At 35.9% G+C, this 72,089-nt stretch overlaps 3 protein-coding genes and 1 pseudogene across 7 annotated transcripts in view; 2 read left to right on the top strand and 2 right to left on the bottom strand.

Annotated features, from left to right (window-relative positions):
- Positions 1–4,157, bottom strand: part of LOC125867143 (elongation factor 1-alpha-like) — a 4,722-nt gene extending 565 nt beyond the window's left edge. Inside the window, exon 1 of the mRNA XM_049547577.1 lies at positions 3,892–4,157. Within this exon, the coding sequence (XP_049403534.1) occupies positions 3,892–4,148 (257 nt within the window). The 5' untranslated portion in view covers positions 4,149–4,157. The remainder of the gene's footprint in view (positions 1–3,891) is intronic.
- Positions 4,158–4,899: 742 nt separating this feature from the next.
- Positions 4,900–10,334, top strand: LOC125867131 (protein root UVB sensitive 2, chloroplastic). Of its 5 annotated transcripts, none has more exons than XM_049547562.1 (10): positions 4,900–5,008; positions 5,201–5,312; positions 7,078–7,166; positions 7,263–7,347; positions 7,552–7,611; positions 7,720–7,813; positions 7,969–8,066; positions 8,701–8,880; positions 9,544–9,666; positions 9,746–10,334. In XM_049547562.1, exons 2-10 carry the CDS (start codon positions 5,232–5,234, stop codon positions 10,169–10,171), a joined length of 1,236 nt encoding a protein of 411 aa, XP_049403519.1. In that variant the 5' UTR covers positions 4,900–5,008; positions 5,201–5,231; the 3' UTR covers positions 10,172–10,334. The 5 variants fall into 5 exon arrangements, with proteins under 5 accessions (XP_049403519.1, XP_049403515.1, XP_049403520.1 ...); XM_049547558.1 differs by having other exon boundaries at positions 5,201–5,323; XM_049547563.1 differs by having other exon boundaries at positions 4,929–5,008; positions 5,213–5,312.
- A 12,562-nt stretch (positions 10,335–22,896) lies between these two features.
- Positions 22,897–44,961, top strand: LOC125867127 (mitochondrial-processing peptidase subunit alpha-like; annotated as a pseudogene).
- Positions 28,666–30,583, bottom strand: LOC125867134 (uncharacterized). The gene is made up of 4 exons (XM_049547566.1): positions 30,478–30,583; positions 29,666–30,370; positions 29,468–29,586; positions 28,666–29,386 (listed from the first exon to the last, which is right to left on the bottom strand). Exons 2-4 carry the CDS (start codon positions 30,306–30,308, stop codon positions 28,937–28,939), a joined length of 1,212 nt encoding a protein of 403 aa, XP_049403523.1. The 5' UTR covers positions 30,309–30,370; positions 30,478–30,583; the 3' UTR covers positions 28,666–28,936.
- Positions 44,962–72,089: the final 27,128 nt, after the last annotated feature.

Genomic DNA, 72,089 nt, shown 5'->3' with positions numbered 1-72,089 from the left:
TTCTCGAGCAAGCTAAGAACTCAAAGTTAGAACTGCATTTGCAACTACAATTCATAGGTAAAAACATAGCTAATGATTAAACCCACTTCAATATAGCATTTAAATTAGTAATAATCAATACCTATAAGCTAATTCAACCCATAATCACATCACACCCCAAGAATTGGGGTTTTAGCCACACATCATAAAAACAGAGAAATGGTTACCAAATGCACTAGTCATGGTATGGGTAAGAGTCTCCAAGCCTTTACAATGATTTCCAAGGATAAAATTCAAAAACCCACTTTCCAAATCCTCCAAAAATGTACAATTAGAACTCAAAAATCTCGAGAAAACTCTAAGTCTAGAATGGGAACTGTAATATCTGGGAGAGAACTCTCCAAAATTACATTTAAAATCCAACTTATAGTTGCCTAAAATTTGGCCTGAAAAGCCAAATTAGGCGAGGTAAGTCAGGCTCGCCGAGTGGTTCGGCGATCCTTCATTTGCTCTCTTCCATCGCCATTTTGCATTGGTTCTCAGCATTCTCAAGTCCTGTAACTTTGGGCGATCCATTTTGTCATCGTGGAACCGATCGACGATTTGCCGACTGCCCATTTCTATTGCCGACTTGGTTTCTTCCTTCAGGGCTGACAGACTAAAACTTTAGGCTGTCTAAAGAGCCACTTGGCGGTTTGCCGAGTGAGCTTGGCAATCCTGGCAATCACCAGGATTGCTTTTCTCCACTTCTTCAGCTTGTTTTGTTCCTTTTTGCCTGTTAGTGTCCTTGCTTTGCTCCTTAGTCCACATACCTGAAAACCAAGGCTTTAACATCAATTTATAGCATAAATTAAGCATTTGAGGACACCAAAACTATCAAAACAAAGCCCTAAATGAGTCCAAATCTCGGATTCATCATGAACCATGCGCATGGGCTGGAGTTCTCGGATTAAGCTCTAGGTCCATTCACCCTCAAAATCATTTGGAGGACTTTGTGGTCCTAAAAGGCAAAGGACAATGGATATATATTGTCAATTCTTATACAAGGACGAGACTCAACACTGGCTAAGGAATATTCTGTAGTATATGTAGTAGTAGAGGTTGTACAAACAAGGCTATGTTTTATGCCAAGTCTTTTTTCATTTCTAGGAAGAGGGTTCTGGAACTTGGCTTGTTTCTATTTTCTTTTCTTTGTTTATCCTTTCAATTTCAGCTTTCTAGTAAGTTTTGCTACAAGTTGCTATTAAATCAAACAGTGGACACTTGCCGGAAATCTTATTTTATTTAAGTTTACACCAGAAGCCATAAAGATGTGTCACATCTTATCTATGTTTCTCCTTTTTATTATATTAGATATATATTCACCTTTAAGTAATACAGATGTGTAATAATCACAATAATAACTTAAATGTGTATTCAACTTTTCGAGATAAGTTCACCATGGATTCTATGCCCATTTCCCATTTTGTTAACTTATGAAAAATTTAAACAACCAAAAATGTTAAATATACACTTAAGAGGTCGTTTGGTGTGAATGATAATAACATATAGCCTTGAGATTAAATTATAGTGGCACCTAGTTTGTTGTTTGATTGTCATGTTTGAAATAACTTATCCTGAGATTAATAATTATTATCGGGATAAGTTATTCCTCCCCTTGTGTGGTATAGTAATTTCAAGATAATTTATCTTGGGATAAAATAGGCAAGTGACAAAGTATCCCTTTAAACCCTATTTACACATCACTTTTGTCATTCATGTATATTTACATCATTTTTATAGCATTTATAATAACATTCACAACTCCTTATTTTTATGATGATTCTTCATATTTTTCTATTAAAAAATTACACTATATAAATATAATTTTTATTTATGAATTTATTTGACTCATTGTTATGTTTATTTATATTTTGATTTCTCATAAATCTTTTTTTACTTTAACAATCTTAAGATGGAAGTTCTATTTTTAAGCTGAATAAGAAGAAAATTTAATTTTTAAATACATATGATACCATCATGAGAATGCACATACAGAAATATTCAAGCTAAATAAGATGAAATCAAAATTTTATTCTTCAAAATGAAAAAACTAAAGCATGCAAAGAAAATACAAAGACTAAATAAAGTGAAAGAGTATTTTTGTAAACAAACAATATGTTCTTAAAATTTAGGATAAATTACCTATATACACACCTTTTTTCCCCATAATTCTCATTATTCCCTACCAATTCTAAAATTTTCCAAAATCCCTTATTTTACTCCAAAACTCCAATTGTTGGATACATAAATCCTAACTCCCAAAATCAACATTTATCCCTTCCTTATTTCACTCCACAAATCTCTCCTTATTTTTAGTCACAGAATCTTGATAGTTATTTTCTCATTCATGTTTGAAATTCAAAATCAGTTTTTTTTTCAAAAAAAAATAAAAAGATATTTATGAGTCTTTTACCTATTTTTAAAAATACTCCAAAATTTATAATAAAATAAAATAAGTGAACTTCAAATTTTTAACACTAAAACGTAAATTAGAAGAAAAAAATAACTAATAGTAGTAGTTATTATTTGGTAATAATCAGTTTTTTTTCTCGTCTGTGAAACCCTAAACCTCGAAAAGGTTCAATGGCGACAATACCAGTTAATCTGAAGCCTTTTTTGATCAATTTGACTGGAAAGCATGTGATGATAAAGCTAAAGTGGGGATTAGATTAGAAAGGGTATTTGGTCTCTGTGGATTCATACTTGAACTTGCAGTTTGCTAATGGGCAACAATATAATACCTATCAATTTAAACGAGATACATAAATAGTAATGTATCATGCACTATTTTTTAGATATGTGAATTTATACTAAATGTATCAATTACATAGCAACTATCACACGGTAATGTATCGATCTCAAATCTAACATTCTAACATCTTATGGGAAACAATTACTTATTTAATGTATCTAGTATAAATACAGTATTATCAATTTAAACGAGATACACAAATAGTAATGTATCACGCACTAATATTTTAGATATGATACGTAAATTCGAATTTATACTAAATGTATCTATTACATAGCAACTACCACATAGTAATGTATCGATCTCAAATCGAACATCTTATGGGCAATAATTATTTATTTAATGTATCTAGTATAAATACAAAACTTATTAATTTAAACATGTATCTAGGTGTTGCTATGTATCTTCTATCTTATTCAAATTTTGATACATAAACTTAATTAGTTTTGATACTTGATACAAAACTTCTACCAAAGGTATCATTTATCATGTATCTAGGTGTTGGTATGTATCTGTAAACAGTACATGATACATTAAAGTGTCACACAAGTATGTATCAGATTCATAAATGGTGATACGTAAATGTTATTATCAAAAGTTTGTTTAGTTTGAGGCAAAATGTGAAGATCTTCCAGCTATGTATCTGATACAATAAATATGGAGCGCATTAATACATGTATTAAATCATGTATTAGATACACAACATAATGAATCATGTACATAACATTCTGTCTTTTAAACAGTGCTAATATCAAATACAACGTTTTATCAAACATAATTGTACAAATTATGTGTTAGATACACAATTTTATGGAACACAATATTACATCTACTAAATCATATAATTGATACATGGTATAATGTATCGAATACACAACAATTTATTCTTGCATGAACAAATACATATTTTTTTAGACATGATACGTAAATTCGAATTTATACTAATTGTATCTAATACGTAGCAACTACCACAAAGTAATGTATCGATCTCAAACCTAACATCTTATGGACAACAATTACTTATTTAATGTATCTAGTAGAAATACAACACTTATCAATTTAAACGAGATACATAAATAATAATGTATTGATTGTTTATTTATGTATCTTGTTTAAAAGTTTGCCTCATGTCTTTCACGGTAAAACGACCCAATGTTGGGTACTCAGCAAATGTCTCAACAACCATAGGCTTGGTGGGAATCAACTTAACCATACCAGCATCACCATTCTTCAAGAACTTCGCTTCCTTCTTGAGTTCCTTACCTAAGCACTTGTTAATGTTGTTCAAGATCTCAGCAAACTTTACAGCAATGTGGGACGTGTGGCAATCGAGCACTAGTGAATATCCAATTCCAATAGGACCAGGATAATTCATGATGATGACCTGAGCACCTGTCAATGATCCCTTTTTAATTACTTAATTTTCAATGGAGATGAGTTATTATCTTCGACGATGTATTTGATTTTCAAGATTTACCTAATCTCATCTATCTCCAACTCGATTGAAATGGCGGCTTTGAGATTCATAAATGAAATCGATTGTCCAACAACAATTTCATCACGTTTGTAACTTTCATAACTCATCTCGCTTACCCAAATTTCTGATTCTCTCAACAAAATCAATATATATTAATATTGTATCAGCCAATATTGTCGATTAATTTAAATTCTTCACGATTTGGGCTGTAATGGCGGCTTGATGGAGATGATGGAAATTTGAATTTTGAAAGAAATGAATCTGTTACAGATTGTGATGGATTGATAACAATCACTTATGCATGAATTGTGGGATATGAAATCAATTTTAGGTTAATTTTCCTAATAAAGCGCAACAACCAACTATTTTCCTTAAAAGGTGCTACTACCAGCTTTTGCAATGTATCACATATAATGTATACAGATGAAACTTATGTATCCGGATGACTTCTATTTTAAGGGATTTTTGTAAAATAGAAAAAAGTAGGGATATAATGTAATTTAGATTTTACACTATGAAATTTATGTGCAATGTATAATATTTTGAATCCAATAAATCAAACACTCAATAAGATAACTAATCTCATCAAAATTAATGCTATCATAACTTGTATTCAAATAAAACGAGTCCTAAAGCTATTATTTTGAACCTAAGGGACCATTTTTGTCCGGCTGTAGAGGTTAGTTTTCCAAATTGTATTTCAGCTCTCTCCTTATCTCCCAACTTTCCCCGGCGGAACTCTCTCAATGCAAATACTGGTAATTCTCTTCTTTAATCTTCTACTTGTTCTTCACTTAATGCTCAAAAAAATTGTTAAAGCATTTGATTTTTCTAGTTTCCAATTATTTTTCGTGTAATCTTTCACTCATTTTTTGTGTTTCATTTGTTGTCAGTCAATTTAATACCTTTTGATTTTGAAATTTGTGGATGAATGAATGAATGTACTGTAGGATAAGATAAAGATGCAAAGAAAAGAATCAGATGAACGGCCGCCTGAGCTACCAATTTCGTGGGTTGAAATATCTAATTCAATTTCTCGTCAATACCAATTTCAACCTGATGGTAAGCTATCGGTAAGTTCTCCTTACTTTTTTTTTCTATTTTTGGCTAAAGATTTCCCCAATTTTATCTTCAATTCATCGTTTTAGTGTACTAGACATACTCCTTTTCAGTTTGCATTACATTGATTGTAGTACGTGTAACTTATTTGGCCAAGTTAATCGGAGAGAAAAGTGCTTATTTTAGAGAGTTGAGGTGTTTAACCTGGCTTTTAGGAAAAAAGCAAGTGCTTTTGAGTAGAAGTAGTTGTTTAACTTTTCCCCCGAAACACTTTTGGTAACTTAACCAAGAACGAATTAATGCTCTAACACACCTATTTCAAAATTTGACCGCATGGGAAAGCAGTTAATGGGATTGGGTTGGACGTGAGGGGGAAAAGTTTGGAAATTGAATTTTTTTCTTGTTCAACAGGTACCAAGTAAATTATTGTTACCATTCCCCGAAAAAGAAGAAGAAGGTACCAGGTAAATTTAACTACCAGTTAATTAAAAAAAATTGCACTCTGAAAAGAACTATCAAGTTCCGAAGTTAAAAATTGTGTAAATGAGGATGTTGCGATGGATATTTGGACAAACTAGGAGAAATATAATTTGAAATGAGTTTATTCGGGGCAAGGTGAGTGACTTCAGTGGAGGCCAAGATGCGGGAACTGAGACTGTGATGGTTCGAGCATGTGAAAAGGAGAGACACAGATGCCCAGTGCGGAGGTATGAGAGATTGACTATGGATAATTTTAGGAGAGATAGAGGTAGGCCGAAGAAGTATAGAGAAGAGGTAATTAGACAGGACCTGTTTCTGTTTTAGCTTATCAAGAACATGACCTTAGCTAGGAGTTTATGGAGACATGAATTAGGATAGCATGTTAATAGGTAGTAAAGTGTTGTATAGGTTATCCTTCATACTTGTAGCCGTAGTATTACTGCTTAAGTTTCTATTTGTTGTTTCTTCTAATTTGTTTATCATATTATTTTATTGTAGTTTCTGTTCATAATGTTTTCTCATGCTTTTATAGTATTTTGTCATGGCTCCTTCACTGTCATTATTTCTTTTTTTCAAACTTCTTTGAATTGTTTTTCCTTGAGCCGGGGCTCTATTGGAAACAAGCATTCTGCCTCCAAGGTAGGCATAAGGTTTGTGTACACTCTACCCTCGACAGTCTCTACTCTGTGGGATTACACTTGGTATGCTATTGTCGTCTAATTGTGCTGCTCCTAAACTTCAAGTATACCTCGTATTTCCTGTTCTCACCTTTATGACCACTTGTGACAGATGTAGTTCAATAATGTAGGTAATACCTTGTACAAAGTATTGACAATTAATAAAATTGTTAATTACCAACAAAAGATGTAGGTAATACCTTCATATATGTTTGAATCACCCAATAATTTCGTGCTTTGGCATTAACTTCTCCTTTAGCGTTTGGTTTCCCCCCTGCCATTTCTCTAGGTGACAGTCATTTTCTTGAGAGTTTATAAACATCTTTAGCATATAATTGGTATATATAATGTCCAAGTGAATGTTATTCTATACTACTGTTAATTTTTCTTGATGCTTACATGTTTCACTGCATGTAGTATATACATTCTCATGTAGAGACTAGCCGCTCTGTACTACGTTTTCCTTGTCATGTTAACACATCAAAAGTTCTTTCACTTGCTTCTCAAATAGGGATTTATTACGATGCACTATGTTTTCCATGTCATGTTAATATATCAAAAGTACATTGCTTGTTTTCCAAACAGAGACTTACTTCTATGACTCTTTACAGGTCAAGATGGTTGATGACTCAAGACCAGCTGCACAGAGATTGATGGAATCCTTTCTGAATAAATTTTTCCCATCTGGCTATCCATATAGGTGTGAGTTTCTTGGAAATGATTTCCCAACAGTTTTAATTGGTCACAAGCTTCTTGAATATGTAATGTAAATATCTGCTCTTGATTGTTTCTGCAGTGTGAATGAGGGGTATATGAGATACACACAATTTCGAGCTCTACAACACTTTACAAGTGCAGCATTATCAGTTTTGTCGACTCAGGTCTTCTAACTCTGAAGCATCTCACTGCCTGCAAAACTTTATTTGACTTCATAAAACTTTTAAGAGTAAACTATCTTCAACAAGAGCATACACACACTATATTGATATATGCATTCTTGTTTGACATAGGATTTTGTTCTTAATGCATAAATACATGATAAATCCATTAAAATGATGATACTTCTGAATATTACTTCTTTGCAGTCACTACTATTTGCTGCAGGCTTGCGTCCTACCCCTGCTCAGGCAACTGCAGTGAGCTGGGTAAGCCTTTTGTCTAGTAGACAGATTAAACAAACGACTCCTTAAGTATTATGTCCAGTCCCCTTCCTTCTAAGGGGACTATTTTATGAATGTTTAGTTTATTTACAGATATTGAGAGATGGTATGCAGCATGTCGGAAAGCTCATATGTAGCAACTTAGGTGCAAGGATGGATTCTGAGCCTAAACGTTGGAGAATTTTAGGTTTATTCAATGTTCCTGAAGCACTGTCCTATGCTATGATTCTTCTTTATTTCTTTATAAATAAGAGTTGTTACTGCATAATTTGATTATATACTTGCATTCCTCTGTTTAACTGTACGGTAGGTTTTAAAATATACTAACTTTCTATGTTGCAGCTGATGTTCTGTATGACTTTGGGACTGGTTTAGAAGTTATGTCTCCTTTATGCCCGCATTTATTTCTTGAAGTTGCTGGCCTTGGCAATTTTGCAAAGGTAACTTTCCTCTGATTACTAATTTTAGAGGTTCACTGAGTATTTTTAGAGATCTATAAACTTATGAATGACCCTGATTCAATGTTGTTTGAAGTATGTATTTCTTGTTACTCACTCTATTCCTCTGAAGACATGATTTTCCATTTTTTTGTTCCCAAAGCCTCCCGATTTTCCTTATCTAATAAAATAGCTTTCTTTGCAGCTTTTGTTTTTCTTTTCATTTTGCAGGAGAAAATACAAGAAAGGCAGATATTTTGAGGAATTTAATTTTATCTACACCTTACACCATCAGTACCCTATATACTTGAAGTATAACAGAATTGAAATATTACTAAAGAGGAAGTTGGTATTTTCAGAAATTTGGGTACAAATTTTTAAACTACCAAAAGAGGGATTGTTAACGAATCACTCTAAGGTTTCAGTTTCTTTTATGATAATCTCCCTTGATGGAGTGATTTGTGATTTCTCCTTTTGGAGCATTAGTGGACACTCAATTGTTCTTTCTGTGAAAGATATATTTTTAAGTCTATTTGCATGAAAAATTTGGTATATTAGCTAAATCTTCAGTGATGTGATCTGTGAGAAATTTGTAGTCAGCAATGTTAATGAAGTTATTTTTCTTTGGAGTTATCAGGGAATGGCAGTTGTTGCAGCTAGAGCAACAAGATTGCCAATATATTCTTCATTTGGCAAAGAAGGCAATCTTAGTGATCTGTTTGCTAAAGGCGAGGCTATATCCACTCTTTTTAATGTTCTCGGGCTTGGAACAGGAATTCACTTAGCATCCACTATTTGTTCATCAATGCAGGGAAAGGTACTATTTTATTTACATTCAAGATATTACTGTACATTTAGTTACTATTATCAAAAAAAAGATATTACTGTACATTTGTTCTTTTCTGATTCAATCCATTTGCAGTGCTTCCAAATCATGTTTAAGCTAGGAGATCAAACTTTTATGCTACTATAAAATCCACTATGCAAAACCTGATCAATAAAATAAAATAAAATAAACTATGCAGAGATGTCGGTCTTACATCAGCGTAAAGTATACCTTGTTCTGCTGATGTATGTTTCTCTCTGTCGCTAGATAAATTTGTTTTCATTTGTTGTGCTTATAAACCTTAAGCTGGTAAAAGTACAAGAAAATCATGTATCCCGAGATGTCCAGAATCATCTCCACTTGGAAGAAGCCACAGACAATCTTGGTATATTTGTTTTCCACGCCTTAACAGACAGGTTAACTGAAATAAGAGGAACTTCTGTTCCATTGGTCCTCAGCTTCTACTCCCTTGTTGAGCTCACTTTTTATAAAACCATGTTAATAAGACCATGTGGACTTTTGGTCCAATATCTTGTAGAGAATCCAAGGAAGTTGCTTCTCATTTGGATAAACATGCCGGTTTGCAGAGTTGAATTTGTTGTTCCAGTAGATTATAGGGTCCTTTGTGATTCTGGTAATATTGAATACCTGCAGTTGGTTGTTGCACCGTTGCTGTCTGTTATACATGTTTACAGTGTCTGTGAAGAAATGCGAGCTGCTCCTGTCAACACATTAAATCCGCAGAGAACTGCAATGATCGTGGCTGATTTTGTGAAGGTACATATCCAAAGTTGCAAATGTGAGTTAGATCGATTCACATCTCAATTAACCAAGTTTTTCTGCTATAATATTTTAGACTGGAAAAATCTCAAGTCCTGCTGACTTAAGATATCGGGAAGATCTCTTGTTTCCCGGAAGGCTGATAGAGGATGCTGGAAAGGTTAAGGTGGGAAGGTCCCTGCATGAAGTAGTTAGGCCTTCAAAGCTGCAACAATTTAAAGAAGCATTTCCAGAAGAGAAGTTCCTTTTAAATCATGGAAGTAGATGGACTGATATGATCCTGGAGCACAATGCAACCGGTGAAGATGCTTTGAGGGGTTGGCTGGTTGCTGCTTATGCTTCGGATATGGAACAATTGGTTCATGAACCAAGTGCAAATATCTTGCAAGAGGCTTATGACAAAATGAATTCCACATTCTCCCCATTTTTAGCTGAGTTGCAAGCAAAAGGGTGGCATACAGATCGATTTCTTGATGGTACTGGAAATCGCTTTGCATTTTAGGTTTGCAAGATCTCAAATTCTTTGTACTTTGTTATCCTTTCCTAGTTATTAGAATACATGTAGGAGTTGGACAAAAACCTTTCATCCTCCAACGGTAGAATTTGAGAATAGCAACTCCATTTACTGCAAGCACGTCTCCAATATATGTTACTTCATTTGCTTCTGTTTATGTGCCATAGAATGAATTAAGAGGTCACCAAAAGTTTTATATGATTTTAAAAATATTTGAAGTTGTTAATGTTAATTATTGTGATTTATAGTAGTATTAAAGTAAATTTCAGAAGTTATATGTTACTCTATTTATTCCAATTTCTGTTTTAAGATAATTTTCAAAAGATATATTTGATAACCAAAAGGTTTCTAGAGAGAAGACAGTTGTGGGCTTGCCACCATACAGACTTGCGCTAAACTACTACTATTAGGTAAACTAAGACAGTTGTGGGCTTGCCAAAATACAGACTTGCAGTTGAACTAGTACTAGACACAGCAGCTGGTCCTAAGACACTTCTATTTACCCATCTAACTGACACAACACCATGGGCATCAGCATTCAAAACATCCAACAGGGATGAAGGTGGATCCAAAAATGTGAGAAATAGTTAATAGCTGGATAATTTCAGTAGTATCCACATTAATTTCTAGAGGAGTAAGGTAAAATTCCAAAGCAAGTTGAAGAACAATATATTAATTCCACATGAAAAAACAGTCATAACATTTGCAGTAGCAGCAAAGCCAAGGATCCACATCCCATTGTGATCCCTGATTACTCTTCCAACATCTGCAATATTCGAGTTATCCCATCAGTATTTAGCATATAATGATGAGGCTGAGGTGGGTTCCATATAACGTATAAGGGTGTGCGCATTCTAGAGGGCGTATTTGCCCCAACAAGGAACCAAAATTTAGCAGCTGGTTGGAAAACTTTTTTGTAATCAACAACAAATGGTTGATGTTCAGAAGTGTACTTAATCCGTAGACTATGCAAGGAATATTTTTTGGGGCACAAAAGGTGTCCCTGAATGAGGTTCGATGCCGAAGAACAGTTGGAGCCATACTGCTGGATCATGATTAAAGTTAGCAAGATTTGGAATAATTTCCACTAGTCATAGTTCACTCCAAAGTGGAGCAGTCTTAGAACAGGTAAGGAGCAGACGGCTGATGGTCTCTTCCTCGTGTGCATCACACATTATACAAAGAGAAAAATTGGTACAGCCAATATGATTTAGGTGGAATGAAGTTGGTAATCTTCCATAATTCATGAGCAATTTAAGAAAGTGTTTTGGGCATAGACAGAATAGGCAATTTCCAAATCCAAGAGAAGGTAGAGTTCATGGTTTGCGTATCCAGTAGAGAAAGATAGCAAGACCTAATAGAAGTTGAAATGGTGTAGCCTTTTACGTGTATAAGTGGTTCCCCAGTAGAAGTTGCGCTGATAGCGCCCCAACTTCTGGGCTATGTTGGCGGGGATTTTGATGAACTCCATAATATGATTTGGTAGAGTATTTAAGGTTGAGCGAATGACTGTTGCCAACCCGCTGTCGACACGAATCGTGTTTTCGGCCAGCCAATAAGGCGAGTCTTGAAATTTTCTAGCAGGAATTGGAAATCAGCCTTGGTAAGTCTACCGGTGAAAATAGGAAAGCCCAAGTATTTTCTGAAACGAGTTCCTTCAGAGATATAAAAGGAGTTAAGAACCACAGTTTTGCACTCAACGGTAACATTTCTAGAGATTATTATTTTTTTGATTTAGATAAATTGATCTTTTGTCCCGATAGTTGACTAAACTGTGCCAGAATGGGGGTATCGAATCTGTTGAGGTCCTATCTATTTTTGGACATAAAAGGATAACATCCGCAAAAAATAAATGAGAAGGTGGGGGACCTCTGGGGGCAAGAGTGATAGGGGTCCAGTAACGCTGATCCACTTCCGAGATAATATCTCCATACAGAGGATAAAGATATATGGGGAAAGAGGATCCCCTTGCCGAACACCTCTAGTAGGTTGAAAGAATTTCGTATAAGAACCATTAAGGAGTATGGAAATGGAAGTAGAAGTTATACAACACATAATAAGTCAGATAAGATTTAGGAGAAATTGAAATAGATGAGTGTTTCTGTTGTGGATGCATTGGAAGCCCTTAAATTAAGTATTTAATTATATTTTTAGTTGCTTTATTTATTATTCTAGAATAGGATTTATGTTTCATAGTTTCATAAGGATTAGGTTAAGTTATAGTTATTAGTTTGGAATAGGATTTGGGTCTCCAACTTTCATAAGAATTAGACTTCCTATTGATGTAAATAATAAAACTCCTATTTAAAGGGGCTTTTAATGAATAAATCGGTAAGTCATTTTCAGCAAAAAACAGGAGATTAAAGTTTTCTCTTCCATTGAACTCTAAGGTTTCAGTCTCCCTTTGAAGAGCTGAAGAGATCGGAGTTCTCTCTTTTAATGAACTCTAAGCTTTCAACCTTCCTTTAACGAGCTGATTTATATATAGCCCTGTGAATCGATCCTTAATTCCCTAAGGATTCATAACAATTTCCCTGATAAATGACCACTCAAGTCGATCAAAAGCTTTTCTAAATCATGTTTCATCAACATATACGAGGCCCTTTCATTAGTTCTATTAATGAAGTAAAAAATCTCTTGAACGATAATATCATTATATGATGCTCTTCTCCCCTTATAGATTGCATAGGCCCTATGATATCAAAAAGGAGATTCTTAAGACGACCAACAATTATTTTGGTAACTAGTTTATACATAGTATTACAAAGGCTAATCAGATGGTAGTTGCTAATCAAAGAGGGTGTCACGATCCAAAGTATACCCTAGTCATAAGATGGCGTACGAGAGGCCCTATACAAGCCACTTAGCATGCATCATACAAGATAATAGAAATAAAGATTTCAAAAGAAACAGTCTTATATCCTAAAAGAGTTTGACAAAGTGAAAGTGTAACATAAGCCTCAATAAGTCATCTACTATATCGATAGAAGTGATTGGGACGTAACCCATGAAATAAAGAAACCTATAAAAGTGTCTTGGTCCTCGGAACGTGAGGACTCACCAATCTTCAAAATCCCAAAAGGATCAACTAGCCACGAGTATGAGAGGTAGGAGCGTCAGACCTACATTATGAAACAATGTAGGCACAAGTATGCATTAATACATGGAATGTACTAAGTATGATAGCAATGCATAAAACTTATGAAATCATGCTAAAAAGAACTTTATATGATATGCAATGACCAAGCTAAATCACAAGATAAAAGGTTAAAAACATAAGACATAATCATGGTCAATGCAAGCTTAAAATCTTTAAAACACTTGTGAGATACTTTAGGAAGTAACCTTAGTTTATTATTGTGGGAAGTTTTCCATTAACCGACATAAACCTTGTGAGCTATAACATGGAGTCTGATGAGTGGTAGACTTGCACTCATTTGAGGTCTCAATGTCTAATTTTATCCTATTGTGATAAAATGTTGATGATTTGCATCTATGAAAGAAAGTGGATGAGACAAGGACAGATGTTTGAAAGAATGACCAAATATGCAAAAAAGAAGTGCAAACTATACATTGTTAATCACATAACAAGAAGGGCAGATAGCCAAGTGAGCACGACCTCACCCAAAAGGACAGTGCATAGCACTTGTGTCTATCAAATCAGGTCGTTGAACTCTATTGGAAAAGGCGATGCACCGAATGAGAAAAGCAACATTGTTGAACGTCGCCTAAAATTATAGTGTAAAAAGAAAAGATTGAATGCTTGAAAGGCGAACCAAGGTGGTACTCGACGATTCACCAAATGTGAAAGGATAACTCAAACGAGTTCATCAGCTAAGGTTGAAACACCTAAAGCCTAGAGCATGAAATGGTGAGCTAAGGAGCAAGACGCCATTCGCCGAACAAGCTCAACGAGCCTAACTAATGTCACCGAATGAGACGCGCATCAGGTTTTGGGCCAAATTTTGGGAAACTATAAATAGTCCTAAGGAGAGAGAAATAGATATGAAGTTGTGTATCAAAGAATTAGTTCTGAAAAAGATTTTAGAGAGAGAACACTTGACCAATTTGAAGAACACTTTCTCACATTTTATGATTTTTCAACTTTGCTTTTGAATTTAATAAATTGAAGTTGAATTGAAAGTGGGTTTACTTGTAATAGCTTAATTTCATGTCAACCATGTTTGCTTTCATGGAAGGTATACTTTCTTTACTTTTTGTGATGGGTGGCTAAAATCCCAAGATCTAAGGGTGCAATGATGGGGTTGAGTGTTGATTTAATGTAGTGGGCATTGTGTTATGCTTTATTTGGTGTTGTCCATACATAAATTTGAGCTAATTAGCATAGATTTAATGTATGGGTTAAGGTTGCAAACTTAATTCCTACTTTCGATCTCCGATCGATGCTCGAAAGAGATTGATTGGAGTGGATAATTAGTCTGATACTAACAATTTAGGTTTGATATCTCTAACTTGCTTGAAAATAGAGGTTATGGGTTGGTTCTATTTGTCCTATTTCTAAAGAAATAATAGAGTAAGGTATTAAGTTGTTTGGTTTGGCATATAGATCAGGCCGAAAAAAGATTCTATGCATAAATGCTTTGATATCGAAAGATGATTAGCGTCATTGAAGATGACCTAACCTATTCATAAATGTTCATCACTATAGAGCAGCACAATTCATGAATGTTCATCGCTATAGAGCAGCACAATTCCCCCTACATGATATCGATTTCCAATCACTGCACCCCTAGATTGTTTGTTAACTCTTGATTCCTTTGGTATTTTTATTTTATTATGACAATTGATAGTCAAAGCTTTTTATTAAATAGGTAGAATCATCCACCCACCTATTCTCATTATTACAAATGAGCGATCTTAAAATCTCAATTTCTTGATAGAAACTGTCTACGATATATCATTCTGTGTGGGATTTGACTCCGACTCTTTGTTGGGTATTTTTATTGACTATGATTGGTGTCCCTTTTATTTGGTTTTAAGGAGGTCTAGAGTTATCAAAAATGGCGTTGCTGTTGGGGAATGGTGGTTGAGAATTCTAATTGAGAAATTAGATTTTAATTTTGTTTAGTTGTAGTGGATTGTTGTTTTGTGTTGTTGTTGGCTGATTTGTAGGTTTTATACACTGCTTAACCATGATACTAACATCGATAGTCACTATGGTCAAAGCGACTACATGGATGATATGAATGATATGCATATGAACATTGTTCAAACCAAGGGAGTCATTTGGATACCTCTCACAGCCGAGAGGGATATGTTTCACATTACCGGAACAATGCTACAATTGCTCCAGATGAAAGGAAATTTTGGGGGCCTAGCTCATCAGGATCCTCATGAACACCTTAGGAATTTCATGAAGGTATGTGGATCATTTGTGTTCAAGAATATCTCTCAAGAGTCTGTAAGGCTAAGGTTAAACCCGTTCTCTTTAATGGGAGAGGCTACAAAGTGGTTGGCAGAATTGCTAAATGATTCCATCATTTCGTGGAAAGAGCTAAATGATGCCTTTTTTTTGGAGAGATTCTCTCCACCCTCAAAGATGCTTAAACTTTGAATCCAAATTCAAAATTTCAAGTGTATTGGAGGTGAACCTCTACATGAGACGTGACAGAGGTCGAAGAAACTTTTCTTGCAATGTCCAACGCATGATGTTCCGAACACTTTGTTGCTACAATACTTCTATTGTAGCCTTGATTCTCTCAATAAAGGTGTGGCTGATGAATTAGTCAAAGGTGAATTAATGAAACAACTGTATGATGTGGCTTCTTTGTTGCTAGATGAGATGACCAAGGTTAATCGAGCATGCCGATGAGTGGTAGATCTGCACTCATTTAAGGTCCATTTAGCTCAATAATTAGTGTCCTTAATTCAATGCCTAATTCTTTCCTATTCTGATTAAATGTTGATGATATGTAGCTATGAAGGAAATTGGACAAGGCGAGGATTGGTGTTTGAAAGAATGGTAAAAGATGTAAAAAGAAGTGAAAACTGTACATTGTTGATTGCTTAACAAGAACGGTGGATTATCAATCGAGCACGACCTTGCCCAAAATGACACTGCATAGAACTTGTGTCTATCAAATTAGGTCGGTGGACTCTAGTGGAGAAGACGATGCGTTGAATGAGCAAGGCAGACTTGATGAACATCACCCAAAATAACAGTGTTGAAAGAAAAGAGTGAATACTTGAAAGGCGAACCAAGGTGGTACTCGGAAATTCGCCAAACGTTAAAGGCTAACTCAATCGAGTTTGCCAACCGAGGTTCAAAATTCATGAAGCCTAGAGCATCAAAAGGCAAGCTAAGGAGAAAGAGGCGATGTGCCGAATGAGTTCGATGAGCGTGACTGATGTAGGCGATTCAGCCGCGTAGTAGAATTTCAGGCTAATTTTGTGAAATTATAAATAGCCCAAAGAAGAGAATTATTAGATATCAAATGACATAGAATAGGAAATATCATAGTGTGTGAAGAGTTTAGAGAGGAAACATTTTATCTTTGAAGAACACTTTTCTAGCTTTTGGGTTTTTACAATTTTGTGGTTGAAATAGACAAATTGAATTTAAATCCAAAGTGGGATTATTTGTAATTTCTTGATTTCATATTACTCATGGTTGCTTTCATGAAAGGTATAATCTCTTTACTTTTTGTGATGGGTTGCTAAATCCAAGATTTAGGGGTGCAATTATGGGGTTGGGTGCTGATTTAATATAGTGGGTATTGTGCTATGATATGTTTTATTGTTGTTCATACATGAATTTGGTCTAATTAATATGGAGTTAATTCATGGGTTAAGGTTGCAAACCTAATTCCTACTTCTAATCTCCGGTTAATGCTCAAAAGAGATTGATTCCAGTGGATAATTAGTTCGATACTACTAATTTAGGTTTGATGATTGTAACTTGCTTAAAAATAAAGGTTATGGGCCGGATCTATTTGCCTTGTTCTTGAAAGAGAGAATAGAGTAATGTTTTTAGGTTGTAATTTAGATGAAACCGAAAGGAGATTCTATGCATAGATGCTTTGAGATCGATAGACGCTTAGCGTCAATGAAGATGACTTAGCATATTCATGAATATTAATCACTATAGAGCTGCATAATTGATGTTTGCGTAATCAAGACACAACTTCCGATGCAAGTGTCTACAATCGTACAATAGTTTAGTAACCCAACCAAGGATTGGGATCGCTCCCAAGAGAGTGGTTTTGAGAATTAATAGAAAAATAAAATTTAGTTCTAACTAGTCTTAGCTAAAGACATTAACGATTAAAAACATTGTAAATTAAAGGGGGACACGAGAGTGTCAATTAATAATGAGATTTTGTCACTAGTGAGTAAAAACATCAAAATAAAGAAGGATTTCTAAGTAATGAGAGGGGATCCTTGGGATGTGACGAGAATACAGGTTAAGCTAGATTATTGGGTACATGCTTTCGATAAATGATTCATAGAATAATTGTGACTAGGCTAAACTTTAAGGGGAATAAGCTCTCTCTCGAGCAACTCACCCCGTTTCAAATGTGTTCCTCTCGGACACCCACTTGCCGCATGAAGACCAGCCTATGCCTTAATCCACTCACTCTCTCGAGCTGAGTGTGTGAGAATGAGACTAGGATTCACTCTCTCGAGCTAAACCTCATGTCGACCCACTCCCACCAGCCATGAGTGATTTGAATGACATGCATATGAATATTATTCAATCCATGGGAGGTTGTGTTTCACATCATCGGAACAATGATACAATTGCTCCAGATGAAAGGAAATTTTGGGGGGCTAGCTCATAAGGATCCCCATAAACGTCTTACGAATTTCATGGAGACATGTGGACCCTTTGTATTCAAGAATATCTCCCAAGAGTCCATAAGGTTGAGGTTATTACCATTCTCTTTAACATGAGAGGCTACAAGATGATAGACATAGTTGCCAAATGATTCTATCACTTCATAGGAAGAGATAAATGAAGCCTTCTTGTAGAGATTCTTTCCACCCTCGAAGATGGCTAAACTTCGAATAAAGATCCAAAATTTCAAGTGTATTGGAGATGAACCTCTACATGAAATGTGGATGAGGTTCAAGAAGCTACTTTTGCAATGTCCAATGCATATCTTCTGGATAATTTGTTGTTGCAATACTTCTATTGCAACCTTCATTCAGTCAATAAAGGTGTGGCTGATTATTTAGTCCAAGGTGGACTAATGAGACAACTGTATGATATGGCTACATTGTTGCTTGATGATATGACTAAGGTTAACCGAGTATGACACACTAGAGAGGACCAAGTTCCTACTCTACAAGTGAGTTTAACCAAAGAACAAGTTAAGAACGAACATGAAAGAAATGAAAACATGGCTAAAATGATGACCCAACTCGATTTGTTATCTAAACATGTCATAGAAGGTGGACCCAAGTTGGTAAATGTGGTTGGAACCAGTAGTGGGTAGTGTACGAGTGATGCAAAATATGAGGTATTATATAATGAGGAAGTTCAATACTTATGAAATCAAGTGGGGGTTTCCACACCAATTATCAACGTTAAGGTGGGAACCAAGGTTGGAACTAAGTGTGGTCCTATCAATCCTGCTTCACCAACTTCAAACCATCCAATATGAGATCTGCATCTTCACCCATAAAGAGCCTCATATGAAGCCATTTGGATGTTAACATGGTAACTATTGTTGTAAGCAAACTCAATGAGAGATAGGTGATCATCCCAATTACCCTTGAAATCAATCACATAATCTACCTTAATACCTCAAAACACCATCTCCCCCTTGTTCAAAAGCCATCACTTTTTGCTTATGAACACTTGCCTTTAATTCAAGCAATAAAGGATCTTGGTCTTGCTTCTCTTTTATTTTTGACACTAATGATGATTCAACCCCATTCATCACCACTACTACTCCTTCAGTGGAATCCATTAGTCGAACTCCTAGTCATGCAACTCTATGCACCTCTTTTGCTAACTCTTTCTTATCTTCCTCAAAATGGGCGGTACTACCCATAGATAACATGCTCAAGGCATCAACAATAACATTAACCTTACCTGGGTGATAGAGAATACTCATGTCATAATCCTTGAGTAGTTCTAACCACCTCCTCTATATGAGATTAAGCTCTTTTTAAGTAAATACATACTGAATACTCTTGTGATTAGTGAACACATCCACATGAACACCATAAAGATAATGACACCATATTTTAAAGCAAATACTATGGAAACCAATTCTAGATCATGGGTTGGGTAATTCTTCTCATGAACCTTCAACTGTCTGGAGGCATAAGCTGTAACTTTGTTATTCTGCATTAGCACATAACCCAAACCAACTGTGGACGCATCACAATATACGACAAAACCTTGAGTACCTTCTAGTAAGGTCAACACTAGGGCAGTAGTCAACCTCCTCTTCCATTCCTGAAAGCTTTCCTCACAAACTTCAGACCATTGAAATTTCACTGTTTTCTGAGTTAACTTGGTCAAACGGGATGAAATAGATGAGAACCCCTCTACGAACCTTCTATAATAGCCAACCAAACCCAAGAAACTCCTAATATCATTTGGAGATGTGGGTCTAGGACAATTCTGCAGTGCCTCTATTTTCTGAGTATCAACTTTAATTCCCTCTCCAGACACAACGTGGCCTAAGAATGCCACAGACTCGAGCCAAAACTCGCACTTAGAGAACTTGGCATACAACTCTCTATCTCTTAGAGTTTGGAGAACTATTCTGAGATAACTAGCATGATATACTTCATTTTTTTGAATAGATTAGTATGTCATCAATGAAGATGATAACAACATATCTAAATAAGGCTTGAATACTCTATTCATAAGGTCCATGAATGTTGCAGGCACATTGGTCAAACCAAAGGACATAACTAGGAACTCATAATGACCATATCGGGTCCTGAATGCTGTGTTTGGAATATCACATTCCATTACCCTCAACTGATGGTAGCCTGATATGATGTCTATCTTAGAGAAACAAGTAGCACCCTGAAGCTGATAGAAAACAGCTTAGTTCGTTAAAGAAAATGCAATAACAAACTCAACTTTACTCATATAATAAAGTAATATAGTTTTTGTGGGAGTTTCTCTAATCAACAACCACCACTGTGAGCCTAACTGGTGATACAACATCTTGCCCACGCTGCCAGAACTGTCCTATACTTTGCCGTCATATAGAACGCCTTAATTAAGTGGATCCACTAGTCTATGCTAAAAAGCAACTTAAGGAGTCATCTAAAAATTATGATCATTTACTACCCATGATGACTACATGGTTTATGGAGACTTGAGTTAATATGAACTCGTGTCCCCGTATCACTGCTCAATACTACTCCCAAAATATAATTAGCTCATATGTTTTTAAAACATAACTTCTTTCTTTGGTTTGAGATAATTACTCAAAACTTAGCTTAAAAGCTCTTCTGGAATCAATGTTCCCTTTCTTGCTCAAATTTGAAAACATTTACTCTTTAATTGAAAACTAGCTCAAAGGCTCTTTTGGAAATCAAGGTTTCCTTTCTTCTTTAAATGTGAAAACATTTTACTCTTTGGAAATACATAGTCCCGATATACTCTTTTGAAGAAATGAACTTCAAACTTTACTCTTTAACTCAACTCAAAACTCAAGTCTTAAAACAAAGTTAAAGCATTTGTAAAAGACTTTTGGAAGACTCTATGAACTTCTCTTGACTTGACTCTTAACTTCTCTTGACTTTGATTCTTAACTTTCCTTGAATTGAATTATGGATTCAAGGATTGTGATAGGAAAGATCTCATGATGTTTAGGAGTGTTTTTAGATAGTTAAACATGAGAAAAGATCAAGAAATCACTGTGTGGGAGCAAGTTCGCGACACAGAGATGTATTTAAATTTTGGTCGCAAAAATACTTTTTGAGGTAGAACGGTCTGTGACCGCTCTGCGACCTCAATGCCCATATTCGCCCGAATTTTTCTTCTTCGTTTTCTAGTACCAATTCGCCTAGACACAACTATTTTTCTCAAATTCTCTTTAGATTTAGATACCCAACATATGTACCTAAGAACGTAACTTAACACCACTATAAAACTCGACGCGATAACCTCAAGAACTCCTCAATTCAAACCAATTCAAGAACGCAAAACAAATTCAAGAAACACATATGAAGAACATCAACTTTCAAACCTTTTTCGAACGAATTTCGCTGAACTAAACATGATTGGGGCTTGGGTGAACGAACCCAACGCTATGAAAGCCTCACATACCTCGTAGGGATTAACCCTTGGCGAAATCTCCAAGAACTCGACGAAAAATGAACTTTTCTTCTCCTTTCTCCTCTTTTCACTTTTCTCCAAGCCCTAGCGTATTTTGGTAAAAGCGTAAACTGGTCTAATTCTGATTAGACCCTAACTTAATTACCAAAAATGAAATAAAACAATTGGGCAAGAAAAAGACCTAACTACCCTTTCAAAATCCGGATTGGACTTTCCTTATCCAAACAACCCAACTTCTAATGGACATATCTCACTCATACAAACTCGGAATAGTGCAATCTTGGCGGCGTTGGGAAGATAATTCAACGATATTTCCTACGGTATCTGGAAGTACACCTAACTCATCCTGAGCTAGGAGTTATGGTCATTTGAAGTTGACCAAAAACCCAAACTTAACATAACTTGACAAATTTCCAGATTTTTCATTCTTTATAAAAACAACTCTTTCTGATTCTAGCTCTTTCTAGTTCTTTCAAAAAGTGAGGTGTTACACTAAAGTCTTGCTAAATCATAAGTCCCTCGTGTTCAATATTCGATTCTTTAAGTCACTGTATTATTTATATGACACGTACACTTGCATGTGTCTTTGGATCAAACAAATACTACAATATACACATACAAAAAACATTTTCAGATACCAAAATCTACAACATGCAAACTATGAAAGAGCAACCCAATTTTTTTTATAGTATATCTTCGCACTATTATAAACGAAGTTCTAGACAAAAAAAAAAGAAAATAATGGACTTATCTATTAATTTTCTTCTTTTCACGCAATAGTACAATCTCTTGTGAGGTTTAGCATACGGAAGGGAACAAATTAAGGATTAGTCAAGGAAATCCAACCAAAGAAATCAACTTGTACACATCAACAAAATTTGCTCTACGAAAACTTCCAATAGTCCTTCGTTTGTTCACTTTCCTCTTTATTAAAATAAGTCCTTCGTCTTGGGATTGGATATCATAGCTTTCGGTGTGAGCTTTTGGATGATTTAGGGTGAAATTTCCCCAACACATAGAGTTTAACACAAAAATACACCGAGGGAGTTATTAGCTCAAAACGATTTCAGCAAAAGTAGCTTAAAATGATTGCCAGTTAAAGATTTCACATGTTCTCTTTCCTCCGACATCATTGTCCTCGAGTCTTTTAGGCGGAAGCTTGATGATAATTTTTTGTTCCTTGAGACGACATCTAGAGCTCCGATGAACAGCGGCGGACCAAAGAAACAAGAATCTTTGCAACCTCACCTCCTCCACTACTTTCCCCTTTCAGTTTTCGTCTGATTAATTTTTGTTGCTTTCCTTTTGTTTCAAATAAAATGAGGCCTTTGGCCCTTGCCTTCAATTAAAAAAAGAAAAAAAAATGGACATTGTGTTCAAATGTATATCAAAACTGGAAAAGGTCCAAAAAGTAGCTAGGTTGCGAACCCATCTAAAAGATACTTCTCCCTGAGCCCACAACATTTTCACAATTGTCTAACCATCAAGCTCCAAATACCCATGGGCCATGACCAACTCAGTCTTCCTCATCTCTGCAGCTAAATCCCGAGCCCTCAGTCACCATTGAAACAGAGGGAAAAGCACTTTCCACTTTCTCTTCAGCTATCGCATCCTCACATTCATCATGTACAGAGCCACATCTTCTCGCCTTAGAGCACTAAAAGTGAGCCGTTCGAGGTTTACATTATTACCCTATATGCATATTCATACAAGTATTCCGAATATGTTTTTCTTAATGTTTTTTCGCTATCTGAAATACATTTTAATGAATCGCTTCTGTATATGTTGTATTGGAACTTTGGCTTGTTTGGTTTTAGATCTGATTAGATCAGTAATAGAAATGTATACATGTTTGACCTTAAAGTGCGGAAGTTAGATTATGCATAATTTCTCCATTTGCGTACTTAGTAAATCCTGAATGTAACTGAGTATTTTCTTCACTTGTTTGAGATGATCACGGGTTGGGATGTTGCTTATTGCTGTACAGCTAGGTGTTAGTTGTATTGTGTGTAAATTCACAGAAAGAAGTGATTTTTAATGATAAAGTTTATGTTGTTCGTAGAATTTGGAAAATCAATTGAATTAAGGCTACTTGAGAAAAGAAAATTCAATGGCAAAAGTCCGTGTGTGGCTGGACACCACTGTTATCAAACAAAAACAAATCCGTTGCAGATGCATCCGTTATCTAACAATTAGCTTGATATAGACTAGGTCAAGTTAATTTTTTGAAATGTTTTCTTGAATTTTATTTTTGAAATGGGACTATAGGTTTTGAAAAACGATTCTATTTTAGTTTTTTCCTTGTGAAACTTGAAGTAGGGTATGTACCTTCCATTTTGATGGACCCAAATCGCTTGAAATCGTGAGATATTCCATACTAATTATTAATTGTGTGAATCCACAAATTTTCTCAAACACCATCGCTGCGTAAAAGTAAAAGTATGAATAAAAATTTAATTGCATATGGAAACTTTATGTAACAGATAGTTTGATTTAGACTATGACTAGTTACTTTATCAGTTAATTTTGAACATGATGCAATTTTAGTTTTTTTTTCCTTGTGAAACTTAAAGTATAGTGTATGCTTTCCATATTGATGGACCCAATCTCTCTTGAAATCCTAAGATGCCCCCAAATTATGATTAATTGTGTGATTCCATAGGTATTTTGGGGTAAGCTCTTGTTATTCGCTTATGGTATCATTCTATGTTCTGAATGTTGAAAACTATGATAGGTTCGCGGAAGCAATAGGGTCTTGGCAAGATTTTTATGTTCAACTGCTGTTGCAACCAAGCCATCAGGGGGCCTCTTTAGTTGGTTAACTGGTGGTGGGTCAGATTCATTACCCCCTCTGGATTTCCCCCTCAAGGATGTTCAGCTCCCTCCACCATTACCTGATTATGTTGAACCTGGAAAGACCAAGATAACAACTCTCACAAATGGTCTCAAAATAGCATCAGAAATATCAGCAGTAAGACCCATTTTAACATTCTTTTCTGGAATAAGTATCGAGTTAATTGTTTCAGTGAATCTTAATAGGTTCCAATTTATTGAGTTCAGAGCCCTGCTGCCTCTATTGGTTTATACGTCGATTGTGGCTCAATTTACGAAGCACCAGCTTCATATGGAGCCACACACCTCCTGGAACGCATGGCCTTCAAAAGCACATTAAACCGAAGCCACTTACGTATTGTACGGGAAGTTGAAGCAATTGGTGGTAATGTAACTGCTGCTGCCTCACGAGAGCATTTGATATACACTTACGATGCTTTGAAAACATATGTTCCTCAAATGGTGGAGCTGCTTGTTGACTCTGTTAGAAATCCAGCATTTTTAGATTGGGAAGTTAGCGAACAGGTTTCCTTCTTATCTGTTTCCTTCTTGGGTTGTCCTTGAAATACAATGAAACTATTTCTTTGTGTTGGTTTGCGAGTAATAATATCCTACATATGTAGCTTGAGAAGGTTAAATCGGAGATTGATGAGTACACCAAAAACCCACAACACTTGCTTCTGGAGGCAGTTCACTCTGCCGGTTATTCTGGTCCGTACGGGAATTCTCTTGCAGCCACAGTGAACAGGTTGAACAGCACTGTATTGGTAGAGTTTGTAGCTGTGAGTGTCAAAAGAATTGTTCTCCTTTTTCAGCCACCCTGTTTTGGATCCCACGTTTTATTACTCTTTTTTTTAATGATAAGTATTATGGATGTCGACTTTTTACTACTTTTATAGAGCAATTTTCATATTTTGATGACTTCTTATTCTTACAGGAGAATTATACTGCTCCTCGTATTGTTCTTGCTGCATCAGGTGTTGAACATGAAGAATTGTTAAAAGTTGCAGAGCCTCTTTTATCGGACTTACCTAAGGTGCCCCGCGCTGAGGAGCCAACACCTGTGTATGTAGGAGGTGATTATCGCCGCCAAACTGATTCAGGGGTGTGTCCTTGAAATCCTTCCCCTTTCCTCTTCCCTCTCTCTGTACATGTGTTGATTCGACAACTAACATGGTTTTATGTATTTCTCTAAAAGCAGATGACTCATTTTGCACTTGCTTTTTAAGTTCCTGGTGGCTGGCTAAAGGAAAAGGATGCAATGACTTTAACTGTTCTTCAGGTATTTAATTTTCATGCAACTATTGAATTATTGTTTAAGATTTCCCTTCTGGTGTCGGTTCTTCAAGAAATTCATAGTCAAATGTGTTAATGGACTTGCTTAAGAATGTCAAGTAATTTAGAATATCAATGGAGAAGGAAAAACATTTTTAGGCTGTTGTTTGATAATGAAAAAGATAACAAGTAGTTGTTACTTCCCATCAAAAAAGCTTTTACAGGTAATCCGCTGACACTCTTATGCCCGAAAGTATTTGACTACAACTTTTCTACTCCGAGATGCACAAAAAATAATGTCAACTTTTACCTCCTCTCACTATACTTTTGGAAGTCAACCAAATATCATTTGAAGTCTTACTCTTCCGACAAAAAAACAATAATAGGAGATGGATGGGGTCTAAGCTTGAAGTATTAATTATGACTTCCCTAATATACCATTATTAAGAGATCTTTGCATGATTTCAAAGTACAATACATCTATACATGCAGTTAATTGGATGCCTCATGGGCTAAAAACTAGTCTAACATGCATTACCCGGTTCCTACGTTGGTGGTAGCAGGCACCCGTGGAATTAGTCGAGGGGCACAAAAGCTGTCCCGAACACCACAGTTGTGTTTAAAAAAAGTTAAACATGTTTATTGGTTATCCAATGTATAAAAGGTGATACATGTTCGGACTTCGGAGATTGTTGAAGTTTAGTTTCTTGCATCTTCTAATTTGAGACAAGAAAGTATGTACTTCTATATCTGGTAAGTGTCTTATATAGTAGGGTTTTATAGTAATTTCCTGAAATCTGGAGGATTTACAGGTTGCTGGATATTTCCAGAAGGAGGGGATTTTGGAGATATATGGAGAACATTGTAGTTTGTCCTAATGTTGTCACATTAGTGTCTTTGAAGTTTATTTGGAAATAATTTTGGTCTTCTAGTTAGTAATATTTGCTTACTCATTGGTGTATGTGACTGTTTCAGAGGCCACTTAGGTCTTAAACACTACTGTAGCTTCCAATATTCATCTAAGTGAAATTGTTTGAAGTAATGTGCTTTCTTTAGATTGTGTAATGCAATACTACAGTAATGGTGGGTTTGCCCAAGGGACACAAAAGTGATCGCTAGAGTTTCTTTCTTCCATTCTTTCTGTTGTTGCTGATGATGAACCATCTTTTAAGCTTAACTGACAACCAAGCTGTTATCCATCAAGGAAAGCTCCAGACAAAATCTGGTCCTCATAAGAAAAATCCATGTCATATTTATCCCGAATCTATGGTAAGATGAATCCTAGAAACACCACAAACATTTGAATACAACAATAAAGTGGAAAAAATGATTTGTGTTTGAAATCAAACAATACATGGTTGCACTTCAATAAACCTTTCTTTTAAAAATATTAATCAAGTCACCCGTATAATAAACTAGAAGGTGTGGCCTAGGTCAATGAAGTGTGTTGAGAAACATAAGATCTCAGGCTTAAATCCTAGGCAAAAACACTAGGATATTTCGTCCTATATGTCCAAGCTTTGATGGAAAGAGTTACCCAGTACCTGTATTGGTGGGAGGTAGCAGGTACTCCTTGGAATTAGACCATCTTCAACCTTACTCTATTTTACTCTCCATTCTCTATATTATTTTTATTTTTTTTGATAACCGAGAAATCGGTCATAACCCGCCCTCTTCTAAACTCGGTGGATAATGGGCCTGCCCCTCTACCCTTCTCCACTTAAATACCAGTCTTCGCTTTGCGTGGTGTGAGGCTTGAACTTGCAACCTAAGCCACAAATCCTCCACCTTTTGCCACTCGAGCTAGGCCTTGGGGGCCTCTCCATTCTCTATATTTGGAGAGTAAACTAGAGAATGTCTTCTCCAAGCACTCTCTATTTTACCCTCTACTCTCCAATTATAGAGAGTTGAATTGTAATTCTCCGAATTTGGAGAACTACTATTAATACTGTCTGTTTCACTTTTTGAATATTATATTATTATTTCTAGGGAAAAGGGTCAAAAATACCCCTCAACTTTGTTTTATTAGTTGACTATACCCCCTCCGATAAAACAAAGTTATTTATACCCTCGCCGTCACTAATTTCACCATTTATACCCCTCAACTAAAGGAAATCCCCAAATCAACACAAATTACCCGATTTTAAAAAAATAACCCACCACCCCAATATAATCCAAACCCTAATCCGACCCAACTAACTTAATTCAAACCTACTTCACCTTAATCTCTAAAACAAAAGTTTAGGAACTCAATCTTCCTCATCGTTGTCCCTCACCGCCGTCTCCTTTGGGTCAACAATGAAGAACCCAAAGCTTCTCTCACCGCCGCTAATTTGCGTAAACAACGAAGAGTCCAATAACCTCTCAAATTAGCCACAAATCACGATTTCTGCAACCTCATCCTCAAGGGAACCGTTTTTTGGTTGTGACGTTGCGTTAGCTTTTTAACAAGAGATGAAAATGATCAAGCAAAAGCTAAAAATTCTTCCGATTACTTAACATGTGGTCTCCAAATCGGCTCTTCACAGTTGCATCATCTTTCCATATTCCTAATCCAAAAGAAGCATTTTTATTATGTTTAGACCATGACTAAAACCTGCTAGAATTGCTCCCTGTTAACCAGAACTAGAAAAACAAAACACTACCTCACTCACTAGGAAAAATAGGAATTGAATAAATGAAAGGTTTCATGGTTAGGTTGAAAAACATTATCTGAACATTGGCTAGTCGGAATTGCATTGAATCGGCGTAAAAACTCTCTTTTTACTGAGTTCTATTACTATATGTTGAGATGGGTTTGATGATGACGAAGAATAAACACCTTTGAGGCAGAGGACAAAATATGAAGTTTTATTGTTTTCTTGTGAATTAGCTGAGAATATAATTGCCCCATGAATTGATTTAGAAACAGGGGTTCAAATTGATTTGCGCCGGTTTGTCGGAATCGAAGAAAGAACAGAATGAGAACGAAGAGAGTTACCCTTCAATTGCTTGACGACTTGTTTGAGGCTGACGATTTCGATTATCATGTGAACTTTTTGATGGAGTAAGTAAAAGCCATTGTTATCGTTCTAAGCTTTTTCTTTGATATGTGCACAAGCAGTGTTTTGGACGGCGAGAGGCGACAAAAGGCGACAAGGGCCTGCCTCGCCACGCGGCGAGGCGAGCGGCGAGGCGATCGCCTTTTTGAATCAAGGCGCCAATTAATACCAAAAATTAAAAATATTTAATTGCATATATAAATATCCAAAATCTCAATAGCAATAACATATATTAGCAAATATTTCAATTCAAAAACAAAAAGTAGATACTAAAAGTCTAGAACTTTAAAGACCCAATAATTCAAAAGATAATACTAGAACTCTAAAAGTCTATTCTTCTTCAAAACTATCCAACTCTTGAAGATCAACATCCTCTACATCATTATATTGCTCCTCATCTTCTTCCTCCTCGTAGTCTTCATCAATTAGTGTCCGAGTCCTACTTGAAGTTGAACTTGTAGATGAAGTTTCTACTCCTTTGCCCTTGTCAAGTGCTCTTGATCTTGAAGAAAGTCCCCTAAGATGATAGATACTCTCATCAGCTCCAATTGCCGTAGCAACACTACCCCAAGTAAGATCATCATCCTCATATACTAGTTCATCTTCTTGATCTTCGGGGCATCCAACTAACCATTCATTTGAATCATCAATGTTATCCAAGCGAATTGGATCAATGAGATCACGAGCATCATAACGACGTTTCAATGTTCTATTGTACTTAATGTACACTAGATCATTGAGACGCGATAGTGCAAGCCTATTCCTCTTCTTGGAATGAATCTACACATAAGTTACAGATATTAACTAATAGATATTGATAATAATATAATATGGAAATTAGGATATAATTTTTTTACTTACGTGTTCAAACACACTCCAATTTCGCTCACATCCGGATGAGCTACAAGTTAGGCTTAATACTTTCATGGCAAACTTTTGCAAGTTTGGTGTTTCACTACCAAATAGTGACCACCATTCCACTATAATAAAATAAATTTAGAGGTTAATGAGTGTAAATAAGTCGAATAATTTAAGTAAGAGCTAAATCAACTCACTTACCCGGTGACCTTGTGTCTCTAGCTCTTTTAGCCGGACCACAACCAAATAGTCCATTCGCCATTTTGTACCTAGGAAGCTCAGCGACTAGTAAATCTTGTATTGTTGTATCGGGGATCATCTTCTCAACACATGCATAATACTCGGTCCACAGACTCTGTAGTAAAGTTCCCTCTTCTTGAGCTTTATAATACAATCCTGGGTTCAAAACATGGCCTGCAGCATGCAAAGGCCGATGGAGTTGGTCTGACCACCTTGCATCAATAATTTCAAACACTTTCTCATATTGCTTCTTAATTCCACGAAAACCCCGTTCAATAGTTTCTTTGGCTCTATCCATTGCTTCATAAATATAGCCCATTGGTGGTTTTTTCTCCCCATCCACCAAACGAAGCACTTTTGTCAAAGGACCACAAACTGTAAGTGCTCGAACAACATCATCCCAAAAGTGGGCAGAAATAATAAGATTGGCAACTTCTTTCCCCAAAGTTTCCTTTGCAAATTTACTTGAAGTCCATTCGGTTGAGAGGACTAAAGTTCTCAAGTTTTTTCTTTGTATGTACATAGCTCTCAAAGTTAAGAAGGCCGTTGCAAATCTTGTCTTGGCCGGTTTCACCAAATTTCTTTCCTTGGTGAATTTTCTCATCAAGTTTAACAACAATGGCCTTTGACTAATGTAAGAATGGATTCTGATGGCCTTCTTAAAAACTGTTAAGGTAAGATTATAGTAATTAGTAGCTAATAAGTATTAAATATTGACTATAAAGAAAGTTAGAGGATATGAGAGTGATATTACCGGAAGCATATGGCTTAACCTTGAATATGTCACCAAACATCAAGTTGATGCAATGAGCGGCACATGGAGTCCAATAAATGTGTGGGTATGCACCCATCATCATGCTTCCCGCTTTAACATTCTCACTAGCATTATCAGTGACAATTTGTACAACATTTTCCGGTCCAATTCTTTCAATAGTGCTTTCAAACAACTTATACATTTTGGTGGAATCGGTAGATTCATTGCTAGCATCAACAGAACCAAGAAATACACTACCGATTGGAGAATTCACCAAAATATTAATGATCATTTTACCATTTCGTGCCGTCCATTTGTCCATCATAATGGAGCATCCAAACTTTGTCCATTGCACTTTATGCTCATCAACGATTTTTTCCACTTTTTCCACCTCTTTTTTTAGGTGAGTAACTCTAACTTCATGAAATGTAGGAGGCTTCATTCCGGGGCCATGTTGTCCTACTGTCTCAATAAATTTATCAAATGATTTGTGATTGACACAATTAAAAGGGAGCCCCGCATCATACATCCATATCGCGAAAGCACTTACCGCACGCTCTCTTAGAATTTTCTTTGTTTCATCAATTCCTCCTTTTTCAAAGCCTCCTTTTTTTGTTGATTTATGCGGAAAATAGAGATTCATAGGGCCTTTCGTCACATTCCGCGCGGTGGATGATGCACCTCCACCAGAAGATATCTTTGGAGTTTTGGAGGGAGGTATCATTTCCGCATACTCATCCATATCATCAACATCATCAATATCAATATATTCTTCCGGCAGCCTCACTTGAAATTTGGGATTATTAGCGATTTTATTTTGCATATAAGCCCTTACTTCTTCTCTAATCGCCGACGGACAAGCTGTACATTGTTTAACATTCTTGAAACCACCCACTAAATGTTGCTTGTGTCGAGTTATTCCACCATTAAAAGTACTCCCACAAAAGTTACAATTAACCGAATCTTTCGTTGCTCCTTGAGTACCATAATTCCATCCAATGTCCCTCTTTTTGCTAGCATCCGCCATTTAATTCACTATTGTACAATACAACAGATACTATTAATTACTATAGAAGAATTAATTTTTTTTTTTTAAATAATAGACAGCAGTCGCACAGTGAAAGCAGTAGCATTCAGCAACATTTTACAGTGAACAAAGAAAACAGAGGAAAAAAACAGAGCAGTGATATATGATTTAACATGACATGTAATTTAAATGATACCATTTTTGTAAAATACAATACAACAGATACTATATTAATTACTATAGAAGAATTAATTTTTTTAAAAAAATAATAGACAGCACAGTGAAAAGTGAAAACAGTAGCATTCAGCAACATTTTACAGTGAACAAAGAAAACAGAGGAAAAAAACAGCAGTGATATATGATTTAACATGACATGTAATTTAAATGATACCATTTTTGTAAAATACAATACAACAGATACTATATTAATTACTATAGAAGAATTAATTTTTTTTAAAAAATAATAGACAGCACAGTGAAAAGTGAAAACAGTAGCATTCAGCAACATTTTACAGTGAACAAAGAAAACAGAGGAAAAAAACAGCAGTGATATATGATTTAACATGACATGTAATTTAAATGATACCATTTTTATAAAATACAATACAACAGATACTATATTAATTACTATAGAAGAATTAATTTTATTTTTTAAAATAATAGACAGCACAGCTTTCAGCAACATTTTATTTACAGTGAACAAAGAAATCAGAGGAAAAAAACAGAGCAATGATATATGATTTAACATGACATGTAATTTAAATGATACCATTTTTATAAAAAATAAAAAAATGTAAGATAAATTTTAAAAAAGAGAAATACGGTGTAGAACTGTAGATCAAAACAAAAATTTGAATGTTTTTCTAAATTCCAAACGTAAATGAAATTTGCATACTTAAGTACTGATTTTCCAAGTAAATTACATTAAAATTTCAAAAACAAATAAATAATTCTAATAGTAGTTAAATGGGTCTTTTAACGTCATTTGTATTTTATCTTTGGTACCTCTAAAAAGAAAGCAGTGAAGAAACAGAGTAAAAAAACAGAGCAGAGAAGGCAGCAAAGCAGTAGTATCGTCTGTATCAGAACTTCAGATTTCAGAAGAGAAGAAGAGAAGAAGAGAAGAAGAGAAGAAAATAGATCATACCTTTCAATTCGCGAGGAAGAAAGTAAGAGAAGAAGAGTTGACTGACGGAGAAGAAGAGAATCGAGAGAATCGCGAGGTTGAAGAGAATTGAGAGAATCGCGAGGTTGAAGAGAATCACGAGGTTGAAGAGAGAGTCGCGGTCGCGACTGAGTCCCAAGTTTGGAAATATGAAAAAAAAAACCCTAGTTTTGACTAATATTAAGTCCAAGACCTTTTTAAAATTTTAAAACTAAAAGGCGCCGCCATTCAGGTCGCCATTACGTCGCCTCATGTCGCCTCACGTCGCCTAATTGGTCTCGCCGCGCCTCACTGAGAAATGGCGTGCCATGCTCGCCTCGCCTCGCCTTTGCGCCTTTGGCGAATGGCGAGCGCCATTAAGAACACTGTGCACAAGTTGAAGAAAGAAGAGAATAGAGGGGATTGTGTTGTTAGTCAACGGGTTATACCATAAAGGGGTCAGAATATTGGGTTTAAAATGGGAATGGGTCTTTTTAAAAAAATTCGGATTAATTTGAGTTGATATGGGGATTTCCGTTAGTTGAGGGGTATAAATGGTGAAATTAGTGACGGCAAGGGTATAAATAACTTTGTTTTAACGGCAGGGGTATAGTCAACTAATAAAACAAAGTTGAGGGGTTTTTTTGACCTTTTTCCCTTATTTCTATTATTTTGTAATTAAATATATTATTTTTCATATAAGGATATTAATTAAATTTTTAATATTCATAATTCTTTTTAAATGTAATATAACATTTTTAAAAAAAGATTATTTAATATATACTACTTTCATCCCGAATTCATAATATCTCAAATATTTTTTTATTGTTTTTCACTTTAAGTGTATATAATTTAATATAATTATTATTTTTCACCATGAAGAATGCACAAAATTTAAACGATGAAATGAAAATTTTAATTTAAAAATACAAAACATAATAATTTAAATACAAGATAACAATACAATACATACATAACATAATAATTTTAAAAATCACAATAATAATTTAATAATCTGGTAGGTCATTTTCAAATTTAACAATATTTGAAACAAAAATTAATGTATGATCCTGAAAAGTTGTGGTTGTGATTGTTGTTGTGCTTGTTGATTTCTTTTTTCAATTATTCGTAGTTCTTTAGAAATTTAGAATAAAATACAAATCTATATTATATAAAGAATTTGAAAAATCAAATTAAACTTTATATTACGTGAAAATTATATAGGGTGATTATTTGGAAAAGAAAGAAATGATTTAAAATAAAAATAATAATATAATTTTGAAGAGAGAGAAGAGGATTCTTTTTTAGAAAGTCAAATAGAGAATTGGGTTGCAGTTGGTTGTCTGAAAAATAGAGAACTCTATATTTGGAGTGTAAAATAGAGGATTGGGTTAGAGATGCCCTTAGTCAAGGTGTGCACAAGCTTACTTACACCACAATTATCAAAAGAACAAAGTTGTAAAGAACATATGCATGTAAGTTTTCAGTAAAAATGAGAGGATTTATGCATGTATGATTTACGTCTGTCTATAGTTTTGACAAATTCTTCGAAAGGTTATTACTTGTTGTTTATATAGTAGTTAGCAATTTGGGGACTTCATTCATTAAGAGATATTATGAGCTTGAATTTGATATACAACAAAAATCTTGCATTGCGCCTCTATGATTATTTGGAGTATCCATCTATGTGATAGTTTAGTGTTTGTGGTGGGATGTGGTCTTGGATGGTCATATTTATTGTGGATTTAACAGATGCTTATGGGAGGAGGTGGATCTTTCTCAGCTGGCGGTCCTGGAAAAGGGATGTATTCTAGACTATGTAAGTTGTCCATATATTTGGTACTTAATATATGGCACTTCAGCATAAGCATTTTCATTTGACAAACACAATTTATGTAGAAACTCTTTTCGTTCTGTTAACAATCTAGATACAGTCAATTAAATGAGCCTTGTGATATTCATGTGGATTTGTACTGCTTACCAGAGGCTATTTCCCTCCTTAAAGTTGGATTTGCATGTTTGATATTACTCTTTCATATGAAACAATAGTTATTCCTCTTCTTCTCATCTGTCTACTAATGTAATTATGATACAATTATGAGCAGATCTCCGTGTCTTGAATGCATACCCGCAGATCCATGCCTTTTCCGTATTCAGCAGTATTTATAATAACACTGGACTATTTGGAATTCAACCAGCCACAGTAAGATACCTACTTCGATTTTTTCGTTATGGTTTAGCTATCCCAAACTTTATTTTTATGTAACGGTCAACTGGCTAATCCTTTATATGTCTTAATATTATCTATTTTATCTGGTATTTTCACAATGTCTCTCAATCTTATACTTCAAATTTGTTTGAGATTATTTTTCTCTTTCCTTTTTCTTTTATTTCATAGCTATTATCTAAATCTCTAGTATTGATGCTTTATTTGAGTGTCTAGATGTGCTTATACATGTCTTCATAATGTGAACCTTATCATTTATGTTTGCTTATCCGCCTTACAACTAACAATATACAGCAACCTCTCAATGAGATCTGGATACTTGAAATTGATGCTTGCAAAAATACATTTGAACTTACTAAAATCTGGCAACTAATAGAGACATACTATACCACTATTCATTCCTTGTCTGAGTACATTATCTATCTTCTCCCATTTTAAACTTGTTTTTCTGCCTTTGCTTGAGGTAACATGTTTTCGAAATAAACCTTTTGGGATGCAGGTTATGAAAAGTAAGTTCTTTTTTTAATTTAAATATCTCTGTTTTCTTGCAGGAATCAAGTTCTTGTTTTTTTTTTTTCATTTTATTTCTAGTTCCAGTTATTCCTACCAGTTATCTAAGCCACATGAGAATGTTCTCCATTAGCAGTAGGTCAGTATCATTAACTGTAAGTGTTGGTGAGCCTTCTAGATTGCTCATGATCAGTCTTTGGAACCTGCATTTCACAATTTAAGAGATCATGGTCATTTCACTTATTCTTTTGCTGGGTAATCTCGTGAGTGTTCTTATTTTGGTATGCATGGAAATGATGGTGCATTGCAGAAACTGTCGGGCTGGAAAACAATATGCATGCCTGGATAGGTGGTAGTTCGCGCTACAAGAGGAGTGTAGGATTTCAGATGAAGTAATTTCATGGTCATTATACGAACATAGAAATTAAAAGGGAACTATTTTCCAAACTATTGTCGTCTTTAGTCAAAAGAAGGGCTATGTTGGCAGGGTCATTCTCAGAAATTCTTCGCAATTCAGTTTAACATTGTAGTAAGTTATAAAAGAAAAAGAAACTATTGTAAGTTTCCATACGTAAAGTAATATGCATGTGATTGACTTTCCCATGTCTCAGGTTGCAAATTCCCAAAAACTAGTATATATGTTTTCCTTGTATGAGCCAAACTGCGCATAGCATCCTTTTTTGGGGAATAAATAAAAATCTTGTTGCTCTGGATCTTGTTATTAATGTAATGAGTGACATTCCATTGCATATTTCAAGCAAAGTTCATTCTGTGAAGCACTTCCAGATTTTTGCATGTTATTTGTTCACGATAAGTAGACTTCCTAAATTAAAAGCTTAATTGTTGTCTCTTTCTGGTTATTTTCTTCAGACCTCAGATTTTGCACCAAGAGCTATTGAAGTAGCGGTTAAAGAGCTTATACTGCAGTTGCAAACCCTGGCAAAGGTTTGACAAATAACTTGGAATCCTTGAATTTATGTGTAATTTTTCGTCTGTTTTCCTTAATTCTCATGAGAACATGTTTTACTTGACTAATATGCTAATTCAGTAATGCTGTCTGCATTAAACTGTTACTGACTGTTTTGCTGCCCTTGCCCTGTTTGTTTTACTCGTTTCATGCAGTTGACATGGTACAGCTAGACCGTGCAAAACAGTCAACGAAGTCTGCTATTCTGTTGAACCTGGAATCTCGTGTATGTGATGGTTGATCTTTTAGATATCATTTGCTAGATGTTGAAGATATCTATCCATAAGTGCATATCTGTTATGTACTTATCGCTTATCTCTAATTTGTAGATGGTTGCATCCGAAGATATTGGGAGACAACTTTTGACATATGGAGAGAGGTATGCCCTTGTTTCTTGTTAGAGTGGGTAAAAGTTTCACATTGGTTGGGGAATGGACTGGTGGTCTCCTTATATAGACTTGGACAATCCTCCTCTCTTGAGATAGCTTTTGAGGTTGAGTTAAGCTAGGTGCCATATCTTTACATGGTAGCCGAGTGTTAGAGTGGGTAAAAGTTCCACATTGGTTGGTGTATGGACTGTTGGTCTCCTCTTTATATGGACTTGGGCAATCCTTCCTTCTTGAGCTAACTTTTGAGTTAGGGTCAAGTGCCATATCTTTACATTTCTGATGTTAGCTTTAGAGACTTAATTATTAGAAAAGATTACCAACAACAACATATCCAGTATTAGGGGTGGCAAAAGCAAACCCAATCTGCCAACTATTAGGGGTGGCAAAAGCAAACCCAATCTGCCAACCTATTCAAGTTTAACCCGCCATTTATTATCTCAACTCATTACAACCCATTAAAAATTGAGTTGATATGTAGCTCAAATTGACTCATGAGAAGTCTTGTCAAAATATTTTTAAATAATATATATTTTTAATATGTTATAGGTAGCCATAACAAAGAATAATAATAATTTTATTAGGTATTAAAATTTATAAAAGAACAAATACAACAATTAAAACTTAGTATGAATTGGGTGGGTTGGGTTATGACAAAGTGTGGTAGCGGGACTGAAACCGATACAATCGAAAAATTGGACTGGAATCAACATCAACTAAGTGGGAGCCGGTCGAAATCGGACGTATCAGTAATAATAGGAATGGCCGTCTCGGACCGAACCGGAATTCCAGGTCCCCCCTCCCCCCCCCACCCCGGCATTATTTTTTAAAACTTGATTGTTTATAATTGAAAAAATTTCAAAATATATAACTTATTTTATATTTCTTTTAAAAGTATAACTTAATAAGTTAAGACATTTTTTAAAGTTTAAATTTCAAATTTTAAACTCATAAAGTTTAAATTTCAAATTCTTAAGTTTTAAAAGTTTAAATGTAAAATTTTCAAAACTATAACTTAGTTACCTATGTTTGAATCTTTTTAAACTATATCAAACTTTCAATTTTCAAACTTTTTTAATTCCAAATTGTAACTTGAAACATTTGAAAATTGAAATATAAAAAAGACTTGTATTAAATTGAAGACAATAATTAAATTTTTTTTAAGGTGAATAGCCTATAATTTTATTCTACCAGGTTCTTCATTACGTACTACTTCATTTATTCTATCAGAATTACACAAGTCATACAATTTCTAGCTGCAACTCTGATGATATCTTTAATTGTTGTCAAACTAGGTAATTTGTGAGCTTGAAGATCTGAATTTAAATGTATTTTTTCAACTATTCGTGATGCACCTATTTCTTTGTATAAAGTTGTGTTGAATGAACAAACAGATAAATAAATTTGAGGAATATGAATTATTTTTTTTTCAATCATTGACTTAATGGACTCTTTAAACCTTGGAATATTTTTGAATTTTAAAAATTTATTAGAAATGATGCAAATATTTGGTAAAACTAAACAAATAGTTGGATAATAAAGTCTAGATATTTGTTTTGTAGCTAAATAAATTTTTTTGTACTATAATCCATATTTGAAGTATGAGTAAGGCTGGCAATTGGACAGGACCGGATCAACAGGACCGGTTTTGCCGGAACCGGTCCTCGTTACCGGATTTAGTTACCGAAACCGGTTTTACCGGAAATTCCCAAAGGTTTCGTCCGGTACCTTAGTTACCGGATAGGAACCGGTTTGGACCGGACCGGAACCGGTTCTTACCGGATCATTGTGTACCAGTAATTTTTTTTTTATTTTTTTATTAACTTTAATTATTATATAATATTATATTATTAATTAATAAAATTATATTATTAAAAAACTTCAAAACTTTAAACTTTAAAGTTACTTTAAATTTTCTATTGAATTTAAGTTTAAACTTTAAAGTTTAAAATTGACTTTAAATTTTGAAGTTTATATTGAATTTAAAGTTTAAAATTGACTTTAAAGTTTAAAGTTTATATTGAATTTAAAGTTTAAACCTTAAAATTCAATTTATATTTAAGCTTAAACTAATATTAAAATAGTTGAAAATTAAATTTCTAAAATGACTTGGATTAAATATAAGAGACTATTTTAAAAGAAAATCAAAGCGAATAGCCGTATATTTATTCAAATAAATAAATTGTACAATACAAATATTAGAAAGAGACAGAGTACATAATCAAGGTATTGAATATTAATTATTGTACTAACAATTGAAACTTTTTTTAAAATCTTTTCGTAACTTTTGTATCATTTCAAAAGAAACATTTTTTGGAACTTGTATTTGTCGTTCTTCTTCCATGGCTTCCATGCTATCATCACTATTATCACCAAATATTTCATCTATTTCGTCTTCTATTTGGCTATTTAATTGTGGTAGTTCAGTATTTCTTCTTTCGGCGTTGACCCAATCTTGAAACAACACCGATAATTTCAAACTATCCTTTGCTAATGAATATCGATGATCTCCAATTATAAATCTCGCCGCACTAAAGGCTTGCTCCGAAGCGACCGATGATGCTTGAATCGCTAACACATCTCGAACAATCCTAGCAAGGGTCGAAAATTGATTTTCACGATTTTTCCACCATACTAATATTGGAGCTTGAATTTGTCCTTCTTCATGTCTAATATTTTCCCGTGCCTGATTGAAATGTAAATCAAAATCATTATTAGTAGATGATTTAAGCTCAAGATAATCATCCATCCAATCATCAATATCATCACTTCTAGGTTTACAAGATGGAGGTTCAACTATTGGAATATTTTTTTCCATAGATTTATATGTATTATATAACTCTCTAGCTTTTATATATATGCTACTTTTACAATCTTCAACACTAGGAGTTTCATCATATTTAATTTCTAAATTTGCATAAATCTTTTCAACCATTCTTTCAACACCTTTTAATTTGTAATTTGGGTTGAAAGTAGTAGCAGTCAAATAGATTTGAGGAATTGGGAAAAAATATTTTTTGAATTTTTCAATCATAAAAACAAGGGAATTTTCAAATCAATCTTTTCCTTTATATTTTGCAAATTCTGAAATAGCACAAATATTTACTAAAAAACAGAAGAAATAGTTGGATAATATTGACCAGAAGCAACATTTGTTACTTTATAAAAAACACTTAAAAATTCAATAAGTTCTTTTGTATTTTTCCAATCTTCATAGCCAATTCTCAAATTCGGGTCCACATTATGAGCATTAAAAACTAATTGTACCGGCTCTTGATAAATATAAGCAACTTGAAGCATTTCAAATAAAGAATTCCATCTAGTGCATACTTCTTTTAGAACTTTTCTATATTCAAGTCCACATTCTTTACAACGATTTTTAAATTCTGTAATTCTAGCTTTTATTTTAGCTTTAAAAATTCAATTACAAGCAAGTCTAATTTTTTCACAAGAAATTCCAAATTGAGAAATACCATCTTTTACTATCAAATTATACACATGTGCGACACACTTAATATGAAAAAAATCATTATCAATTGGACAAAGTCTGCATTTTAAATAATCAATTGCTTTTAAATTATTAAAACCATTATCTAAAGTGACATTCATTATTTTATCACATATTCCATAAAATTGTAAAACAGAGCTTATTTTTGTTGCTATATAAGAACCGGTTTTAGTTTCTTCAACATATTTATATCTTAATATTCGTTTTTGCATGTTCCATTCATGGTCAATCCAATGGACAGTAATCGTAAAATAATCATTACCATTAGGACTACGTCCTATATCAGAAGTAATAGATAATCTACCATCATAATAAACAAATAAACAACAAAGAAAATGACAATATTCTTTTTGATATTTAAAAAGATCACTTTTAATTGTACTTTTTGGAATACCTTCATAATCTGGGTTATACAATTCCCGAATATACTGAATAAAACCAGGATGTGAAGGAAATGAAAAAGGCAAACCACAAACATCAACCATTTTAGCTAATTCTCTATGATCTTTTTCTTTTCTATATGTGCGGCGTGTGCTTCGGCTAGTCGGGTTAGTCATATTTAATACACTTTGAACCATATTAGAACCTCCAACTCCCATAGAATTTTCAAGTATGGGTATTCCATTTCTATTAGCCCTTTCTATATCATCTAGGCGAGCAAATTTTTTATTACACTTTCTCAAATGTGTTCTTAGTCGTCCCGTTCCCCCTTGTGTACCCGTAGTTACATGTTTCATGATCAATTTACATTTCGTGCAAGTAACAATAGTTTTTTCCTCATTTTGTACCAAAAATTTCCATACAAAAGATCTTTTAACACGTACAACAGTCTTTGAAAAAGTAGGTAAAAAAGGGACTTCATTTTGTTCCGGTAATTCGGTAGCCGGACTAGTAGGGGTAGGGGTCTCATCATCTTCCTCATTTATTTCTACTTCCTCATCTAATTCTTCCTCAAAATTAGTAAAACATCTATTTAAAATTTCATGATCTACTTCATTTTCGGAATTAAATTCAATAGGTCGTGAGTCTCGTGTAAAAGAAGTTTCATCAACATGAGTATAATCATTAGTATTAATTCTAAATCTAGGAGGTGGCAAATTTTTAGAATTAGAACTACTTCCTCCTCCCCTATTATTTTTTCTTTCCGACCTTGGTCTTTTACCACTATATTTTTCTAAATTCATGTTCAAGTTTAAAATAATTAATATTATGAAAAACAAGCAAGATAATATAACAAAAAAAATAAAATAACTTAATTAATAAACAAATAAAAAATTAAAGTTGGAACGATTGTACCGAACGTCTACGTAAAAGTAGACGTATAACCAAAGGCGGAATTGAGAGATGCCAATTGAAGCCTTCGATTTGCTTCAAATAAATCTCCAAAATCCGAATTCCAAGCCAATATCACAAAATAATAATTATGAATTTATGAGAGATTGAAAATGGAGAGATTTTGTAAGATGTTAATGAGATAATTTGTGAATTTGTGATTTAAATAAAAGAATATGAGTATATTTATAGCGTTAAGGGGTTAGAGAGGGGTGGGGATGTTTTGAGCCGTTTTGGGCCCCAGCCCAATGGCTAAAAGGGCCCAACGGCTCAATTTTAACGTTCACTTAAAAAAAAAAAGAATAATAATAAAAGACCGTTGAACCGGTTCAACCGGACAGGAACCGGTTCTTACCGAACCGGATCAATCGGATAAAAACCCGGGTTCTGTTTCGGTACCGGTTCCGGTACCCTATAAGACCGGTTCCTTACCGGTTCAACCGGTACCGGACTTACCGGTACGGGAACCGGACCGGACCGGTCAAAAACCTGTCCGTTTGCCAGCCTTAAGTATGAGTATTTCAAACTATTTGTAAAAGTTTTCTATATTCATAAGCAACTTTAAGCATTTTATTTAAAGAATTTCATCTAGTAGACATTGTTTTTGAAATTTTTCTAAGGGGAAGATTAAATTCACGACAATGGTTTTCAAAATCTTACGTCTAGCTTTTATTTGACTTGAAAATAAAATCCTTTTTGAGCAGTTTTCTAGTGTTTGGATTAGTTTAAAACAAGTGCTTAGTTTTAAGCTAAAATAACAAAAATAAGCCAAAAGCCGAAAGTTGGAATTTCTAACTTTTTTTTTTGAGAAGGAAGTGATCAAACAAAGGGCAAATAGTTAGAATTTCTAACTTACGACTTTTGGCTTATAAGAAAAAATTGAAAAGCCAATCCAAAAAGGCTCTTGCCTCATAGTCACTTCACCATCTCATCTCTTTGTTCTATTATATTTCAGTATTTGACTAGACATAGAGTCTATGGTCATATTTTGATTCTTTACGTTATTTTAGTGATATCTGAATAATTTTAAAGTACCAATTGAAGAACTAGATTTATAGATGAGACATATCATATTAGAATTTAAAAACTGAATTATGTATATATATGGAGCAATCAAATTTTTTGGAGTGGGTCAATATCTTGAATCGTCCTAAAATGAAGAGTATTATATGTATCAGATACCATATTAGTTGTTGTTGCTACTGTTCTTTTCTTCACTATTTTCTACTTTACTTCTTCACTATTGTATTTCCTTTTCATACTGTTTTTGACATGCTTTACTTGAGCCAAGGGTCGATTGAAAACAACCTCTCTACCTTATTTATAAGGTAGGGTAAGGCTGTGTACACGCCACCCCCTCCCTAGACTTCACTTTATTTTCTTAAAGAAACTAGTATTGTCCTCCCTAAACTCCACTTATGGAATTACACTGAGTATGTTGTTATTGTTGGAAGGGAGTGTATTATGAAAGTAGATCTAGGTCGAGAGAGAATAGGCTTCTTGAGGATCCGCTGGAGCCGGATTAAGAAATTCAACCCATGTTGTGGTGGCAAACAAACATGTTAGGTTGTATTTGGATGGGTTGAAATTTGACGACTTCAAAAGTTAATAACTGGGTTCAAAATTTAAAATTTGTACATATTTAGTGAATTTCATAACACAAATACTAGGTGTAGGATAAACCTACTGTGATTAGCCGAACCTGTATGCTGCCTTCTAGATCCGCCCCCGGTTGAAAATGGGTTCAACAGGATCAGAAGTGGGTTTGGTCAAACCCATATGTTTAATACAGGAGGACATAACATGTTTGAGGGTTAGGGCAAAATCAATTAAATCGGACTTGGTCATACTCTCCATTGGCTTCATGAGAAATGACAAGCTCAAACAGATTTTTGAGCGCTGTTCAGAGTTACAAATTGTCAAATTCTGTGTACATGCAAGCATCAGACTACTACCTAGTGCACAGGCCTGATGTCAACATGACATTCTGGATTATGATCACAAATGCATTCACCTTTTAATTTCACATCTGGCAATAATTCAATTTTCAGTAAGTGTGGCAAATCTATACACCTCAGAAATAAGGTGCCGATGGCTGGCAGAGCCTCTGGGTCAAGGTCACGAGAGATTATTATTATTATTATTATACAATTGCAACACCGTACTAGAATCCCACATGAATTGCTGCAATGGTTCAAGCATAATAGGGTTGGATATTTGCTTAGGCCAAGATAAAATATACTGTATTTTTCTCTTATTCCTCCCCTCCCCCCCGCCACACCCCCCCCACACACACCCTGAAATCACTCAATTTCTTTTCAACAAAAAACTTCTGAGGATCCGTGGTTCTAAATTGTTTTTTTTTTCCCCTTTGCCATGTTTTGCTTCTGGATCTTCAGGAAACCAGTGGAGCATTTCCTGAAAGCCATTGATGCAATTTCAGCAAATGATATTGCTTCTGTAGCACAAAAGCTTATTTCTTCTCCCTTGACAATGGCATCCTATGGAGACGGTGATTCCTTTCACTAATTATTTTTCTTTCCTTCCCTATTTTTTTGTTTTGTTCGGGGTAGTTTTCTCATTTGCTTTCTGAATGGCAGTTCTTTCACTCCCCACATACGACGTGGTTAGCAGCAGGTTTCATTCCAAATAAAATATTTCTAACTTGGGAATTTAGAGCTTCGCTGTTGCCTCAATTTGTGGAAAATAAGGAAATGCACAAGCTATAGATAAATTAGCCATCTGCCAAGCTTTTGGTGAGCAGCTTTTCGGCACAATTTATTCTTTGGTGTACCTTTTGTAAGTTATTCAGCACTTTATTCTTGATTCATGTGATAATACTCTTTGATTTGAAATGCTAATAAATGCGACTTTAAAGCTGAAGGCCTAAAGCTAAAGGTGGAAATAGTAAAATTTGTAAGTCACCAGAGTTCCCTGGTCAGCAGTTCTGTATTATCTAGATGCACAAGTGATGAAATATGCTGGTTGAGGGTTAGTGACTAAATATCAGATGTCGTTGCACAAGTGATGAAATGTGCTGCTTCTAACAAGTGAAGAGCTATTGCAACCACCAACTTCTTTTTCTTAGTTTAATCGAACTTGCTGCATGTTTCTGGGTTGCTTTGCAAGTTGTCATGACATTTTTGAAGGATTAGGTTTTCAACTTACCGTTCTTTTTGTGGGAATGCAATTCGAGATGAAGAGTTTCAAAGAAACTTTCTTCCACGAAAAGATTTAGAATTAAGGCAAGTAATGAGAAATATGAAAATAAGAGGTTTTATTTGTAAAATGATAGCAATAGCAACAAAAAGTATGGTGATGGCACCCTACTCACTCGTATAGGTCCTGTTTGAATATGATTTGAAAGCAAATTAATTAAAAGTTAAGAGTGTTGTTTGGACATATAATTAGACAACTTCGTTCTTTTATGACTATGAAAATCCAATAAGTTATGGAAACTAACTATCAAAATTTTCTCAATTCATATATGATCTTAGCAAATTATAGTTCTAAACAAGCTATCAAATATCCCAAGGTACCATAGTCCACGTTGATAACTAGCCTACAACATATTGTTGTTATAAATAAATGTTTGTGATTACAATTTTTTAATTACACATAGAAGGAAGAAATAAGCGTCTACGTGCATGATCGACAGCCTCCTTCGGAGATTGCTCCGCCACCTTCATTACTACTATAAACACTACATCCCCAACAGACCTTGCTTTGAACCTCTGCAAGTACAAAGATTGGAGACAAACCATCGTTGGAAAAACCTCCCCTCACGTCACTATCACAATACCCCACTCTACCAAGCACAAACCATACCAAAACAATATCACAACCACAATCCCTGCAGATTCAATACACAGAAACTACAAACCAGCAAGCAACACCAAATTATGCGTTGGCGTTGTTGAAATAAAGGGAGAATGTAGTTGGCCTTGTTGAAAACAGACATGTTTTAATAAAACTAACCTTGCTAGAGGATAACATAATAATGCTTTCACTTTTTGTTAATATGTATATTTATTGCCGCTAAAATCCATTTTTGTTGTAGTGTTTCTCTCCATCTCTTTCTCTTCTACTCTCTCACCTCTCTCCTCTTTCTTCCCTCTCTCTCTGATCTCTCTTCCTCTTTGTATTTTCACGTTTCTCCCTCGTATTTTGTATTTTCACCTCTCTCTTCCCCCTTTATATTTTGTATTTTCACCTTTCTTCATTTTTGTTTTTGTATTTTTCGCCCCTCTCGTTCTCCCCCTTTTTGTGTATTTTCACCTCCCTCCCTCTTTATATTTTTTATTCTCACCTCTCTTTGTATCTTGTATTTCTTCCATTCTCTCTTTGTATTTATATATTTTTGAGGTATTTTGCGAATATATTTATTGTATTTGATCGTATGTCCATTTATGTTGTATNCCCCCCCCCCCCCCCCCCTCATCCCCTCTCTATATTCTATATTACCATCTCTCTTTGTATTTTTATATTTTTGAGGTGTCATGCGATTGTATTTGTTGTATTGATATGTGCTTTTAGGTTGTATCCTCTCTCTTGACCTTTTCTCTCTGCATTTATATATTTTTTGAGGTCTCAGAAAACTATATTTATTATATTTATATGTGCATTTAGGTTGAATCCGTTCTCTCCCCCACCTCTCTTTGTATTTCTATATTTTTGAGGTGTCAAGCAACTGTATTTGTATATGCTTAAGGTTGTATTATGTATTTCCACCTCTCTCACTCTTATATATACAACTTGTATTCATTTGCTCTTATATCATTATATTTGTATATCAATTCACTCTTATATTACGTGTTCATATACCCTTGTATTACTTGTATTCATTCGTTCTCTTATTATCATTTATATTCATTCGTTCGTGTATCACTTATATTAAAAAATCTCGTACCACTTGTATTCATTATATCTTGTATCCCTTGTATCACTTTTGTATCACTTGTATTTATTTGCACGTGGAAAGGTGTATCGAAAAGAAGAAAGAAAAAAGGCTAAAGAGGAAAAACATATATAATTGATACAAACGCAAAACAAAATATAATTACCATGTGCGCACCCAAAGGGTAGCGGCTGCGGGTTTCCCTTGTCTTCAAAAAAAACTAGGCTATAGAGGAAGAGGGGGAGGGAGAGGGAGTGAATACGAAATTGATAAAAACACAAAAATAAAATACAAGAAAAAATGCTCTAGGGAGAGGAAAAGAGAGCAAATATACAATTAATATAAACACGCATGCAAAGCAAAATACTAGAATTTTTTTTGCTAAAAATAGAGAGAGGGAGAGTGAAGAGGAGGAGCGAGGCAAGAAAAGGAGAGAGAGGTTGGTAGAGATAAGAGAGAGATGTTAGAAAAAGTGAAGTGTAGTTATAGTATCTACTTTTTTTTTTTTTAAAAGTGTAGGTTTATACAAAAACGACATAGCACATTCGTGTAGTCTCTAAGGGCTTATAAGCGCTCCACTCGGAGCGAAGCCACTAACTATGTAACTTTTTCATAAATAAGATAAGAAGAGAAACTCTGCTCCCACAATATAATATAATGCTTGTATATCATATGTCCTACTCCATATTTTAACTAGTGCTTTTGGTTCACGCCGGCTCTTGTCACAACCAAACAAGGCCCATTGAGAACCCTTACATGGATATCCTTCGTTGTAAACTTGTAATTATGATATTTATACAAGATTATTAAACTCTTTTAAACTTTATCTCTTATACTAGAAAATTAGCAAAAACAAATTATATAGACAACAGTAAGGCTTTTAAGCTTGAGGAGTTTGATGAATGAGTGGAAAAACAGTGCAACTATTCAAACTGAACTGATTTTCTTTCAAATTAAGTGGTACGTAAAAGGAATTATCATTTTACTATAGGATCTTGAGAAGTCGGCCATATGTCTTGATAATAAGTCCCATTTTCTGAAGGAATAATCATGCAATTAGATGAGATGAAGTGATTCATATTGCTCCATTTTAATTAATTACAAGAAAGGCATAGCTTGTGGGAACAAAAAGATGGAGTCACCAAAAAGCCAATGCCAAATATTTGATGGACCTAACTCCATACTACGTACGTACCACTCTCTCTCTCTAACAAGTTGTTACCCTATTCTATTGTATTTTTGGTTTAAATACAATTTTTGTTTTGATTGTTACTTAAATTTAACTTTTTATATCATTAAATTCATCGTTAGATAATGATGAAAAGTCTCATTAATGCTTGATTTAATGTAAGCGCGTTGTTACCTTACATTTTATTTTCTCATTTTATCTTTACTTATTTACTTATATATATATATCCTATTTTAGCCTTTACCCTACCTTTTTTTTCTTTTTATAATAGCCTTACCTGTTACTTTTCTTATAGGTTTATCCTTCAAATTATTGGCGTGAGAAAAAAATGATACAATCTATCCAAATTAATGTTATATTTATTGAAATACTAGTACATTACAATACAGTAAGATATAATAGAATAATGAAACAAGTAACAACTCTCTAAACAAAGTGTAAATCTCTATATATAAGAAAAAAAGTTGAGAGTCATACCCAACACATATGACTACACTCCCCTTTTGTTTCAATGTAATGTAATTCCTATCTTCTACGCTACCTACTTTCATCCTTTGTTTTTTTTTTTGTGGACAAGGAGAATAATGAGTAAAATCTTTCAACTTTGTCCTTTGTTGCTCCTTCCTATAACGTATTGGTTTGTCTCACCCTATTAGACTTGAAAATAAATACTCTTTTTCCTTTTATCACTCACACTCTTTATCCTTTCTTGCTTAGGCTTTATCTAACCAAATATTATTTGTTTATTCCTCTTCCTTGTTTTTTGCCTCAAATCATGAACAAAAAGGACAAGAATTAATATGTGTCTAGCAAAGAAAGATCAAAACTAAAGTGATAGATTTCAATAAATTTGTACGAGTTTAACGACAAATTTTAGTCATCCAATATAAAAAGAATATGTTTCTCTTATTATATAATATATTCTTTGATTCATATGAAGTAACATAATAAATGAGCATGCATGAAATGTCTTAGATCATGAAAATATAAGCAAACATTTTGAATTGTTAACGTACAATATTTTCACCAAAAAGTTACTCTCACCATTCCCCAATATTGATCGTTTTGAAAATAAAATACTGAGCTCATTTGTTACTTTTTTTCACCCCTTAGTTGTGGTGGTACCCGACTAACCATATGCCATGAAAATATTAACCAAAGCTAAATATGCGAAAGCAATTAACCTAATGTGAGTGATATGCCCAATTGATTATACCTCCAAAAGGAACTATAACGCGATTGTTGTTTGGACCCAGGTCAATTGTGGTTATTTATGCTCTTAGTCGTATTATTTCCGTAAGGTGGGGGTGGGGTTGGGGGGGATTGTGTAATAAGCAATCTTTACATTCTTCACAAGTAGTAAGTAAATGTACTTTTGAATAACGAGAGACGAAACTAGGGTTTTGTGATCCCCATGAAGTTATAACTTAGTAAGATCGTATATCAGTAACCTTTTCTAGTGAGTAACATGATCGATAACTTAAGTTCACCTAAGTGGCTGGTTTCCTAAATAGGTGCATATCACCACTCAACTTGGTCCGTCTACGTACGGGTGTTTACTTTACTAACCCATACTCTTGATCCCAAATTAGATATTCCAAACAAGACGAGCTATTAGATGATGATTGATAACTTCAATTCTCCATTATATAATTTCTTTTTCCATTCGTTACCTCTTTGGTCCAATAAGTAAGAATATACAGTGTTCTAATGTTTGCAACCATTAAAAATTAATCCAAACAAAGCGTAAACAATACATTTGTACATGCTTTTCAAGGATTACTAATATTAGGTCTAATGTGTTAATTCTTCATGGTTGGCACAACCCTAGTTATGCATTAAGCTACTATGATAACAATCAATTATTAATAAATAATGCATAATAATACACTTACCAAATGAATAGTAAAAACCCAAAATCTTGAATTGTAACTCATAAAGTCAAAAGACAAAAATCAAAGTATGATTTGTCTCCAAATTCAAGAATAAAAGAAAAAGACTTTTTTGTTTACTTTCAAACCATAAAACAACCGTAAAATGTAAAAGAAAACCTACGAAAAATATTTATAGTAGCTAAAAACCCATCCTTAACAAACTGGGAAAACTGTCTTCAGCAGCTTGTATAAACACATCTATGGCTCGTAGATCCTTTCAAGGGTCGTGGAAACCCCTCGTAAACAGTAGTGAATGTTTAGTTTCACAATTTTTTCCAAAGAAAAGAACAACGATCTGTGGAAACATCTATGGCTTGTGGTCCTCACTCGTAAATCTCAAAACTTTTGCGCCTTCTCTAATTCTCAACCACAACTGCCATCAATAACTCATTCTTGCCCCTTGTAATTATCAAGTTTTTTGGCATATCTTTGAATATCACTATGAGCTTTATCTACGACTCGTGAAAACATTTACGACTCGTGGTTTCCAATCGTAGAACTTAGGCTTTTCAGCATAGTCTCTGAATCTCTATCCACAGAGATATCTATGGCTCGTAATTCAAACCACGACTCATAGGCTGACCTTGAGAATCTTAAAAATGACTGAACAACTCCTCTTTTCTAAACTTAGCTACCAAATCCTGTTTTACCTACACAACAACTACCAAACACATCAAATCTACTAAAAAGCGCTAAAGAACTTACGCCAATCCTAAGTTTGAAGCATCAAAAGTGTCGTAAGTCTATGACACATCAACACCCTTAAATTAAATAATTGATTATCCTCAAGCGATTGACGCAATTATCACATCACGGCAGTATTAGCAAAATAAGATTAAGACCTTACGACAATCACATGGCATTCAATAGTTACTTTCACCCACGACACCCTCCTATTCATTCTATCAACATAAGTGAAAATTCTAGACTTATCAAATCAACACATATAGATCAATGGATGTCATCACTATATTAATGGAAAAGGTCACATAAACAAACAACAACCACCCAACAATCAAAAGCGCTACTTTTGTGCCCTCACCACAAATAAGTCTCTTTCACACATAGTATCATTATTTTCAACTTCACTGGCTAAAACAACACTCACTCTCACAACGAAGTTCAAACGAAGCATGCACAATAGCATAAGCTTGCCCTTATTTTCTACACCTTATCTTTTTGGACAGTTGGATTAAGATCACTATTATAGGACTTTACTCGGCTTGTAACGTAGGATCGGGGATGGGTGTGGTATATAAGGTCACTATTTCTCTCCTTGAAACTACGCTAACTTAACCCCACCTTTATAACCAACTTTTCATCTCGCATCTCTTTTTTTTCTTTATTTTTACATCAATTGTCGGGTGCGATAATTATTTTCTAACACCACTTTTTATCCTTTTCTTTATTTAGTAACACCTGCCGCACCCATTTGTTTCCCTTTTGCGCATCGACCTATTCTTTTCATACCTCATTTTTCTTATTTTCCTTAATAGTAGTTATCCTCAACTTAGGCATTTTGCCTAAGTTTAGCAGCATAATGTCTAAGGAGGGACCAAAGCTAAAACAAAGGTTCACATGAAAAACAGGAAGGTATATAAGGCAATACAACAAAAAGGTCTTCTTAGACTCAAAATCATGGATAGAAGGATGAGCATTTTTATTTTGTTGATCATTTAGGCTAAGTGGACTGAATTCAAAAATGGTCTATGATATTCTTCTAACCAACAATCCTATAATCTAGGTAAGACGAACCGGGAAAGTTCTGAATTGACACACAAAGTAAGAACAACACAAATATATCTCACTCACACATGTCACAAGTTTCTCTATCAATAACTAATTACCAGGTTCATGCCACAACTTAAGTTACACTTATCACATCAATATACATCATGCCATACAAATATCCAACATAGTCAATTTATCAAGCAAACACATCACATCAAAACCTAGAGGGGTCTAATTCTTTTTATTTTTTTTCATTTCAAATCAAACGTGCCATGGATTCCATTAAGTGTTCCTATTCTTCTTTTATAGTTATATCACATCCTAAAACATGTTGGTTCAACAAAAATAAAGGTCCTCGGGTAAAGAACACAACAAACAAAAACCCCAAGGACATGGGAGAGTATCCTGGCTACTCAGACTTCCCGCAGACACTCTTCAAAAACATATAGGCAACCCCCATCCATCAAAAATATATGTGCATTTCGCCCAATGAACTAGAAAGAATAACAAAATAAGAGGTGAAGGCATATTTGTGGCGACTAGGCACCGACATTTGATGGTGAAGTTGTCACGACTCAGGGGTACCCCCTAGATGTAACATAGCGTACAAGACCCCGAGAGGCCTTATACAAGCCACTTAGCTTTCATAGTCAAGATAATAGAAAATCGATGAGAATTAAAATATTTTCAACATAACCAAAGTTTTTAATTGCAAAGTGAAAGTCTAAAACACTTGTCTCAAAAACCATCGAATACAATAGAATCTCGGGATGTAGCCCATACATCAATGTTCAAAAACTCAGATGAAAAGAACATAAGAAAAGTAGTGGCCAAATCCTCGGATAAATGAGGACTCATCAATCTTCAACTCTTCTTCTACTATGGATCTTAGCCACGGGGATGAGAATCGGGAACACCAGACCCTACAGTTGGATAAGAAATGTAGGCTAGAGTATGTGTTAGTACAAGATGTACTAAATATGATAACTTGCATAAACATAACATAAACGTTAGACAACATAAGTCATAAAGCATAAACAATGCACATCATAGATCATCTCAACATATTAAGGAGTATTTCTTGAAGTAACCTCAATTTATCCTTAGTCAAGACATAGGTAACCTCCTCTAGTCTTACTCATCATGGAAGGAAAATTCAAGAAACAATCCAAGATCATCACCTAGCACAACATATCCTAGCTTATATTTTAAGGACATGGAGAATCGCCTCTTGCCTTACTATGAAGGATCATGGGTAATCGCCTCTTGTCCTTCTTACTTTGGGATCATGGGTAGTCGCCTCTTGTCCTTCTTACTTTGGGATCACTGGTAGTCGCTTCTTGTCCATACATCATGTGACATGTGTACTCACCTCTTGTCTTTCTATCATATGACACGGGTACTCGCCTCTTGTCTTTTACTTAGAGGTCATGGGTAATCTCCTCTAGCCTCATCAAATTTCATAGTTCCTTAGCTTAGAATCACTTTAGGTGATAAATCTTTTCAACCTAGAATAATTCAGTGTGAAAAAGCCTTTCACATTAATACATAAGAAAATCATGTGGGAAAATCCCTTCCACAATAATCACATCAATAATCCATAATTTACAACATATGCTTCTCTCTCAAAGCAATTCATATCATAATCGTCACATATGCTTCAATCTCAAAGAAATTCATATCATAATCATCACATATTCTTCAATCTCAAAGCAATTCATATTGTATCTTATTTATCCTATAAGAATACACATAAATCCATAAATTCTTCTTTCATAGAGTAAAACCCATTTTTATTCAATTTCTTCTTAGAACGTGGGTTAAGCATGAGTACATGGAATTTCATCATAAAAAGCATAGAATCCTCTCAATTCATGCATAATCAATCATAATTAAATTAATTGAATCAACATTCATAAAGACCCATAACTTAGAAGAAAACCCTAACTCAAATTGGGGAATTTGTACTTTTCAATTGGAGAAATTAGGGGCTCCATAGATGCAAGGATTCCATGGATGAAAAGCTATCATACCTTGCTATCAAAGCCCACAAACAATTGGAGAATGGAGACTTGACCTTGAGCCCTAGCTTCAATCCTTCTTCTTCAAGTTTCTAGAGAGAGAATTATTTAGGAGAGGAAGAACCCAATTTCTTTTGATGAATTTAAGAGAATGACTTGAATGGGTAGGTTTTGGGGTTAACATCAGTTATATAGGGGTCCTAGGCATGGGTAAAATGACATAGTATTATTTTAAAGAAATCAGGAAAAAACCCAAAAGCCCCTGAACTTACATTTGACTACACCCCCACACGCCACCTTTCACGTGCCGTCAAGGAATTAACTGCCCGTGGTGGCAGCCGTGGTCCTTGATCAGTGGCTTGGAAATCCTACCCCAAAGTCCACTCTCCTCGCGACCCAGTCCACGAGCCTTCATGGCTCTCATGAGCCGTCAAGTGGCTCGTGTGGAGGGTCACCATTAATGTAGTCACTGCCTCCCCTTTCACGGGCCTCACGATGTCCCATGGTGCCCTCCACGATCCGTCTATGTGCTTGTGGGAGGGGAGCCATTTTTGGATTGACTTTGTGAGCCTTCACGAGCTACACCACGGCTCGTGGTGCCCTTCACGGCCTGTCTCAGCCTTCGTGAAGGGTGCCCAAGCTCAGTCCTTGGCTTGTGACCTCTCACTTGGTTCTCTTACGTATTCTACTAGATTCCAAGGTGTTACTATCTCACCCTTAGGGACATTCATCCTCAAATGGGATTCTAATCATCTTATGAAAGAAAAGACTCAAAACTAGCAGCCTATCATGCATGCAATCACATAAAAGCACATATCTGAGGAGGAAACATCATCTCCAAGCTAAAACATACTCATATCATTATATCATGAAATCCATATGCAACTCATACTCAAATGCATATATCCGAGGAGGCAACATCAATTCCAAGCTAAATCATGTTCAAAACATCATATCATATAGTCTATATGCAATTCATACTCAAGTGTCCATAAACATGTATAAATCAATCAAGTTGACTCATTTTCTCAAAACTTAAGCTTCTCATGAACATGCATAATAAGGAAATCATGGGAATCTCTAAGATACATGATACCAAAAGAGTAAACCATGAGGAAATGAATACCTCAAGCTAGAATAGGAGTAGAAGGGAAAAGATAAGGATATCGGGACATCATATCGGCCTCAGCCTCCCAAGTAGCACCCTCAACTAAATGATTCCTCCACAACACTTTAATGGAAGCAACTTCCTTGTTTCTCAACTTCTTGACTTGCTGGTCTAAAATCTCTACCGAAACTTCCTCATAAGAAAGATTCTCATCAACTTCCAAACCTTCTAAGGGAACTATGGATGTTGGATCTCCAACACACTTTTTAAACATAGAGACATGAAAAACAGGATGCACCGATGCCAAATCATTAGGCAATTCAAGTTCATAAGCAACCTTACCAACACGTCTCAAAATCTGATATGGACTAACATAACGGGGACTAAGCTTTCCGTTCTTCCCAAATCTCATTACACCCTTCATGGGTGAGGTTTTCAAGTAGACCTAATCGTTCAACCTCAAACTCTAGGTCTCTTCTTCTAGCATCGGCATAGGACTTTTGTCCACTTTGGGGTCGAAATTTCTCCACAGCCTCATGAACCAACTCGGGTCCTATCAAGACAACTTCACCCACCTCAAATCAACCTATATGATATCTACACCTCCTTCCATAAAGATCCTCAAATGGATCCATACCAATACTAGAATGATAGCTATTATTATAGGCAAACTTGATCAAAGGCAAGTGACCATCCCAATTACCCTTAAAATCTATGACACCTTCTCTCATCATATCTTCCAGAGTTTGGATAGCACGCTCCGCTTGCCCATTAATTTGTGGATGAAAATCCGTGCTAAGCTTAACATTAGTACCAAGACCCTTTTGGAAAGATTTCCAAAATTGAGAAGTGAATTGGGTACCTCGATCGGAGATAATGGACAAGGTCACTCCATGCAACCTTACCATTTCCCTCAAATACAACTTAGCATAATCTTCAGCCGAATAAGAAACTTTGACGGGAATGAAATAAGCCGATTTCATCATTCGGTCTACTATAACCCAAATCGAATCATATTGTCTCCGGGTGTGGGGAAAACGACCCTACTATAAAGTCTGTTAGATTAGGTCTTAAGCCTAACTCACACCCCAAAAGCTAGCTCAAAGGGAGGAGGATTGCCCAAGCCTTATAAGGAGTCCACCCATCTCATTAACCGCCGATGTGGGACTTTTGTCATTCTTTAACACCCCACCTCACGCCCAGTGCTTAGCATCTGGTGCGTGGGCAATTTTTGATTTTGGGGGCCCCAACATTGGGTGAGACGGGCCCTGCTCTGATACCATTTTAGATTAGGTCTTAAGCCTAACTTACACCCCAAAAGCTAGCTCAAAGGAAGGAGGATTGCCCAAGACTTATAAGGAGTCCACCCATCTCATTAACCACCGATGTAGGACTTTTGTCATTCTTTAACAAAGTCCATATTCAAATCTTCCCACTTCCAAGTAGGAATTCTAATGTCTTGGGACAAACCTCCCAGTTTGTGATGTTCAACTTTCACTTGTTGACAATTAGGACACTTAGCCACAAATTCTGCAATATCCTTCTTCATCCCATTCCACCAATAAATCTCTAGCAAATCACGGTACATCTTGGTGGCTCTCGGATGAATAGAATATCTAGAACTATGGGTTTCTGACAAGATCTGTTCCCTCAATTCATCAACATTGGGAACACACAAACGACCTTGATAACAGAGCATACCATCTCCCCCTTGGGAGAAAGCCTCTACGGACTTTCTAAGCACCACTTCTTTTAATTCTACTAAGTTCGGATAAAGACATTGCTTGGCTTTCACATCCGCCACAAAAGACGATTCTGAACAATTTTGAAACACAACACTACCCTTGGTAGAGTCCATTAGCCGAATGCCTAATCGGGACAATCTATGTACATCTCATACCAATTCTCTCTTACCATCCTATATATGGGCAACACTACCCATTAATAATCGGCTAAGAGCATCCTCCACTACATTTGCCTTACCGGGATGATAGAGAACACCTATACCATAATCCTTAAGTAACTCAATCCACCTTCTTTGGTGAGGATTAAGATCTTTCTGATTAAACACATATTGCAAACTCTTTGGTTGGTGAAAACATCTACTTGAACACCATACAAGTAGTGCCTCCAAATCTTTAAGGCAAAAACAACAGTCGCTAGTTCAAGATCATGGGTAGGATAATTCTTCTCATGAACCTTAAGTTGCCTTGAAGCATAGGCAATGAATTACTTTCCCATTTTGCATGAGTACACATCTTAACCCAATTCTCGAGGCATCTCAATAAACAACAAAACCATTAGTCCATTTTGGTAAAGTCAACACCGGAGTGGAAGTAAGTGTATCTTCCAATTTCTAAAAACTCTTCTCACATGCTTTGGACCATATGAACTTGGCCTTCTTTTGAGTCAAAGCTATCAATGGAGAGGCAAATGAAGAAAATCCCTCAACAAACCTTCTGTAGTAACCATCTAAACCCAAGAAGCTTCTAATATCTAAAGGGGATAAATGTCTGGGCCAACTTTTGACCGTATTTGTCTTCTTAGGATCTACTCAATACCCTTACTTGAAAAAATATGACCAAGAAAAGCCATAGACCTTAGCCAAAACTCACACTTGCTAAACTTTGCAAAGAGTTGTTGGTCCTTGAGAATTTGCAACACAATCCTCAAATGATTTATGTGATCATCCTCACTTCTCGAATAGATCAATATATCATCAATGAACACAACCACAAACATATCAAAGTATTGTCTAAACACCCTATTAATTAAATCCATAAAAGCGGTTGGAGCATTAGTCAAACCAAATAACATCACTAAAAACTCATAATGACCATATCGAGTTCTAAAATCCATCTTCGGAATGTCATCTTCCTTCACCCTTAATTGGTGATAACCCGACCTAAGGTCAATCTTGGAAAAATAATTCTCTCCTTGGAGTTGGTCAAATAAATCATCTATCCTTGGAAGAGGATACTTATTCTCAATGGTCACTTTGTTCAATTGTTGGTAGTCAATACACATGCGAAGTGAACCATATTTCTTCTTAACAAACAATACTGGAGCACCCCATGGAGAGATACTCGGTCGGATGAAACCTTTATCCAACAAATCTTTCACATGCTCTTTTAGTTCTTTAAGTTCTACTGGAGCCATTCGGTAAGGAGGAATAGAGATAGGCTGTATATCGGGGAGAAGGTCAATACCGAAGTCTATTTCCCTTTCTGGAGGAATACCGAGTAAATCATCTGGGAACACTTCTGGAAACTCATTAACAACGAGGACCGACTCAAAAGTAGGGTTTCAGAATCCATATCCCTCACCCTAACTAGCTGGTACATGCAACCCTTAGAAATCATCTTCCTATCTTTAAGACAAGAAATAAATCAACCTTTCATCATAAAATTTCCCCTTTCCACTCTAGCACAGGTTCATTTGGAAATTGAAATTTGACCACTCTAGTCCTATAATCAATAGAGGCATAACACAAATGCAACCAATCCATCCCAAGAATGACGTCAAAATCTAGCATATCAAGCTCTACAAGATCAACATAAGTGACTCTATGGGGTAAGGAGACAAGACACTTTCTATAGACCCTCTTAGCCTTAATAGAATCACCAACAGGAGTAGAGACAAAAAAAGGGATCTAACAACACATCATGAAGCACATCAAATCTCATAGCCACATACGGCATCATAAAAGATAAAGTAGCAACAGGATCAATTACATCAAGTTGAAAGACTTTCAACATACTGGTAACCATATTGGGAGAACGCTCCTGTTCACTACAAGTCTGAAGTGCATAAAACCTGTTTTGCTTAGGAGCATTTGAACCCGAACCACTTGGACCGGATGAAAGATAGGGTTAAGCCCTACAACGACTATCTATTTCATTCTTAGAAACTCTAGGACAATCTCTTATCTTGTGGTCTATCTTACCACAACCAAAACATTCATTGGAACCCGCTAAACATTTACCCTCACGCTTCCTTCCACACTTAGCACAATTTGGCAATGAAGACCTCCTACCACCTCCTTGAGGTTTAGGGTTAGACACCCTATCTTTGTTGAACTTAGTAGCATTGGAGGAACCTTGACTAGAAAATCTTTGTCGAAACCTAGGACGACCATGTCCATCGGACTTTGCATGAGAGAAATTACCATCACCGATTTTAGCCCTCTTTGTCTCCCTAGACCTATCCTTAAGTTTCTCATCTTCAATCTGTTGGGCATGAACCATGAGGTGAGAGATATCCATGTCATGGAAAAGCATAGCGGTACGACACTCTTTCACCACCAATTCAGACACTCCGGAAATGAGCTTGCTCATCATTGCCCTAGAGTCGGCAACTATCGAGGGAGCATATCTTGACAACTGTGTGAATCTAAAAGAATATTCTTTCACACTCATGTTCCATTGTCTGAGGTTGATAAACTCAAGTACTTTCGCTTCCCTCATTTCAAGAGGAAATAACCTGTCAAGGAAAGCAGACTTGAACCTTTCCCAATCTAGAGGATCTGCATCTTCCGTCCTTGCTTCCTTCCATTGGTTGAACCAAATTTGAGCAACACCCTTAAGTTGATAAGTGGCCAATTCCACCTTTTCCACCGGCGCCACTCTCATGATAGCCAATATCTTGTAAACTTCATCAATGAACTCTTAAGGATCTGCCTCAACCTTAGAACCATAGAATTCCAGAGGATTCATCCTAGTGAAATCCCTCACTCTAGATGCCTCTGTACCCACATTTGGGTTCACATGAGATACTTCCCTATTGGCTTGGGCTATCATGGCTTGTGCCAAAACTTGAAAAGCTATTCTGAACTCCACATTGGTTACTTGCTCGGCCAAAGGGTCGGTCGGGACCTATAGAGCTTGACGAGGAACCTCTTGACCAACATCTTATCCTTCGTTCCTTCTACCATAAACCCCTCGAGTAGTCATATCCTGTAGACCATCGGGTAAGGATTAAGAGGGAAACATTATAGAGTCAAACTCTATCGCATGACTTAGAGTGAACAAAGAAGTGAAATTTCCTAAACATCTTGTAGACTCTCATTCATAAGTGTGGCATGCTTCACACTCATGAACAAGACTCTACTTGACGTGGTTTTGAGACATCGTAGAACCTTTCTAAACCTTGTGCTCTGGTTACCAAGTTTGTCACGACCTAGGGGTACCCCCTAGATGTAACATGGCGTAAAAGATCCCGATAGGCCTTATACAAGACACTTAGCTTTCATAGTCAAGATAATAGAAAATCGACGAGATTTAAAATATTTTCAACAGAACCAAAGTTTTTTATTGCAAAGCGGAAGTCTAAAACACTTGTCTCAAAAACCATTTAATACAATAGAATCTCGAGACGTAGCCGGTACATCAATGTTCAAAACTCAAATGAAAAGAACATAAGAAAAGTAGTGGCCAAATCCTCGGATGAATGAGGACTCACCAATCTTCAACTCTTCTTCTACTATGGATCCTAGCCACGTGGATGAGAATCGAGAATGCCGGACCCTACATTTGGATAAGAAATGTAGGCAAGAGTATGCGTTAGTACAAAGATGTACTAAACATGATAACTTTCATAAACATAAAATAAACGGTAGACAACATATGTCATAAAGAATAAACAATGCACATCATAGATCATCTCAACATATAATGAGTACTTCTTGAAGTAACCTCAATTTATCCTTAGTCAAGACATGGGTAACCACCTCTAGTATTACTCATCATGGAAGGAAAACTCAAGAAACAATCTAAGCTCATCACCTATCATAGCATATCCTAGCTTATCTTTTAAGGACATGGGAATCGCATCTTTCCTTACTATGAAGGATCATGGGTAATAGCCTCTTGTCCTTCTTACTTTGGGATCATGGGTAGTCGCCTCTTGTCCTTCGTACTTTGGGATAATCAGTAGTCGTCTCTTGTCCTTCTTACTTTGGGATCATGGGTATTCGCCTCTTGTCCATACATAAGGTGACATGAGTACTAGCCTCTTGTCTTTCTGTCATATGACATGGGTACTCGCCTCTTGTCTTTTACATAGAGATCATGGGTAATCGCCTCTAGCCTCAAGTAATTTCATAATTCCTTAGCTTAGATTCACTTTAGGTGAGAACTCCTTTCAACATAGAATCATTAAATATGAGAAAGCCTTTCACATTCATACATAAGAAAATCATGTGGGAAAATCCCTTCCACAACAATCACATCAATTATCCACAATTTACAACATATGCTTCACTCTCAAAGCAATTCATATCATAATCGTCACATATGCTTCAATCTCAAATCAATTCATATCAGAATCATCACATATGCTTCATTCTTAAAGCATTTCATATTGTATCTTTTTTATCCTACAAGAATACACATAAATCCATAAATTTTCCTTTTATTGAGTAAAACCCATTTTTATTCAATTTCTTCTTAGACCGTGGGTTAAGCATGGGCACATGAAATTTCATCATAAAAAGCATATAATCCTCTCAATTCATGCATAATAAATCATAATTAATTCAGTTGAATCAATATTCATAAAGACCCGTAGCTTAGAAGAAAACCCTAACTCAAATTGGGGAATATCTACTTTTCAATTGGATAACTTAGGGGCTCCATGGATGAAAAACTATCATACCTTGCTACCAAAGCTCACAAACAATTGGAGAATGGAGACTTGACCTTGAGCCCTAGCTTAAACCCTTATTCTCCTTCAAGTTTCTAGAGAGAGAATTATTTGGGAGAGAAATAACCCAATTTCTTTTGACGAATTTAAGAGAATGACTTGAATGGGTATGTTTTGGGGTTAAAATCACTTATATAGGGGTCCTAGGCATGGGTAAAATGACATAGTATTGCTTTAAAGAAATTTAAAAAAGTCCCAAAAGCCTCTGAACTTATAGCTGACTACACCCCCACACGCCACCCTTCACGAGCTGTCAAGGACTTCACGGCTCATGGTGGCAGCTGTGGTCCTTGACCAGTGGCTTGGAAATCCTGCCCCAAAGTCCACTCTCCTCACGACCCACTCCACGAGTCGTCAAGTGGCTCGTGTTGAGGGTCACAATTAAGGCAGTCACTGCCTCCCCTTTCACGGGCCTCAACACGTCTCGTGGTTCCCTCCACGAGCTGTCTAGGTGGTCGTGGGAGGGGAGCCCTTTTTGGATTGATTCTGTTAGCCTTCACGGGCTACACCATGGCTCGTGGTGCCCTTCACGACCCGTTTGAGCCTTCGTAAAGAGTGCCCGTACTCATCTCTTGGCTTGTGACCTCTCACTTGGTTCTCTTGCTTAGTCTAGTAGATTTTGAGGTGTTACAAAAGTAGATGAACCCAAAGGTTTAGGACGCATGGTATCTCCTGGTATCATAGACTCAATTGGGGTGGCACACACATGAATGGATACCAAACTCATGGATGCACCAAACACTCATTGCGAGTCTCTCTACTTTCTCAACATTTGATCCTCTAAGAAATGTTGAGTCGCTACCTCGATATCTCGTTATTCGTTCTTCTGTGTCTTCTCAATCCTATCGTCATAATCAGGGTTGTCCCCACTATGAGCCTGCTTACCATAATCTAGCATGGGATCCTCATTAGTAAATAAATTCACAATGATAGGAGGATCCTCCGACATAGTCATGGTGAATGATACAACGACAGGGCTTGTGTGGTGGCTAGAGAAGTATTCTTTCATTTGATCTTGGTTACGTATGACTGTAAACCACTTAACTTGGGGCTCTATACATCACTAAGAGGCTTAGTAACATGACGCTTGAAAGTGTCAATCCGCCCATGCAACTCGCAAGCAACCCTAACAATCACCTTCTAGTTCTTCGCTGGTACTCTTTTTTAGTTGGAGCAATAGAGGATTTGACCCAAGGTCTCACCTTCTATATCAAGTGAGAAAACTAAATCTCTATCCGTATCTAGTGCTGGACTAAATCATGTATGAACTTAGTAGTGATAGTGACAATGCGAGAAGTATGTGGGCATGGAAATCTACTAAGTAGAGGTTGATCAATATCCTTTGCTCTCTTTGGAGTGTATTTCCCAACTGTAATGAAATAAGAAGTGTAGAACTCCCTTACCATTTTTGGACTGTAGCTATTAGAAGGCTCAACCATCCATCAAAACCTATAACGCATGAAAGTGGCCTGAATATCAGGTTTCAGTGCTAAACCCTTTTTCTGGATCCGCGGATCCTCAAATATTCTCCACTTGTGTATGCCCTTTGCAGATATAAAGGAATCCCACATATAGATGTCACACATACGGGGAACACACTAACATCTAAAATCTCGAACCTGGCAACCTAGATGCGTTCAGTCTCCACTTGTAACGACCTAGGGGTACACCCTAGATGTAACATGGCGTATAGGACCCCGAGAGACCCCATGCAAGCCACTTAGTATCAATAACATAAGAAATAGAACAACGGAATTAAAAACAACATTTCAAGTCCAAAAGTTTTATAAAAGTAAAGTAGAAGTCTAAAATACTTGTCTCAATAGCCATCTAATACGATAGAATGAAATTAGGCCTAGCCCATACATCATGTCCTAAACTGGAAATAAGAAGAAACTAAGAACAATGAAAGTTCATCCTCGAAGCACGAGGAATCACCAAAGCCTGGAAATCCACAATCAACCTTTAGCCACGAAATAAAGAACCCTGACAGTCGGACCCTACATTTGGGGAAATGTAGGCAAAAGTATGCGTTAGTACAAAACAATGTAACAAGTATGATAGCCACATATATAAACATTTAAAATATGCTAAAAAGGGACATTTTCATAAGTATGCAATGATCATGCTAAAACAAGTATTTTGATAGTTTAGAAACCATAAGTCATAAAAACATGATCAATGCAAGTGAAGATAATCTTAAAACATACTTACGATACTTCCTTGAAGTAACCTTGTTTCATCATAACTTTGCTTAATTGTGGGAAGAACCCTCAACCAACATATAAGACCATGTGAGCTAGCAACATAGAATTCACTGTCTACCCCACACCGAAAAAGGGTGCCCTACTTTCCACGGTAAGGACCATGAACTTCTACCTATTGTGGATCCACTAGCTAATGTCTTTCTACACAATCCTATGGGGGCACATAGGTACGGGACTTGGGTAATCGCCACTTGTCCACTTGGTGCTAAGCTTAACTTCCACGAAATTGTTCTTAATCCTATTGACCATAGCTCATAAAAGAACACGTGTAATCACCTCATGTCCTTAAAGGAACATAGGTAATCGCCTCTTGTCCTTACATCACATGACGTAGGTAATCGCCTCTTATCATTCAATTGAGACAATGTGTAATCGCCTCTTGCCTCAACATTAACATAATTCCTTTATCATTGGTTCATGTTAGGTGAGAATAGCCTTTCAACCTTATGAGCCCTTATTATGTGTGAATACCTTTCACAATCATACATAGATATGTATATGAGAAAATCCTTTCAACAACACAACAACATCATCATTGATACTTTACTCTCAAAGCATTCTTAAATCATACTACTTTCATAATTCACCTTTCATGGTTACAAACCCATTTTCATACATCAACACTAAAAATCATGGGTTAGATATGGGCTCATAGAAATTCGTCATAGCTTCATATAATTCTATCAATTCATGCTTGATTTCAGATAATATTCTTTCATAATTAAAATCCACATTCTATGATCATAATTAGAAAACACGGGATTTACATGGGTCCATGGGGAATCATCAGAAAATCATGATATTAACTCAATTCATGCATCATAGGTCGGTATCATCATAAAATCATGATATTAACTCAATTCATGTATCATAGGTCATAAACCAATCCATTAGATCAACAATTGGGAGAACCCACAATATAGAAAAGAACCCTAACTCAATTGGGGAATTCTAACTTTGAAAATAAGAGAATTTGGGAACTCCATGAATGGAAGGAATCTATGGACGAAAACTATTACACCTCAAAGCTAATTGCTTATCTTCAATAGAGAAATGGAGACTTGACTTGAAAACCCTAGCTTGGACCCTTCTTCTTCAAGATTTCTAGAGAGAGAAATATTTTAGAGATGAGACTTGTTTTTCTTTTAGAAATTTGAGAGAATTATTTCTATTGAGGGAAATTTGGGGTTAAAACGTTTATATAGGGGTCTTAATGAAGGGTAAAACAACATAGTATTAGGCTAGACTAATTAGGAAAAGACCCAACAATGCCTAAAAATAACTGCGAGCCACGACCCAAGGACCCTGACTGATGGATCGTGGTTTGACTGACGGTCCGTCCTGCATGTCTGTCATTGGTCGTCATAAACTTGGATTTGGGACCCTGAACCACAAATTTCAGTCCACGAACCGTGGACCACATGATGGTCTGTTGGCCCGGTCGTGATTCATGGTCCCCTAGATCTGATTGGATGATTAATCCACGGACCATACCTACGGTCCATGATCCTATCCACGGGCCATGGTTGGCCTCCGTTTGATGGCACCTGCAACTCTTGAAAGTTGCTACTATGCCCTTCTCGAATCCGAGGTGTTACATTATCTTTCCCTTGGAATCATTCGTCCTCGAATGAGATTCAAGACACAATAATAGAAAAGGACTCTAAACTAGCAACCCATCATGCATGCAACTTCATCAAAATGCACACAACCAATGAGAAATATCGACTCCAAGCTAGGACATTTAAAACATCTCAAGGAAGATAGGAACTAGCTGCCCAATATGAATGCAATCTCATAAATGCACATAAACATGTAGATATCAATCCAATAAACTCATTTTCTCAAAATTGAAACTTTTTCATGAACATTCATAATTGAAGAAATCATGGAAATGTCTAAGACACATGGATAAAAAACAAAGAGTAAACCATGAGGAACTCATTACCTCAAGCTAGAGTAGGGGTAGAAGTAAAAAGATGAGGATATCAACCATCATATCGACCTCGGCCTGCCAAGTAGCACCCTCAACTAACTGATTCCTTCATAACACTTTCACGGAAGCAACTTTGTTTCGTAACTTGTTGACTTGCCAGTCTAAAATCTCAACTGGAACTTCCTCATAGAAAAGATTCTCATCAACTCCCAAACCTTCTAAGGAAACTATGGATGTCGGATCACCAACACATTTCTTCAATATAGAGACATGGAAAATTGGATGCACTGATGCCAATTCATTAGGCAATTCAAGTTCATAAGCAACCTTACCAACATGCCTTAAAGTATGATATGGGCCTACATATCGAGGACTAAGCTTCTTCNCAAACCTTCTAAGGGAACTATGGATGTCGGATCACCAACACATTTCTTCAATATAGAGACATGGAAAATCGGATGCACTGATGCCAATTCATTAGGCAATTCAAGTTCATAAGCAACCTCACCAACATGCCTTAAAGTATGATATGGGCCTACATATCGAGGACTAAGCTTCCTCTTTTACCTCATTACACCCTTCATGGGTGAAGTTTTCAAGTAACCCAATCCTGAACATCAAACTCAAGATCTCTTCTTCTAACATCAGCATATGACTTTTGTCGACTTTGAGCCGTTTTCAACTTTTCTCTAATGAGTCAAACATTCTCCATAGCCTCATGTACCAACTCGGGACCTATTAAGAAAACTTCACCCACCTCAAACCAACCTATATGAGATCTACACCTCCTACCATAAAGATCCGCTAATGGAGCCATACCAATACTTGAGTGATAGCTAATGTTATAAGCAAACTCAACCAATGGCAAATGGTCATCCAGTTACCCTTAAAATCAATCACACAAGCTGTCAACATATCTTCCAAAGTTTGGATAGTACGCTCCGCTTGCCCATCAATTTGTGGATGAAAGGCCGTACTAAGCTTAACACGAGTACCAAGGCCATTCAGAAAGATCTCCAAAACTAAGAAGTAATTTGGGTATCACGATCATAAATAATGGAAAAAGGCACTCCATGCAGCTTTACCATTTCTCTCAAGTACAACTTAGCATAATCCTTCGCCGAATAGAAAACCTTGACGGGAATAAAATGAGCCGATTTCTTCAGTTGGTCTACTATGACCCAAATCGAGTCGTGTTGTTATCGGGTGTGAGGCAAACCAACAATAAAGTCCATGTTCACATCTTCCCACTTCCAAGTAGGAATGCCAACATCTTGGATAAACCTCCTATTTCTGATGCTGAACTTTCACTTGTTGACAATTAGAACACTTAGCCACAAATTCCGCAATGTCTTTTTTCAGCCCATTCCATAATAGATCTCCCACAAATCAAGGTACATCTTGGTGGCTCATAGGTGAATAGAATATCGAGAACTATGGGCTTTTGACAAGATCTGTTCCCTAAAGTCATCAACAATAGGAACACACAAACGACCTTGATATCTAAGTACACCATCTTCCCCTTGGGAGAAAGCCTCAACGGATTTCTTAAGCACCATTTCCTTCAATTCAACCAAAATTGGATCAAGACCTTGCTTGGCTTTCATATCCTCCACAAAAGATGATTCTGAACCATTATGGACCATAACACCACCTTTGGTAGAGTCCACTAACTGAACACCCAATCAGACCAATCTATAAACATCTCGAACAACCTCCTTATTTTTCATCAATATGAGCAACACTACCTATAGATAACCGACTAAGACCATCCGCCATCACATTAGCTTTACCGGGGTGATTAGAGAACACTCATATCATAATCTTTCAATAACTTAAGACACCTTCTTTGGCGAAGATTTAGGTCTTTTTGATTAAACACATAATGTAAACTCATGTGGTCTGTAATTACATCTACAAGCACATCATACAAATAGTGTCTCCTAATCTTTAAGGCAAAAACAACTGCCGCTAGTTCAAGGTCATGGGTAGGGTAATTCTTCTCTTGAATCTTAAGGAATTCAAGTTTCCTTGAGGAATAGGCAATAACTTTCCCATTTTGCATAAGCACACATCCAAATCAAATTCTCGAGGCATCACAATAAACAACAAAGCCATTTGTCCTTTCTGGTAATGTCAACACCATAGCGGAAGTAAGTCTATCCTTCAATTCTTGAAAGCTCTTCTCACAAGCTTTGGACCATATGAACTTGGCCTTCTTTTCAGTCAAATTCGTCAATGGAGAGGCAATCGATGAAAACCCTTCAACAAACCTTCTCTAGTAACCAGCTAAACCCAAAAAAATTCTAATATCCAAAAAGGATAGAGGTCTAGGACAACTCTTGACCGCATTCGTCTTCTTAGGATCTACCTCAATACCCTTACTTGAAACAATGTGACCAAGGAAAGCTATAGACCTTAGCCAAAATTCACGTTTTCTAAACTTTGCAAAGAGTTGTTGGTCCTTAAGAATTTGCAACACAATCCTCAAATGATCAATATCCTCACTTCTCGAATAGATCAATATATCATCAATGAACACAATCACAAACATATCTCGGTATTGTTTAAATACCTTATTCATCAAATCCATAAATTCCGCTGGAGCATTAGTCAACCCAATCAACATTACCAAAAACTCATAATGACCATACCGAGTATGAAAATCCATCTTCGGAATGTCATCTTCTTTCACCCTCAATTGGTGATAACATGACCGAATGTCAATCTTGGAAAAATATCTTTCCCCTTGAAGTTGGCAAACAAATCATCTATCCTTGGAAGAGGATACTTATTTTTAATGGTCACCTTGTTCAACTGATGATAGTCAATACACATACGAATAGAACCACCCTTCTTTCTAACAAAGAAAACTGGAGCACCCCATGGAGAGATACTTGGTCGGATGAAACCCTTATCCAACGAATCTTTCAATTGTTCCTTCAACTCCTTAAGTTCTGCCGGAGCCATACGGTAAGGAGGAATATAAATAGGCTATGTATCTGGGAGAAGGTTAATACCGAAGTCTATTTCCCTTTCAAGAGGAATACCAGGTAAATCATCTGGGAATACTTTCGTAAACTCATTTACGATGGGGACCAACTCAAGAGTAAGGGTTCCGGAATCCACATCCATCACCCTAACTAGATGGTAAATACAACCTTTCAAAATCATCTTTCTAGCTTTAAGACATGAAACAAACTGGCCCTTAGGCATAGAATTTCCCCCTTTCCACTCTAGGACAGGCTCATTCGGGAACTGAATCTTGACTACACGATTTCTATAATCAATAGAAGCATAACATGAGTGCATCCAATCCATACAAAGGATAACATCAAAATCTAGCATATCAAGCTCTACCAAGTCAACAAGAGTAAATCTATGGGACAAGGAAATAGGAAACTTTCTATAGACCCTCTTAGCCACGATAGAATCACCAACAAGGGTAGAGACAAAAAAAGGATTTAACAACACATTCGGAAGAACATCAAACCTCATAGCCACATACGACATAACAAAAGACAAGGTGGCACCAGGATCAAGTAAAGAATAAACATCAAGTTGGAAGACTTTTAACATACTGGTAACCACATCGGGAGAACCCTCTTGTTCACCACGAGTCTGAAGTGCATAAAACATATTTTGCTACTGACCTCTAATAGGACCAGATGAAGTATTAGGTTGATCCCTTCGACGATTATCTCCTTCATTCTTACCAACTGAAGGACAATTTCTTATCTTGTGGTCCATATTACCACAACCAAACCAAGCATTGGAACCCACTAGACACTTGCCTTCATGCTTCCTTCCACACTTAGCACAAGTAGGCAACAAGGACCCACTGCCATTTCCTCCTTGAGGCTTAGGGTTATACACCCTATCCTTGTTGAACCTAGTAGGAGAATTGGAGGTACCTTGACCGGAAAACCCTTGTCAAAATCTAGAACGACTATGTCCATCTGACCTTGCATGAGAGAAATTACCATAATCGGTTTTAGCCCTCTTTGTCTCCCTAGACTATTCCTTAGGTTTCTCCTCTTTAATCTGTTGAGCATGAACCATGAGGCAAGAGATGTCCATGTCATTAACAATCATGATGGTATGACACTTCTTAACCACCATTTCAGACACACTCGAAATGAACTTACTCATCTTTTCCCTAGGATCGGCAACTATAGAGGGAGCATATCGGGACAATTGTGTGAATTTCAAGGCATACTCCTTCACACTCATACTTCCTTGATGAAGATTGATGACTTCAAGCACCTTTGCCTCTCTCATCTCAAGGGGAAATAACCTATTAAGGAAAGCAACCTTAAACTTCTCCCAATCAAGAGGAAGCGTATCTTCCGGTCTCACTTCCTTCCATTGGTTGAACCAAATTTGAGCAACACCTTTAAGTTGATAAGCGGCGAACTCCACCTTTTCCACCAGCTTCACTCCCATGATCATCAACACCTTATAAAACTCATCAATGAACTCTTGAGGATCTTCCCCAACCTTAGAACCACGAAACTCCGGAGGATTCATTCTAGTGAAGTCCCTCACTCTAGATGCTATCGTACCCACATTTGGGTTCACGAGAACCCCAACCATTGGTTTGAGCCGTCACGGCTTGAGCCAACACTTGTAAAGCAGCCCTAAACTCCGCATTAGTCACTTGCTCGACCAAAAGGTTGACTTGAGCTTAAGGAGCTTGAGGAGGAGCTTCTTGGTTAAGATTTTCTCCCATATTCTTTCTAAATAAGGTCTTCAAGTAGCCATATCTTGTAGAGAATCGGGTAAGGATTAGGAGAGATACCTTATAGAGTTAAACTCTATCCCATGAGTTTAGAGTGATAAAAGAAGTGGAGTTCACTATTCATCATGTAACCTCTTATTCATAAATTTGGCGCGCTTCACACTAATGAACAAGACTCTACTCGATGTGGCTTATGAGACATCCTAGGACCATTCTAAACCTTTTGCTTTAATACCAAGTTTTCACGATCCAGGGGTACACCTTAGATGTAACATGGCATATAGGACCCCGAGAGACCTCATACAAGCCACTTAACATTCATAACATAAGAAATAGAACAAAGGAATTAAAAACAATATTTCAAGTCCAAAATTTTATAAAAGTAAAGAGAAAATCTAAAACACTTGTCTAAATAGCGATATAATACAATAGAATGAAATTGGGCCTAGACCATACATCATGTCCAAGATTGGAAATAAGAAGAAACTAAGAACAATGAAAGTCTGTCCTCGAATCATGAGGACTCACCAAAGCTCGAAAATCCACAATTAACATTTAGCCACGAAATTGAGAACCGTGACAGTCGGACCCTACATTTGAGGAAATATAGGCAAGAGTATACGCTAGTACAAAACAATGTACCAACTATGATAGCCATGCATATAAACATTTAAAACATGCTAAAAAGGAACATTTTCATAAGTATGCAATGATCAAGTTAAAACATGTATTTTGAGAGTTTAGAAATCATAAGTCATAACAACATGATCAATGCAAGTGAACATCATCTTAAAACATACTTACGAAACTTCCTTGAAGTAACTTTGTTTCATCATAACTTTTCTTTATTGTGAGAAGAAGCCTCAACCGACATACAAGACCATGTGAGCTAGCAACATGGAATCCAGTGTCTACCTCACACCGAAAAGGGGTGTTCTACCTTCCACGGTAAGGACCGTGAACTTCTAGCTATTGTGGATATACTAGCTAATGTCTTTCTAGAGAATCCTATGGGGGCACATAGGTACGAGACTTGGGTTATCACCACTTGTCCACTTGGTGCTAAGATTAACTTCCACATAATAGTTCTTAATCCTATTCATCATAGCTCATAAAGGAACATGGGTAATCGCCTCTTGTCCTTACATCACATGACATTAGTAATCGCCTCTCATCATTCAATTAGACCATGGGTAATCGCCTCTTGCCTCAACATTTACATAATTCCTTTATAACTGGTTTATGTTAGGTGAGAATAACTTTACAACATTAGGAACCCTTATTATGTGAGAATACCTTTCATTATCATGCATAGATATGTATATATTAGAAAAGGGGCCCTAGACCACGGACCTCATTCCACGAATCGTGGACCACACGAAGGTCCATTGCTTTGACCATGGTTCATTGTTCACTGGATCTGATTGGGTGACAAATCCACGGACCAGACCTACGGTCCGTGGTCCTATCCACGGGCCATGGTCGGCCTCCATTGTATGACAAATGTAACTCCTAAAAACTGCTACTATGCCCATTCTCAAATCTGAGGTGTTACATCACTCTTGCATTATAATTAGAAATGAGTTTGCCTGATGAACTCCATGCTTATAATATACCTTAGACTAAGTGTTACGTGACCCTGACCCTAAAGCTGACTCAGACAAGCCGTCACTGCTACCATCTTGTTCTGACTTCTCCCCCACTTAGGATTGAAGAAAGGTATGCTCTATCCAAGATCACACAAGGCTTTTGCAAAAGTGCACACACCAATAGTACATGGAATAGTGAAGGCCCCTGGATCATCCTTTTTGAGGACTATATTATTTTTCATCACTGCACATCACGTTTGTGGAATTTCAATTGTTTCACAATATATTACCTTCTTCTTTCATATATTTTGCATAACCTGATATTTCGGTAAAGCCATCTACCAAAGGGATATTCACTTTTGAATCTTCACTATCTCCACGAACTTTTGGAATTTTGCATTGTCATTTTTCTTCC

This window comes from Solanum stenotomum, chromosome 6 (assembly GCF_019186545.1).
Source record: "Solanum stenotomum isolate F172 chromosome 6, ASM1918654v1, whole genome shotgun sequence".
NCBI classification, from domain to species: Eukaryota; Viridiplantae; Streptophyta; class Magnoliopsida; order Solanales; family Solanaceae; genus Solanum; species Solanum stenotomum.
Note: the sequence above shows the minus strand (reverse complement) of the source record. Positions and strands in the feature narration are given on the sequence as shown.

Bases quoted from the DNA above. Each gene is read 5' to 3' on its own strand.
- LOC125867131 (XM_049547558.1), top strand. The intron at 7,612-7,719 runs GTAAGCCTTTTG...GTTTATTTACAG, and splicing joins AGGCAACTGCAGTGAGCTGG to ATATTGAGAGATGGTATGCA. The intron at 8,881-9,543 runs GTACTATTTTAT...GAATACCTGCAG, and splicing joins GTTCATCAATGCAGGGAAAG to TTGGTTGTTGCACCGTTGCT.
- LOC125867134 (XM_049547566.1), bottom strand. From the start codon at position 30,308: ATGAGAAAATTCACCAAGGAAAGAAATTTGGTGAAACCGGCCAAGACA. The intron at 29,587-29,665 runs GTAAGTGAGTTG...ATTTTATTATAG, and splicing joins TAGAGACACAAGGTCACCGG to TGGAATGGTGGTCACTATTT. The intron at 29,387-29,467 runs GTAAGTAAAAAA...ACTTATGTGTAG, and splicing joins ATTGGAGTGTGTTTGAACAC to ATTCATTCCAAGAAGAGGAA.